The 72,089-nt window shown below is 48.9% G+C and overlaps 1 protein-coding gene across 1 annotated transcript; it reads right to left on the bottom strand.

The window, feature by feature from the left end:
* Positions 1–14,811: 14,811 nt before the first annotated feature.
* On the bottom strand, positions 14,812–44,659 carry LOC143793247 (uncharacterized). Its single transcript, XM_077280054.1, has 2 exons — positions 43,501–44,659; positions 14,812–15,127 (listed from the first exon to the last, which is right to left on the bottom strand). Exons 1-2 carry the CDS (start codon positions 44,577–44,579, stop codon positions 15,037–15,039), a joined length of 1,170 nt encoding a protein of 389 aa, XP_077136169.1. The 5' UTR covers positions 44,580–44,659; the 3' UTR covers positions 14,812–15,036.
* Positions 44,660–72,089: the final 27,430 nt, after the last annotated feature.

Raw genomic sequence — 72,089 nt, 5'->3', positions numbered from 1 at the left:
TATAAGAACACCCCACCCCCATACCTTAACCCACATGCCCCATCTTTTCTCCAAACACCACCTCAAAGTTTAGCCGGACCAGGAGGATGGGTATGTCCACACTGTGGACAACAAAATCCAGACTGGAGAAATGATTGCCTAGCCTGTGGTACACCTAGACATGGCGCTGTACTTGCCCCTGTTAGGGTAGTACCAAGACCCTTTAGGGAACCTGGTGCTGACGGAGTAATGGGAACTAGATATCACCAAACTCGACAATACTTCCCTTGGTCCCCCGCTGAAGGCATGTCTCTCTTGCACAACGCACCAGATCCCACCCAGTGTCCAGTTAGATTTGCACAATATATACAGCAAATTATGCAGACGCACGCTGGAGTTTGGGCAGATGGAGAAGAATTATGTAGAATGAAAATGACTCCTGGACTCTTCCAGGAGCTATTAGCAAATCTACAGGTACATAGGCCCCAGGCAGGAGATGGTGCCTTACAAACGATAGAATCAGGTACGCAATTTGTAGATCACTTAATGGTTTTCATGAGGGAAAAACAGAGGCAGAGAGGAACAACGGGAGTGATGGCTCAGAAATCTGGACAATCAGTAGACGAATATTATCTAAGTGTAGAAAATAATTTCAGAGATGAAGGCATGGATCTAACCGCTTCAGGAATGATGAGGTTAGTTACAAAAACCTTTATAGATGGATTGTCTCCAAAAGTGAAGGAAAAGCTTAAGGCCGCAACCCCTGATTGGAGAACCTTGGAAGACCCACACCTGGCTAGACAGAAAGCTGTAGGGATAGAAATGGACTTAAGAGAAAATTCTAAGCCAGTAAGAATTGCACAGGCTAATACTGGCTCTGCTAATCAAAAGTTTACTTGTCATTACTGTAAGAAGCCAGGACATTTCCAAAGGGAATGTAGGAAGAGAAAAGCAGATATAGATTCAGGAACCTTTGTACCCAAAAATAGGATAAATAACCCAGCGCCTGATCAAACAGACAGCTCAGAATGACTGAAGGTTATGCAGGTCTCTCTTCCTTCTAGAAGACCAATAATACAAGTTGAGGTTGAGGGTAAAAATGTACCTTTTCTGATAGATACGGGAGCAACATCCTCCATTTTAAATCAAGACTTTTTACCATATCCTGACAATATATCCTCAAAGGTAACATATGCAGAAGGGTATGATGGTAAAATTCAGGCGTTGCCCTTTACAAAACCTTTAAATGTGAGCTTTGGCCCTAAAACCTTTGTATCCAAATTTTTATTTGCTAAAGGTGCACCTACCTGCTTGCTGGGTACTGATGTCTTAAGTAAAATGCACGCAAACATCCATTTTAGAGAAAATGGCACAGTTATGCTGACCATCCCTGAAGATGCAGAAACTCTGGAACCATATGTTAGAATACAGGCAATGGAGGATTTTCCCGAAATTTACACTCAACAATCAAAAATTGACTTGTCTCGGGTTCCTGACAGCCTATGGGCAAAAGGAGACACTGATGTAGGATTCTTATCAGTAGCTCCTATACTGTTAGAAACTGCCCCGGGAACCATTTTACCTCAGCTTAGGCAATACCCCATCAGCGCCCAGCAAGAACTGGCGATTTCTCAACAAATTCAGGATTATGTGTTACAAGTAGTGTTGAGCATTCCGATGCTGCAAGTATCGGGTATCGGCCGATACTTGCTGTATCGGAATTCCGATACCGGGATTCCGATACTCTTGTGGTATCGGGTATCGGGTATCGGAACAACATTAATGTTAAAATGTGTAAAATAGAGAATTAAAATAAAAAATATCGCTATACTCACCTGTCCGACGCAGCCGGGACCTCAGCGCAGGAACCGGCAGCGTTGTTTGTTTAAAATTCCCGCTTTTACATGGTTACGCGAAGTCCCGGCTTGTGATTGGTCAGGGCGGCCATGTTGCCGGGCCGCGGACCAATCACAGCAAGCCGTGACGAAAATACGTCACGGCTTGCTGTGATTGGTCCGCGTCCCGGCAACATGGCCGCCATTAACCAATCACAAGCCGTGACGTCACGGGAGGCTGGAAACGCGCTCATTTTAAAAAGGGCGCGTGTCCAGCCTCCCGTGACGTCACGGCTTGTGATTGGTTGCGTCGCGGTCAACCAATCACAAGCCGGGAGGCTGGACACGCGCCCATTTCAAAATGAGCGCGTCCAGCCTCCCGGCTTGTGATTGGTTGATCGCGGCGCAACCAATCACAAGCCGTGACGTCACGGGAGGCTGGACACGCGCCCATTTCAAAATGAGCGCGTCCAGCCTCCCGGCTTGTGATTGGTTGATCGCGGCGCAACCAATCACAAGCCGTGACGTCACGGGAGGCTGGACACGCGCCCATTTTAAAATGAGCGCGTGTCCAGCCTCCCGTGACGTCCCGGCTTGTGATTGGTCAGGGCGGCCATATTGCCGGGACGCGGACCAATCACAGCAAGCCGTGACGTAATTTCGTCACGGCTTGCTGTGATTGGTCCGCGTCCCGGCAACATGGCCGACCTGACCAATCACAAGCCGGGAATTCACGTAACCAAGTAATAGCGCGATTTTTAAACAAACAACGCTGCCGGTTCCCTCGCTGAAGTCCCGGCTGCGTCGGACAGGTGAGTATAGCGATATTTTTTATTTTAATTCTTTCTTTTACACATTTATATGGTTCCCAGGGCCTGAAGGAGAGTTTCCTCTCCTTCAGACCCTGGGAACCATCAGGGATACCGTCCGATACATGAGTCCCATTGACTTGTATTGGTATCGGGTATCGGTATCGGATTGGATTCCGATACTGTGACGGTATCGGCCGATACTTTCCGATACCGATACTTTCAAGTATCGGACGGTATCGCTCAACACTAGTTACAAGGTGTTTTGGTAGAAATCAGGTCACCCGCCAATACACCCTTATATCCTGTTAAAAAGAAAGTTTCCTCCAAAGAAACTATGGTGAAATATCGCATGGTGCACGACCTACGGGAAATCAATAAGGTTTTGGCACCGGTCACCCCTGTGGTACCGAATCCTCATACCTTACTGTCTCAAATTCCCAGCACTGCTGCATATTTTACGGTAATTGACTTATCAAACGCATTTTTTTCTGTGCCACTACATAAGAACTGTTGGCATTTGTTTGCCTTTACATTCAAGGGTAAACAATTAGCATGGACAAGATTGCCACAAGGTATGGTACACTCACCAACTTTGTACTCTGAAGCAATGCAGACCGTGCTGAAAAATTTCACCCCAGAACCAGGAGTAGTCATTCTACAGTATGTAGATGACTTACTTATTTGTTGCCCTGATGAGCAGACGGCAGTTACCTCAACTGTTAATTTCTTAATTTTCCTAGCGCAAGAAGGCTGTAAAGTAAATAGACAGAAACTCCAGGCTTGTCAACAAACAGTCGTGTTCTTAGGTCACTGCATATCACAGGGCATCAGACACCTCACACCTCAACGTACGGAAGCCATACGTAACATGCTTGAACCCAGGAATCACAAACAGCTGCGTGCTTTCCTGGGTATTGTTTCACACTGTAGACAGTGGATCATACATGCAAGTCAACTCATGCAGCCTTTATATGACTGTATTGCCAACACGCCATATTCACTCAGTGAAGAGGCTAAACAGTCATTTTCCTCTTTAAAAACAGCACTGGTATCAGCTCCGGCTCTGGGACTCCCAGACTACACTAAACCTTTTCAATTGATGGCAGCTGAGATATCCTCACATGCTACAGGGGTGCTCACACAAAAACATGGAAACAAACAGAGACCGGTGGCATACATATCAGCTCATCTGGACCCTGTAGCTAGAGCCGCACCTTCTTGTGTAAGAGTAGTAGCTGCAATTTCACTGTTATTAGATAAAGCTTCTGACATTGTTCTTGATCACCCACTTCTAGTTCAGACCACTCATGATGTACATGGCATTCTTAACCAGGTCCAACCTAAACATATTTCAATGGCCAGACACCTCCGTCTCCAATGTTCCTACTACTGCCGCCCAACATTTCCTTTGCCAGGGTTCAGACTCTTAATCTCGCGTCTTTGCTCCCTTTAGAGTCTGAGGGGGGTACCATACCTGAGGAAACTGCACTCTCCAACTCCTTTGACCCATCAGAGTCAATGCATGATTGTGTACAATTAATGGAACAAGAGACTCAGGGCTTACGTAATGTACGTGACAAGCCACTCTGTAATGCTACATTTGAACTTTTCATAGATGGCAGTAGATATGCAGATATGAATGGACAATTTCATACAGGTTATGCGGTAGTAACTCAGCATGAAGTGCTGAAAGCAGAACCTCTCCCTGCTAATCAGTCTGCACAAGAAGCAGAACTTACGGCATTAGTTGAAGTTCTAAAAATAGCCAAAGATCAGACAGCAAACATATACACTGATTCTAGATATGCACATGGCATTATTTTCGATTTTGGCGTAATATGGAGAGCCAGAGGTTATATGACTGCTTCAGGCCAACCTGTTAAACATGCCTCCCTCATTAGACAGATTCTGGAGGCAGCACAAGAAACTAAAGAAATAGCGGTGATAAAGGTAGCTGCACATGTGAGACTCGACACCGAGGAAGCCAGGGGTAACGATAAAGCCGACAAAGCAGCAAAACAGGCAGCACGTAAACCCTTACATCATGCCCACACACTAGATAGCTCTGAAGATGATGAGGAGAGATTGAAGGAAGCTCAGAAACAGGTAGACGACGAAGAACGAGGGCAGTGGCAGAAAAAAGGGGCAGAAGATCAGCAAGGATTATGGAAAAAAGGAACTTTGTTGTGTTTACCCAGAGCCTGGTACCCCGCAGTGGCGAGTGACCTCCACCTACCTACGCATGTATCGGCAAACGGTATGACGCTCAAGGTAAAAGAAAGGTGGTTGGCTCCAGGCTTTGGTAATTTCGCTCGGAACATGTGTGCTGCATGCGCTATATGCCTGGCACACAATCCAGGTCAGACCATTAAAACCCCAACCAAGCATCATGTAAGACCACTGTATCCCTTTCAAAGACTCCAGATCGACTACATCCAGCTTCCTAGGTACAATGGATACGAATATGTGCTTGTGTGTGTGGACATGTTCTCAGGGTGGCCAGAGGCTTATCCAGTTCGTAAAGCCTCAGCAAAAACTACTGCCATTAAAATAGCACATGAACTGATACCCCGTTACGGCATGCCTGAGGTGATCGAGTCAGATAGGGGTACCCATTTTACTGGAGAAATATTCCAGAATGTTATGAAAATGTTGGGAGTAGAAAACCAGTTTCACACTCCGTATCACCCACAGAGTTCAGGTAAAGTGGAAAGATTAAATGGAACAATAAAATTAAAAATCCAGAAGGCCATGGCAGAAACAGGAAAGCCTTGGACCGAGTGTCTACCACTTGCCCTGTATTCCATCCGAAACGCCCCAAGGGGGAAGGCTAAGCTGTCACCACATGAGATTCTTTTTGGTAGAGCAGCAAATTTGGGTTGTTATTTTCCACAACAACTGATGTTGAATACTGAGACTTTAACTGCTTATGTACAAGAATTACAAAAACGTTTAACTAAAGTGCATTCGCAAGTTTTTGCTTCCCTTCCAGATCCAGAAAATCTCGAAGGAGGCCACAAGTTGGAACCTGGTGATCAAATCTACGTGAAAAGACACACCAGAAAGACTCTGGAACCGAGATTTGACAGACCTTTCCAAGTCCTGTTAACAACTCCAACAGCAGTCAAGCTTGAAGGAAAGGCATCCTGGATACATGCAAGCCATTGCAAAAAAGCAGTATAAGACTCATGATATTGATGTTAATAATGTTAACCTCAACGGAGGCATGGGAAAGATTGAATTCTCTAGCCCCTTTGAACAATAGATTCGTACAACATCATAGAAAATTAGTGCATGATTTGTTAAATAATACGCAACCCCTGGCAGATTGTTGGATCTGTACCCATTCACCAGTATCAGCCACAAGTATACCTTTTCTAGCAGTTCCCGTGTCAGCTGAAGAAATATTCGCTTGGCCTAATTGTTCAGACAACCTGGCCAACAACCAACCTGGCAATACTAGGCTGTGGAATACTACAATCGCCATACCAATTGTGGGATGGGTAGAATTTCCTTGGTGGCAGGGAAATCTTACAGGAAAAATAGGCAACTTACAATATTTAGCACTCAGAGGAGGAGCATGGGTACCTAGGAATAAGACTGGATTAACTGATTTAGGACAGGTCCCCACTGAAAATCTACAGCTCAGTTTCAGTACAACCACCCCTTCCTCTGATGCTTTCAAACCTACAGTATTGGAAAGGTACATACATAATAGAAAATGGGAACATTCCGAGTTGTTCCCCCAAGGTGATGCAAACAGTTGTACAAGTAAGCCGGGGAACCTGGTTTGTAATGAATCCGATGAGTATGTCAACGGAATGCATGTATGTGGGAATCCCGCAGCCGGGTACTGTAGCCCCTTGGGACAAAAACCCTCTTGGTGTATGCTTCAGAATGTATCTAGTTTTGTGGATTTGGCTCACAGATTGGTATTGCAGCACTCAGCTTTGTGGGATCTGCCTGAGGGTACATTTTGGATATGCGGAGAAGGAGCATATAAATGGCTTCCCGTAGGTATAAAGGGTACTTGTACATTAGGACGCCTAACCCCGGCTACTTTCATAATTTCAAATAAACAAGTGAATATGCAAGCCGTGCCCAAGCACACACTGTATAAAAGAGCTGCAGATAACTCACCACGTCCCTCGGGGAGGCCACATATAGTACAAATGGGAATTCCCAACAAAATTGCTAGTACCATTTTTATTTATCCTATGTTAACACAGATGTGGGATAAATTAGTTAGAGCCACGGATTATCTAGATGACCAGATTTGGGATATATTGGACATATTAAATACTAGTATAGCTGTACAGAATCAGCTTATAATAATCACTAACCAACATACCCTGGTATTGGATTACCTAACTGCCTCACAAGGGGGTATGTGTCAAATCATCGGACCCACCTGCTGTCATTATATAGACCCGAATAGTACTATGAGTATGAGATTTAAATTAGAAGACGTACAACGACTCAGGGATCAGTATGACAAAGACAATGACCAAAATAAGGATAGCTGGTGGTCAGATACCTTTTCTTTTCTTAACCCGGCCAATTGGTTCAGGGGGATCGGTGGGTGGGTTACCGGGATTATGCAAAGTCTAATACATACAGTTATAGTTATTGTAATTATATATGTATTATTCAAGGTTGTACTCAAGGGTATCTCGGTATGCACAAATAAATTTTGTGTAATGGATGCGAGAATATAAAGTTTTTTTTTTTGTAATATCACAAAAAGAATGACTAAAATAATCGTCTATATGACAAGGTTTTGAATGGAATATGTCAAAGGGGGGATTGTGAAGAGCGGAACAAAAATGGTTACCTCAATGAACCAAAAAGAATTTGTGATCAATATTGACCTGTCCATTCAAGGACATTTTAGCTATAGTGTGAAATCCTATTTTTTGTTTGTGAAACTGCCACTTAGGCGAAACTGTACTGTTTTGTTTGTTGTGAAACTATCACATAGCCGAAACTGTTTTTTTTGTCTTCTCTTTTCTCTTTGTTTAAACAAGCAAAACTTGTATAACCACTGAAACTACCTGTACAACTATATAAAGAGGGGATAGCACCTTGAAGGCAGGCGTGCTTCAAAGGCTTCCCAGTGATATACTATACGAGACGTGTCTTGTGTATTATTTCTGGTGATTCCCCACTTCCAAAGGCTGCTCCGACTGAGTGTGGTCCCGACAAAGGACCACTGTTGCTACACAAAGGGATTGCCATGCTTTGCTACTCTTTACTTTTGGTTTCACAGCTGTAAACAAAAACATTCCTGAGGGAGGGGAAAAAGAGTGGCTTAGAATTATACGGAGCTGACACAGGAAATATATATATCTTGGTACCGTGTTAGCCAGTGGATAGAAAAATATTTAGAATTGAGAGTCCTCAGTGGTTGATACCTTTTAATGGCTAACTGAAAAGATGGTAACAAATTGCAAGCTTTCGAGACTACGCAGGTCCCTTCATCTGGCTAGACTAATACAAATTCTGAAAAAACATATATACAGCCCAGAAAAAATGCCATAGATAAGACAGGTGACGTGAAGCAGAACCACCATTATGTGAGAGTGCTATAATGTTTATGTCCATAAATATTGGAACAGTTCATAGATAAGGGGTGTGAATGTTTTATTGTCCTCTGATTGGGGTCTGGCTCTATGTTGTGATGACCCCAAAGGTCCGAGGAGCAAATTCCTTAATTGATGTAAAAAGACATAAATCCATGAGACACATTCATTCTTGCACTTTGACACTCTCAGTGCAGGAATGAATGTGTCGCATGGATTTATGTCTTTTTACATCAATTAAGGAATTTGCTCTTCAGACTGTTGTGGTCATCACAACATAGAACAAGACCCCAATCAGAGGACAATAAAACATTCTCACCCCTTATCTATGAACTGTTCCAATATTTATGGACATAAACATTTTAGCACTCTTCCCGGGTACTAGTCAAGGAGGGCTGGCGGGTGTAGTGTCTGAACTGTGTGGCACAGAACCCGTCTCCTTCCTGAGCGGTATGAGAGCTGGATTTTCCCATCTTCTTTATACTTGCATAGAATTGTTTGTACAGATGAAGGAGGCACCTTCAGGTATCTTGAAATTGTACCTAAGGATAAGCCAGACTTGTGCAAGTCCACAATTCTCTTCCTGATATCTTGGCTGATTTCTTAAGAAGCAGTGTGTTTCAGGTGTGCATTAAAATACATCCTCAGGTGTGTCTCTAGTTAACACAGATGTTGCCAAAAAAAACTATCAGAAGCTTCCAAATACATGACATCATCATATGGGCTGTTCATAATTGTTTAAAGGCATAGTAATCTTAGTGTTTGTAAACGTTTGACTTTGCAGTAAGTAATAAAAATGCCTTACAACAATGCCTCTCTCATTAGTCTGGCATTTGGCAAATACTAATAATTATAGTAATCCTAATTGTCCTAAAACTAGAAAGGTTCTGATTTCAAGTCAGATATTGAGAAAAACCTGCAGATGTGTCTTTATATATAGTGAATTAAAACGTCTGGATTCAGCTGTATATACAATTTAGGTAGTCTAAAAACTCTGATACTGTAATGTTGTCATGAGTGTGTCACCTCCTCCTGAGAGATCTTGGGTTAGAAGATCACTATGTATTGTGAATCACAGATCTTCCATTTAGCCTGTGTGTTTGTGTTTCATATTAAATGGATTTTGTTTCCTTTGGTGCTGAAGAGGTTAACAAAACTTTCTATGATGGTTAAAGACTTGCAGCTCTATCTCACAGCTTGTCAGGACTCTGGATTCCCTGTTTTCATTTGTGGTACTTTTCGCCCTTTTCCAAGATGGCGTCTGCTGCCTCGCTTCTGCTCATATGATCCACCTTCCCTATCTTTATAACCCTGGTTCACATCCAACTCCTTGCTTGTGTATTCTGCTAGAATTCCTGGCTTGTGCTACAAGAGACTTTCCTCTTCAGATACTCCGGCTCCGCCTCAGCAAACCTGCTCAGCTCCCAGTGTTGTCTGTGCTGCAAGCTGTTTTTGCCTGTGTCTATCTGCAATCTTCTCCTGCCTGCTAGGACACGTAAGCTCTGCCTGCTGCAGTCAATCTAGTTTGGTATCCGCTGCCAGTTTGACTCTTTCTGGACTCGAAGCTCTGCACTGCTTCTGGACTCTTCTAGTGACTGCCAAACCTAGAATGAACTGTGTCTTATTATCTGCTTCACCACAGAGGGTGCTACACCCATAAGACTTTGCCCGCAGCAGAGCTGCAAATGAACTACTCCTAAGAAGGACCTTGTTTGCTATTTACTTGAACTGTTGTGCACATGCTGCATCCACGTTTGTGCATATAAACACTGACTCTGCCTGCAGCAGAGCTGCTAAGGCACTTCTCCTGATATCTTGTTTGCTATGTTTGAACTTGCTCACGCCTTGCACCTGTGTTCATTTGAATAATACAGACTTTACACTGCACTTTGGTTCAGTTGCCTTATTTGTCTCAAGCCAAGAGATTCCTGAGTGTACCACTATAATTGTTACACACCTGTTCTGACCTAGTCATTTCCTCTCACTATAAAATCTGGCCAGACCTTCTCTTGCCAGTGAAAGTTTTACTTCCTAGCTCCTTGGAGTCGCTGTGCTGAGTTGGAGATTGTTGTTGCTACTGGAGATTATTGCGTGCTGTTTTTGGGTGTATGCTTCCCTCATTGTCCTATTCCCTTTTAGTTGGTATGTTCCTACCCTTCCCCTATATACCTCTCTACATTTGGGTGTTTTGTATGTTAGTTGCTTTCTGTTACCCCTGTTTGTCTTGCATGTTTATACACTAGCATTTCTGTCCCATGCCTCCATAGTTTTGTCTTCGACTGAAAGAAACTATGATGAAAGCAATAGGGAACTTTTGGACATTAAGTTGGCATTTGAGGAGTAGCGTCATTTTTTTGAGCGGGCAGTTCACCGGGTCATGGTCCTCACTGATCACAAAATTATGGAAGCACATCATAACACAGCTAAGGCTGATCACCCAAGTAGTATGCCGACCTTGGATCTCCTCATTGTTTTGGGTGGCCAATGTTGCATAAAGGCCTCGTCTCACATAGTGAGATCGCTAGCGAGATCGCTGCTGAGTCACAAGTTTTGTGACGCAACAGCGACCTCAGTAGCGATCTCACTATGTGTGACACGTACCAGCGACCAGGCCCCTGCTGCGAGATCGCTGGTCGTGTCGGAATGGCCTGGGCCGTTTTTTGGTCGTTGAAGTCCCGCTGACATCGCTGAATCGGTGTGTGTGACACCGATCCAGCGATGTCTTCACTGGTAACCAGGGTAAACATCGGGTTACTAAGCGCAGGGCCGCGCTTAGTAACCCGATGTTTACCCTGGTTACCAGCGTAAATGTAAAAAAAACAAACACTACATACTCACCATCTGTTGCCCGTCAGGTCCCTTGGCGTCTGCTTCCTGCTCTGACTTACTGCCGTAAAGTGAGAGCACAGCAGTGACGTCACCGCTGCGCTCTGCTCTCACTGTACGGCGGCTCAGTCAGAGCAGGAAGCAGACGGCAAGGGACCTGACGGGCAACAGATGGTGAGTATGTAGTGTTTGTTTTTTTTACATTTATGCTGGTAACCAGGGTAAACATCGGGTTACTAAGCGCGGCCCTGCGCTTAGTAACCCGATGTTTACCCTGGTTACCCGGGTGCTGCAGGGGGACTTCGGCATCGTTGAAGACAGTTTCAACGATGCCGAAGTCGTTCCCCTGATCGTTGGTCGCTGGAGAGAGCTGTCTGTGTGACAGCTCCCCAGCGACCACACAGCGACCACACAGCGACGCTGCAGCGATCAGCATCGTTGTCTGTATCGCTGCAGCGTCGCTGTGTGAGACCGGGCCTTAAGGATGTAGTTGACTTTGTGTCCTCATGTAGTGTCTGCGCATTCCAAGACCCCACTTACCCCTCCGTCTGTGGCTCTTTTACTTTTAACCATTTCTGATTGTCCATGGACTCATTTATCCATGGATTTCATTACGGATCTTCCTTCCTCCTCTGGTAAAACGGTTATCTTAGTTGTGATGGATAGGCTTACTACAATGGCGCACTTCATTGCTTTACCTGCTCTCCCTAATGCCAAGAGTCTGGCTTAGGTGTTTGTCACTGAGATCATGAAGCTTCATGGGGTTCCAGACCCAGTTTGTATCTAAATTTTGGAGGGCATTTTGTTCCCGTTTAGGGATGCATATTTCCTTTTCCTCAGTGTTCTATCTGCAAACTAACGGCCAGACTGAACACCTAAACCAAAGCTTGGAAGCTTACCTCAGATGTTTTGTGTCAGATAACCAGGAGGATTGGTCTTTTCTATCACTGGCTGAGTTTGCTTTAAACAATTGTCGTAATGAGATCACTGGTAAGTCGCCATTTTTTTGATGAATATAGATTCCATCCTCAGTTCTGTACCTTCAGTAAAGATGAGTCTTCGGGGGTTCCTGAGGAGGAACTGTTTTCGTCTTCGCTCTCATCTGTGTGGGAAGGATTCCAGAATAATTTAAGGATCATGGGGAACAAATACAAATGTGTGGCTCATAGGAAACGATTGTTAGGTCCGGACCTGGGGGTGAATGTCTGCATTCCTTTATTGGGGAAGAACAGAGGAAGTTTACAGAACTTCTCAAAGGTTATAATGTAATGGTTGATAATCACTTACATTTTGCATATGAGACACCTTCGTTTGATAATCATTTCCGTGTCCATTAAGTTTTTTGAAAGTATGGCTGTCCACCAAAAATATTAAACTGAAAGTTACTTCTTGGAAGCTAGGTCCTAGGTTTATTGGTCCTTACAAGGTGGTCGCTGTAATCAACCCTGTGGCCTTTCGTCTCAAGCTTCTGCTGCCTCTCAAGATCCATAATGTTTTCCACAGGTTCTTGCTCAAATTTGTTGCACCTGTGGAACCATCACCTTTCCCACCACCACCGGTTATGGCAATTTAGAATTTCTGGTACCGAAAATCATTGATTCCCACATGGTTCATCGCTCTGTACAGTACCTGGTACATTGGAAGAGGTATGATCCAGAGCAGAGGATATGGGTGCAGGCATCTGAGGTTAATGCTGGTAGGTTGATATGCTTCTTTCATTTTTCACATCTGGATAAACTCTGCCCTTAGGGTCCTCTGGCCCCTTGAGGAAGGGGGGTATTGTCACGAGTGGGTCACGTCCTCCTGGGAGATCTGGGCTTAGAAGATCACTACGTATTGTGAATTAACAAATCTTCCAATTAGCCTGTGTGTTTATGTTTCATATTAAATGGACTTTGTTTCTTTTCGTGTTGAAGATGCTAAAAACCCTTTCTATTTTTGTTAGAAACTTGCAGCTTCATCTCACAACTGTTTCTGACCTGGCCATTTCTTCTCGCTATAAAAACTGGCTAGACCTTTTCTTACTTGCTCCTTGGAGATGCTGTGCTGAGTTGAAAATCTTTGTTGCTGCTGGAGATTGTTCCATGCTGTTTTTGGGTGTATGCTTTCCTCATTGTCCTATTCCTGTTTGGTCTGTACCCTACTACTATCTTTCTCTATATACCTCTCTACCTTTGAGTGAGTGTTATGTATGTAAGTTGCTTTTTGTTATTCCTGTTTGTCTTACGTGTTTAAACACTAGTATTTCTGTCCCAGGCCTTCTGCGGGAGGGGACAGCTTAGGGTATAACTGGAGAACAGTACAGTTGGTGGCCCAGACCTCGTCATCTTTAGAGGTACCTTTGGGAGCAGGGATAGTTAGGCTGCCAGCCCTAAGAACAGTGCAGGGCCCCTTTCCCTATTTGTGTATAGTCACAGTGTGACAAGTGTGCTGTTAGATATGTTGATGAATACCATCTTTTTTCCTCTGTTCCAGCATTGCTGTTGATAGGTTGAGGTCTTTTGGCTGTGTTTGCATTTAGGAGCTCAAAACGTGTTCAATTGTCTTCAAGGTGAACTTATACACATAGATTTTTCATGCAATTTTAGAGGCTTTTTAATTATGCAATTCATGTAAATCTATTTGCCACAAGTCAAATTGTTTTGAAATTGTGCTTAAATACTCGAGAAAGCCGGCAAATTGGAGTTTCAAAAGATCTGCTAATGTATAGAGCAGTGTTCCTCAATTCCGGTCCTCAAGAGCCACCAACAGGTCGTGTTTTCAGGATTTCCTTAGTATTGCCCAGGTGATCACTACATTACCTGGAAAAGCATTACCTGTGCAATACTAAGGAAATCCCGAATACATGACCTGTTAGTGGCTCTTGAGGACCGAAGTTGGGGAGCACTGGTCTAGAGGATGGATAAAAAAATACTATCTTTATTACTTCATGATAGGGCCACCCTAGCCAGACCTCCAGTCCTTAGTGGCAAATATAGCCCTGACTGTTCTGCTTACCTGTAGGCAGTGTGTGAGGGCCCAGGTGGGCTGGGGATGGAAAGCCTCATTAGCTAAGAAGAGGACTACAGACTAAAACTAGGAGATAATAGGGAAACTTTATACTTGGTAAAACATGGTGCCGTGTCAGCAGATGGATGGCACCACTTATGGAGGCTCCAGGAACACAATACCAATATATTGTAAGGGTTTTCTTGGGCAGTGATGGCAGCTTTGAGGCATGGTTAAATCACTAAGCACATTGGGCTTTTCCATGTTGTGTTCTTGGCTCAGACTCTGGTCCTGGAGAAGCAGACATTGTGATGTTCATATATCGCCATGGGTGCATCTAAGATGCTGAAAGATTACAAAAGTGTAGACGATTGGATGTGGTCAGGATGTGGCACACGGAGAAACAGGAGATGCAGGGCTCGGTATATCTAAGCAGTTAAGACCCGGATCAGGAGGACGGATGATGGAGGAAGAAAATGAATATCAAAAGTAGTGGACATATTAGAACTCGTACTCCTCAGCTCCTAGGTGAGCACAGGTCATGGGCCATAAATTGGCTGCATCATCACCAGCCGGAGAGATACGGTGCTTGTCTCCTATCAGCGGTGTATAGAGACGGGCTGAACGTCCGCGGGCTCCAAAGCATCATGAGCTACTGGAGACGGGTGGTGGTGCCCTACAGGGCAGAGATTTTATCACATATTGAATTTATAAGAAAATAAAAAAGTCCTGTAAAAATGAAAGAGGATTGTACTGAACAATGAAGACAGCAAAAACAGAATATTCCATTAACAAAGCCCAAGATTTATTATATGGTGATTATATGCAATAAGTGACAGACAGGAGTTTCTACATGAGACAAGAGCGGAGCATGAACACGAGCAGTTAAATGCGATACAAGAATAAGAAAATCTAAAAACTTCCAAATAAAATCTCATCCTGTAGAAATCCTGTAATGAGGCCACAACTTGTGTGATGTCAGATAATGCCGCCAGATGGGGAAGAGCAGAGGCCCTACATCCCTGGTCCTGAGGCTTCCTGCTGTTGCTTTGTTTCCGAAGAATCTTTTTTCAGTTTTGCAGAATGAGGAGGAGGAGGAGGCTTCCTGTCAAAAGGAAAAAAAAAAGCAGTTTTATTTGTAGTATAAGCATTTAAAGTATCAACAGGTAATTATCATAGCAACATAGTTAGCAAGGCCAAAAAAAGACATTTGTCCATCCAGTTCAGCCTATATTCCATCAGAATAAATCCCCAGATCTACATCCTTCTACAGAACCTAATAACTGTATGATACAATATTGTTCTGCTCCAGGAAGACACCCAGGCCTCTCTTGAACCCCTCGACTGCCCTAACAGTAAAGAATACTCTTCTATGTTGGTGGTGAAACCTTCTCTCCTCCAGACGCAGAGAATGCCCCCGTGACGGGTGCCTTCTTTGGTATACACAGATCCTCGGAGAGATATTTGTATTGTTCCCTTATATACTTATACATGGTTATTAGATCGCCTCTCAGTCATCTTTTTTCTAGACTAAATATTCCTAATTTTGCTAATCTTTCTGGGTATTGTAGTTCCCTCATCAGGGATTTGTGCAGAGGCAGTATAATGCTCTCATCATGTGTATCCAGACCTCTGTTAATGCCCCCCATGATCCTGTTTGCCTTGGCAGCTGCTGCCTGGCACTGGCTGCTCCAGGTAAGTTTATCATTAACTAGGATCCCCAAGTCCTTCTCCCCGTCAGATTTACCCAGTGGTTTCCCGTTCAGTGTGTAATGGTGATATTGATTCCTTCTTCCCATGTGTATAACCTTACATTTATCATTGTTAAACCACATCTGCCACCTCTCGGCCCAAGTTTCCCAATTATCCAGATCCATCTGTAGCAGAATACTATCTTCTCTTATATTGAGTTCTTTACATAGTTTTGTATCATCTGCAAATATCAATATTTTACTGTCTAAACCTTCTACCAAATTGTTAATAAATATGTTGAAGAGAACAGGTCCTAACACCGACCCCTGCGGTACCCCACTGGTCACAGCGACCCAGTTACAGAATATACCCTGATACCATCACAAGCCATCCAATTAAAGGGAAAAGAGGAAGATCCATGGACTGTAGCTGTGGAGACAGCCCCGGTGTTCAAACCCCAACAACAGAGAAAGGGGCGTCACATCTTAGAACAAACTAGGGCTGAGTTGACAGAGTTCACACCGCAGCAGGTGGAGGCCTTACTAGGACGTTACCAGGACGTGTTCACTCAACATGAGGATGATTTCGGCTGTACAACTGCCATTACACATGAGATCCCAATGGGTAATGCTGCGCCTGTGAGAGAGTGTTATTGACAGATTCCTCCACAAATGTACCAGGAGGTAAAAAGGATGCTCACACAAATGCTACAGACCAGTGTCATTCAACAGAGCCAAAGCCCGTGGGCTGCACCTATCGTTCTAGTGCAGAAAAAAGACTGTACTCTACGGTTCTGTGTAGACTATCGCTAACTAAATGCCTGCACGGTGCAGGATTCATATCCACTACCCCGTATCGAAGAATCTTTGTCCGCTATGGGGAACGCAAGATACTTCTCCATGCTAGACCTGGCTAGTGGGTACTGGCAAGTGCCGATGTCAGAACACGACCGAGTGAAGACGGCCTTCATACTACCTATGGGCCTGTATGAGTTCAACAGAATGCCGTTCGGATTGGCTAATGCTCCCGGTACTTTTCGAGGTGTTTAGGAGATCTAAACTTTGAAGCCATTCTCATCTACCTGGATGACATAATTGTGTTTGCCACCACGTTTGAGGATCATTTACAGCGTCTTGAGCAAGCACTTAGCCGGTTCCAGAAGCATGGGCTGCGAGTTAAATCGTCTAAATGTCACGTGTTCCGCACTCACATTGAGTACTTAGGGCATGTGGTCTCTGCAGGAGGCCTAATTATTATTATTTATTTATTTATATAGCACCATTAATTCCATGGTGCTGTACATGAGAAAGGGGTTACGTACAGAGTTATAGATATCGTTTACAGTAAACAAATTTACAATGACAGACTGGTACAGAGGGGAGAGGACCCTGTCCTTGCGGACTTATATTCTACGGGGTAATGGGGAAGAGACAGAAGGCCGGGGATGCGGCAGCTCTGGTGGTGGTGAGGCAGCCGCTCGGGTGGTGGTGAGGCGGCAACTCGGGTGGTGGTGAGGCGGCAGAATGGTTATTGCAGGCTGTAGGCTTTCCTGAAGAGATGGCTTTTCAGGTTCCATCTGAAGGATCCAAGGGTGGTGGATAATCGGACTTGTTGAGGCATGGAATTCCAGAGGACGGGGGATATTCGGGAGAAATCTTGGAGGCGGTTGTGTGAAGAGCTAATAAGTGTGGAGGAGAGTAGGAGGTCTTGGGAGGATCGAAGATTAAGTGAGGGAAGATATTGGGAGATTAGTTCAGAGATATAGAGAGGGGACAGGTTGTGGATATCTTTGTAGATCAGTGTTAGTAGTTTGAACTGGATTCATTGGGGAATTAGGAGCCAGTGGAGGAATTTGCAGAGGGGAGAAGCAGGGGAGTAGCGAGGAAAGAGGTGGATTAGCCGAGCAGCAGAGTTGAGGACAGACTGGAATGTTGCAAGAGAGTTAGCGGGGAGGCCACAGAGGAGGGTGTTGCAGTAATCAAGGCTGGAGATGACGAGGGCATGCACAAGAGTTTTGGTAGATTGTGGGCTGAGGAAGGGACGGATCCTGGAGCTATTTTTGAGTTGGAGGCAACAGGAGGTGGCAAGAGTTTGGACATGTGGTTTGAAGGACAGGGCAGAGTCGAGGGTTACCCTGAGGCAGCAGATTTCAGGTGCAGGAGAGAGCGTGATGCCGTTTACCATAATAGACAGATCAGGTAGGGTATTATGTGAGATGGGGGAAAGATGATGAGTTCGGTTTTGTCTACATTGAGTTTTAGGAAGTGAGAGGTGAAGACGGAGGATATGGCTGATAGACACTCCGGGATTCTGGACAGCAGAGAGGTGACATCTGGGCCAGAGAGGTAGATCAGAGTGTCATCCGCATACAGGTGGTACTAGAAGCCATGGGACTTTGAGTTGTCCTATGCCAAGGGTATAGATGGAAAAAAAGTAGGGGCCCTAGGACAGAGCCTTGAGGGACTCCAACAGAGAGAGGGCGGGATGAGGAGGTAGTGTGGGAGTGGGAAACGCTAAATGTGTGGTTTGAAAGGTGTGAGGAGTTTCAGGACAGATCAAGGTCTTTGATGCCAAGGGAAGAAATAATCTGTAGCAGTAGGCAGTGGTCGACTGTGTCGAAGGCAGAGCACAGGTCAAGAAGGAGTAAGACCGTCTCGTGAGAAGATTGCGGCAGTACAGGACTGGCCTACCCAGAGAACCGTAAAGGATGTTCGAGCCTTCTTAGGGCTGACCGGGTACTATCGGGGGTTCGTGAAAGACTTCACTCACATTGCAAATCCATTGCTGGAACTGTTGAAAGGAATGCCATCAGGAGAAAAAAAAAAATCGGGAAATTTAGTGGGGAGAGTGTCAGGAAAGAGCGTTCCAAGCCTTGAAAATGGCTCTGACAGAAGCCCTGGTCCTGGCCTACTCTGACTTTTCTCAACCTTTCATTCTCCATACGGATGGGAGTTACATGGGCTCGGAGCCATATTGTCGCAGGTCCAAGATGGGAAAGAGAGGGTTATTGCCTATGCGAGTCATTCCCTCCATGACTCTGAACGAAATCCAGACAACTACAGCTCGTTCAAACTAGAATTGTTGGCACTAGTATGGGCCATGACAGAGAAGTTTGTGGAATATCTATCCGGGTCTGAGGTTCTGGTGCGCACTGACAACAACCCACTTGCTCACCTGGGGAACACGAAGTTAGAGGCCCTGGAACAGCGCTGGGTGGCTAGAATGGCCAAATACCGGTACAAAATAGTCTTCAAAAGGGGGGCTGAAAATACCCATGTTGATGCGTTATCCAGAGTTCCACATAAGCCGCCTGGCCCTAACCAAGATGAAGAGCTGGAGGCTGACGAAGTTCCTAAGTTCCGAGGATCTGTCAGGACATTGGCAGCTGCGCAAGAACAGGCTCGGACAGAACCCCAGGAAGGTGTGCTGGGACAGCCCGTGATGAGTGGGTATGGATTCAGCAGGAAGATGGAGATGGATCGCCCCCACGTTAGGGTAATGGGGTACTCGGTACCGGGTCCTTCGATTCGGGGAATGTCACGGTGGCCTGACCCGGTCCGTGGCCATTTGAGGGGTGTCCAATTAAAGGTGTAGTTTGTATAATGTTCGTGACGCCACCTGTGGTACTCGGTCAGGGTGACCGACGCTGCTTAGGGGTCCACTGGGGTGATGTTATGGCAGCAAGATGGTATACCTTCCCACAGGTGAAGTGTATCCCCAGGGCTTCCCAGAAGTGTAGATGGTGACGGTGGATGATGTAAAGCGCAGTGAATAATGAGGACACAAGGTTGCAGTCTCTTTACCTTTTACTGGAAGCTTCAGCATCCACAGTCCAGGGTACAAACCACAGGGTAAGTAGAGTCCGGCCGGTCCGAAGGCAAATCCAGAGTCCCCTTATCCAGGTGGAAATCAGTAGCCTTCCTACTAGCGCCTGTGTGTTGTAGTCCCTCCCTGCTGAGCAACTCTGTAAGGTCCTCACAACTTTCGTAGATGTTCTGGATGTTATTTCTTCCTCTCTGTCCCCCAGATGGTGTGGATAGGACAAACCTGTATGACTGATGGCCTGAGGCTTGTTTATAGGGACGCTAGAGACGCCACGACCCCCACAATTTGCCACTGTGTCTTCTTAGGTATTAAGGTGGGGCAGCCAACTTGGAATTGACTGTCCTGATGGTCTCTGAAGTAACGCGTAGAGTCCATTATTCCCTCGGTGTTCCGGCCACCGACTATGCGCCTCAGAAGGAGGCAGCCTTTACAGGGCAGAACTCCTCCCGGTGTTTTCTCCTTGTGCTGTGACTTCGTTTCTCACTCTCTACAATACACTTCTCTTCGTGTCCTTTCTTAGGATGCTGCCGCACGTGGGGCAGGCGCAGCTCCGTAACTTTCTGTCCCGCTAGGCCTCTGTCAGGATGCCACCCCTGACAGGGACCCTCTGTCTGCAGCTCAGATGTTCCTCCTTTTTCCCCTGTCTGCCTGACAGGTACTCACTGGGTCAAACCCAGACAGTGTCTGACTAACTTCCTATCCAAACCACCAGTTTTACCCTTCTGTGAGGAGTGCCCTAATAGATAGGAGCATAGCTCCCCCTGGTGGATTGGAGTGTGAAGTGTGGTGCTTGGTTTGTGATACCTGGAAAGATGAACTCCTTTATTACCTTCAGACGTAATATCACTCCCCCTGGTGGAAGAATGACATTACTGCAAAGACCAGGACTCTGGGGCACTGTAGAGAGCTCACCCGAATTCGGCAGTGAGTGGCCCTTAAACAACTGCCCAGCCGGGAGGTGAGAAAGACCCTGTCCCCCGGAACGAAACAAATTCTACGTCAATGGCAGAGTCTCCACCTGAGAGATGGATTGCTGTATAGAAAGGTCCAGCTGCAACGGGCCCTGTCTGTTACTTGGCAAGTAGTGATTCCTGAGATGCTGTTACTTCACGTGGCCACAGAGGCACATGAAAAAGGGGCCCACTTCGGTCAGGAAAAGACCTTTCAGTACTTGCAGAGACTTGTGTGCCATCCATTGCTAAAAACGGTGGTGGAAGAAGTGTGTCAGCTCTGTAGGAACTGCGAGCTGTCCAAACCTCCAGAACAGAGGGCCCCCACACAAACTATGGTGACCTCTGCCCCACTAGAAGAATTGATGATTGACTATCTGACAGTAGGCCCAGCCTATCAAGGGTTCGAATATTGTTTAGTCATGGTGGATCACTTCACTAAATTCGCTGTCGTGACCCTAACTCGGGACCAAACTGCTGAATCTGCAGCTCATGCTATCTGTAAAAATGTCATCCAGGTGTATGATTGCCCGAAGAGAATTCACTCAGACCAAGGTACCTGCTTCTTGGGGTGAGTCATGGAAGAGCAACACCGTTTGTATGGAATTGAGAAATCTCATATGACGCCTTACCACCCTCAGGGTAATGGAGCGTGTGAACGGTTCAATCAAACCCTTATCCAAATGTTGAGGACATTCGAAGAGGACCATAAGGCCCGTTGGCCGGAATTTGTAAAAGAGCTGGTGTGGGTGTACAACAATCCGGTACATCGCACAACAGGATACACACCCTATACTCTACTTTTCGGCAGGCCAGGAAAAGAGATTATTGAGTTGGAGCTGGACTCAGAGGAGGACTACCCACAGACAGGGGTGTCCACCTGGGTCCGAGAGCAAGGTCATAGGTTGCAGACACTACATCATCTGGTGCAGACCCAGTTATGAGAGTTGGAACATCCAGAGACCTCTCCTCTATGGGGGACAGCTGTACAGGCCGGAGACCGGGTATTGGTCAGAGAGAAACGTCCTCAAGACAAGTTAGATCATCGATGGGAAAAAACACCGTATCGTGTGTGGCGACAAGTCAATTCTGAAGGCCCGTCTATGAAGTTCAGCCCGAAGGGGTCGAAGATGCTCCTATTCGTGTTGTGCACCGAAACATGTTACGCCCATGTGTGTCTAGAGACCCTGCTCGAACTGAGAAAGAAGAACACAATGCTCCTGAGAATCTTCCATCAGTCACTAGTGATAGTGAGGCGAAGGAATGTCCTGAACCACCATGGCAGGACCAAAAGGAGAACAGAAACCCGAGGCCCCTGGGACTCCTGCAACTCCTGAAATGGCAGTTTTTCTAGAGTTGAGCACGTCTCTGCCTTTGTTGATGCAGCCTGATTCAACTACTCAAGTAGAACTGATATTCCCAGTTTACGACATTCTGAACATTCGACAGCAGGAAAACCCCCCAACCAATTTGATCAGGATCGTTTTGTTTGACAGCAAGTTGTTCAAAACTTAGAAGAATGTCAATGCATACTACAAGAACTCTCGCTCGTGGAATGGCGAGCACAAAGATAGGGGGAATGTAAGGAGAAGAACCCAGCTAGGCGTGCTTCCTCTGTGAAGGGTCCGGAACCATTGCGGCTGTCACCTATGTTGCAGGGGGGAAAGCTTAAGGCCCTGGACCGTTCCCGGCTGTTGAGAAAAGGGGGCGTGGTTAAGTTGAGGGAATTGCAGCGTATGAGTAATCTGACAGTTACGGCAGGTACGTGCAGTGCACAAGAGGTCAATGTAGGTGCTCCTAACGCAGAGTATCGTGAGAGAGCAGGCCTAAGACTTGAAGACCAGAGGGAGATAAACGGAGACTGTCATCAGAGCCTTGTACCGGTATTGCTGTTATCGCTGACACCGCTGACTGTGAGACAAAGGGTCCGTGTACGTGACATAGCCTTGCACCCACGCAGACCGGAGAGTTGTACCACCCACTGTGAACTTTATCCTGTTAAGCTTCTAAACAGACCCCACATAGGGGAAACCGCCGTGCAGGACAGAGACACTGCCTTGTGTATTCCTTCTCCTTCCAGACCAAAAGGCTGCATTAGGAGCACAAGGAAACATCGCCCACGACAGGACACAAGACGTCATCTTCTCCAAGAACCAGGACGCCATCCTCTCCAGGACAATGCAGAATTTCCACCGCGCCATTGCCTTGGCGCCACCGTTTGCACACAGGGAATACAATGAGGACTGTGTCAGATTGATAAGTCTATTTCCTCTGAACGTATTGTCTCAGTTACTTGTTTTACTACCGTGTTCCAAGTTACAGTACTTTGTATTCAGAAAATTTCTCTCTACTTCTCCCTGCATGGAGCATCCACTGTATAATTAAATCCCCTGTTAACCCTTGCTCTGACTACGTTCCGTTACTGCATCCTACGTGCCTGCTGTCTCCTTACATATATGTGTGTGTGAGGTTACAGTATGTGCATGTGAGCGCTGTGTATGTGTGTGTGTGAGGTTACACTATGTGCACTGTGTATATGTGTGTGTGAGGTTACAGTATGTACACTGGAGCATGATATATGGGACCCATCATATACTGGAGCACTATATGGGACCATCATATACTGGATCATCATATCGGGCCATCATACACTGGAGCATGATATATAGGACCCATCATATACTGGAGCATCATATGGGGCCATCATACACTGGAGCACTATATGGGGCCATTATATACTGGAGCATGATATATGGGACCCTTCATACAATGGAGCACTATATGGGGCCATCATACTCTGGAGCATGATATATGGGACCCATCATACACTGGAGCATGATATGTGGCCATCATATACTGGAGCATTATATGTATCCATTATACGCTGGAGCATCACATATGGGACCCATCATGCACTCACTGGAGCATCATATATGGGGCCCATCATACACGGGAGCATCGTATATGGGGCCATCATATACTGGAGCATCATATGGGGTGTGTCACAATATGGTATGAAATATCATAAGTTTAGTTTCTCTTGTCAGCCCAGGATGTGCGCTAAGAAACCCCCCCCTTCTCTTTTACTTCAGAGTTGAGCTTGCCTTGCCAATGTACATGGGGGGAGAGCGTTTTATTGCCTAAAGGAATGTTTATGACCAGGTAGAAGCTTCCTCCAGCAAGAACTGGATTCTAAGTCTCTAGAACCATGCGGTCCTTTGTTCCATTTTTGTAAGATATTAGGCAGACGATGTACGATAGGAGAATGATAAATACATATCCTTGATCTCCATCGAAGCATCTACCCATCACTCTAAACACAGACGTCCCACGTTAATCCGAGATGAATGCTGGGTATGGTACGTGTATGACATGTTCTGGAGCGAAGTTACGGGCATCAGATATATTTAATGCACAGTGAGCAACCCTGATGAGAGAGGAGGGGTTGGAAAAACCAGCCCTTTCTGTGAGGTCACAGGCTGTAGGTTATAAAGTTGCTGGCAGGCTTCCAGGGGGGAGTTGTGAGTTTTTACCTGAAGCGACCAGACTGCGAGTGCAAATGCACTGGGATAGATGGAAAGTTCTCCTAGCCTGTTGCCTGCAATGCAATGATCTGAGAATATGTGAGTGTTACCTTTTCTTCATTTAATCCTTTTATTTTTATAATTACCTTGTACATATTTGCAATTGTCTCATTTGTAACATCTTTGTATAATTTTGATAAACACTGCATAAACTTTATGGGTATATTATTTCATGCCAGTTATTTCTCCATGCTCTAAAAACGTACCCTGTCTCTTGAAGGGAAATTACGCTACTGTTTGGGGTTAGCTCCGGACCCGTTTGATCGGAGCTGGTGGCAGCTTACCGTGTGCAGACTTTTGGGGTGTTGTTTCAGCGACTGCAGCTTGATAATTATTGTTCCTGCCTGCGTGGGAGTAGTTATCGCGTCGCTGCAGCGCGCCCAATAGCCAGTACATAGTAGGCAGCGTTTCTGGCGACTAATTACCCTAGGTGCAGTACCTAATCTGACCTGGAGAGTAAGGGGGGCGCCAGAGAGCTGCAAGTGTTAAGTGGAACTGTAAGCGGGATACACAAATCCCTGCAGTTCATGGTATATTGAAGAGCAGTGGGATACCTAAAATAAGCCCCTGCTGTAAACTAAGAGGTCAATAGCATTGTGTTTGTTTTTTTTATCACATTGTGGCAGTAGAGGGATAAGGAGGATAAGCCCCCCTGCACATGTGATAGCCGTCTGCTGGTCTAAAGTCACCCCAATCCGTGACCTAATGGTGGCAGTGGTCGGGAATCCCTGTGGATTTTCGTGACAAACTGCGGGCCACGGCTAAGGGATCGTGGCAATTGGTGACAGTCACGGTGTGAATCGTGACAGGGTGCATTATATATGGATCATTATATGGGGCCCATCATACACTGGAGCATCATATATGGGGTCCATTAAATATGTAGCATTATATGGGGCCATTATATAAGGAGCATCATATGGGGCCCATCATACACTGGAGCATTATATGGGGCCCATCATACACTAGAGCGTCATGTAGGGCACATTATATATGGAGCATTATATGGGGTGTTATGACCTGGTGGTTAAGGAGCAACATGGGACGAGCTCCAAGGAGGTGGTATCTGTACTGACCGCAGTTCCTAATCCTAACACCAACACTAGCAGTAGCCGTGGGATGTTCCTGTCACTCCCTAGACACCTCGTCACAGCCTGAGAACTAACTACCCCTAAAGATGGAAACAGAAAGCTATCTTGCCTCAGAGAAAAACCCCAAAAGGAAAGATAGCCCCCCACAAAAATTGACTGTGAGTGGAGAGGGAAATGACATACACAGAAATGAAAACAGATTTTAGCACTAATCTAGATAGACAGAATAGAAAAGGATACTGTGCGGTCAGTATTAAAAACTAAAAGTCCACGCAGAGTTTACAAAAATAATCTCCACACCGACTCACGGTGTGGAGGGCAAATCTGCTTCCCCAGAGCTTCCAGCTAGATTGAATAAATCATACTGACAAGCTGGACAAAAAGAGACATAACATGAGCAGAGCGATTAAGTCCACAGCAAATGGACAACAAAAGAACTAGCAAGAACTTATCTTTTGCTGAAATGGACAGGCCATAAGAGAAATTCAAGGAGAGATCTGAATCCAACCCAGAAACATTGACAGCTGGCACGGACTGAAGACCAGAGCCAGGTTAAATAGCAAAGCCAGGAGAGAAGATAAGTGGAAACAGCTGCTAATGTTAAACCCAAGGAGCAGCAGTTCCACTTGAAACCACCAGAGGGAGCCCAAGGGCAGAATTCACAAAAGTGCATTTACAACCACCAGAGGGAGCCCAAGAACGAAATTCACAACAGTACCCCCCCCCCCCTTGAGGAGGGGTCACCGAACCCTCACCAGAGCCCCCAGGCTGATCAGGATGAGCCAAGTGAAAAGCACAAACCAAATCGGCAGCATGGACATCGGAGGCAACAACCCAAGAATTATCCTCCTGGCCATAACCCTTCCACTTGACCAGATACTGAAGCTTCCGCCTCGAAAAACGAGAATCCAAAATCTTCTCCACCACATATTCCAACTCCCCCTCAACCAACACTGGAGCAGGAGGATCAACAGAGGGAACCACGGGCACCACATATCTCCGCAACAAAGATCTGTGGAAAACATTATGGATGGAAAAAGAAGCTGGAAGGGCCAAACGAAAAGACACCGGATTGATAATTTCAGAAATCTTATAAGGACCAATAAAGCGAGGCTTGAACTTAGGGGAAGAAACCTTCATAGGAACATGACGAGAAGATAACCAGACTAAATCCCCAACACGAAGACGGGGACCAACACACCGACGACGGTTAGCAAAACGTTGAGCCTTTTCCTGAGACAACGTCAAATTGTCCACCACATGAGTCCAAATCTGCTGTAACCTGTCCACCACAGAATCAACACCAGGACAGTCAGAAGGCTCAACCTGCCCTGAAGAAAAACGAGGATGAAAACCAAAATTACAAAAAAAAGGCGAAACCAAGGTAGCCGAACTAGCCCGATTATTAAGGGCAAACTCGGCCAACGGCAAGAAGGTCACCCAATCATCCTGATCAGCAGACACAAAGCATCTCAAATAGGTTTCCAAGGTCTGATTAGTTCGCTCCGTTTGGCCATTTGTCTGAGGATGAAATGCTGAAGAAAAAGACAAATCAATGCCCATTCTAGCACAAAAGGACCGCCAAAACCTAGAAACAAACTGGGAACCTCTGTCCGACACAATATTCTCCGGAATGCCATGCAAACGAACCACATGCTGAAAAAATAATGGAACCAAATCAGAGGAGGAAGGCAACTTAGGCAAAGGTACCAAATGGACCATCTTAGAAAATCGGTCACAAACCACCCAGATGACAGACATCTTCTGGGAAACAGGAAGATCCGAAATAAAATCCATGGAAATATGCGTCCAGGGCCTCTCAGGGACCGGCAAAGGCAAAAGCAACCCACTAGCACGGGAACAGCAAGGCTTGGCCCGGGCACAAGTCCCACAGGACTGCACAAAAGAACGCACATCCCGCGACAAGGAATGCCACCAAAAGGACCTAGCAACCAAATCTCTGGTACCAAAAATCCCAGGATGACCAGCCAACACTGAACAATGAACCTCAGAAATTACCTTACTAGTCCATCTATCAGGAACAAACAGTCTCCCCACTGGACAGCGGTCAGGCTTATCAGCCTGAAACTCCCGAAGCACCCGCCGTAAATCAGGGGAGATGGCAGAAAGAATCACCCCCTCCTTGAGAATACCAACCGGCTCAAGGACTCCCGGAGAATCAGGCAAAAAACTCCTAGAAAGGGCATCAGCCTTCACATTCTTAGATCCTGGAAGATACGAGACCACAAAATCAAAACGGGAGAAAAACAGGGACCATCGAGCCTGTCTAGGATTCAACCGCTTGGCAGACTCAAGGTAAATCAGATTCTTATGATCGGTCAAGACCACAACGCGATGCTTGGCTCCCTCAAGCCAATGTCGCCACTCCTCGAAAGCCCACTTCATAGCCAACAACTCCCGATTACCGACATCATAATTACGCTCAGCAGGCGAAAACTTTCTGGAGAAGAAGGCACACGATTTCATCAAAGAGCCATCAGAACTTCTCTGAGACAAAACGGCCCCTGCCCCAATCTCAGAAGCGTCAACCTCAACCTGAAAAGGGAGAGAAACATCCGGCTGACGCAACACAGGGGCAGAAGTAAAACGACGTTTAAGCTCCTGAAAGGCCTCAACAGCCGCAGAGGACCAATTCATCACATCAGCGCCCTTCTTTGTCAAATCGGTCAGGGGCTTAACCACACTGGAAATGTTAGCAATGAAACGGCGATAAAAATTAGCAAAGCCCAAAAATTTCTGAAGGCTCTTTACAGATGTGGGTTGAATCCAATCATGAATGGCCTGGACCTTAACAGGATCCATTTCAATAGCCGAGGGAGAAAAAATGAAACCCAAAAAAGAAACCTTCTGAACTCCAAAAAGGCACTTAGACCCCTTCACAAATAACGCATTAGCACGAAGGATCTGAAATACCATCCTGACCTGTTTCACATGAGACTCCCAATCATCAGAAAAAACCAAAATATCATCCAAATATACAATCATGAATTTATCAAGATAATTCCGGAAGATATCATGCATAAAGGACTGAAACACAGATGGAGCATTAGAGAGCCCGAATGGCATCACAAGGTATTCAAAATGGCCTTCGGGCGTATTAAATGCTGTTTTCCATTCGTCACCCTGTTTAATACGAACAAGATTATACGCCCCTCGAAGGTCAATCTTAGTAAACCAACTAGCCCCCTTAATCCGAGCAAACAAATCAGAAAGCAAAGGTAAAGGGTATTGGAATTTGACAGTGATTTTATTGAGAAGGCGATAATCTATACAGGGTCTCAAGGAGCCATCCTTCTTGGCAACAAAAAAGAATCCCGCTCCCAACGGTGACGAAGACGGGCGAATATGCCCCTTCTCCAAAGACTCCTTAACATAAGTCCGCATGGCGGCATGCTCTGGCACAGACAGATTGAAAAGTCGGCCCTTAGGGAACTTACAGCCAGGAATCAAGTTAATAGCACAATCGCAGTCCCTATGAGGAGGAAGGGAACTAGACTTGGGCTCCTCAAATATATCCTGGAAATCCGACAAAAACTCAGGAACCTCAGAAGAGGGGGAAGAGGAAATTGACATCAAAGGAACATCACTATGTATCCCTTGACAACCCCAACTAGTCACAGACATAGATTTCCAATCCAGCACTGGATTATGTACTTGTAACCATGGAAAACCCAGCACAACAACATCATGCAAATTATGCAACACCAAAAAACGACAATCTTCCTGATGTGCTGGAGCCATGTACATGGTCAACTGTGTCCAGTACTGAGGTTTATTCTCGGCCAATGGGGTAGCATCAATCCCCCTTAAGGGAATAGGGCTCTGCAAAGGCTGCAAGGAAAAACCACAGCGTCTGGCGAACTCTAAGTCCATTAAGTTCAGGGCAGCGCCTGAATCCACAAATGCCATAACAGAAAAGGACAACAATGAGCAAATCAGGGTAACAGACAAGAGAAATTTAGGCTGTACAGTACTAATGGTAACAGACCTAGCGACCCTCTTAGTACGCTTAGGGCAATCAGAAATAGCATGAGCAGAATCACCACAGTAAAAACACAGCCTATTCTGACGTCTGAATTCCTGCCGTTCTGCTCTAGTCAAAATCCTATCACATTGCATAGGCTCAGGACTCTGCTCAGAGGACAACGCCATATGGTGCACCACCTTGCGCTCGCACAGTCGCTGATCAATCTGAATGGCCAAATACATTGATTCGTTCAAACCAGCAGGCGTGGGGAACCCCACCATAACATCTTTAAGGGCTTCAGAAAGATCCTTTCTGAAAATTGCTGCAAGGGCATACTCATTCCATTTTGTGAGCACAGACCACTTTCTTAATTTCTGGCAGTATACTTCTGCCGCTTCCTGACCCTGACACAGAGCCAGCAAGGTTTTTTCTGCCTGATCTACAGAATTAGGTTCGTCATACAGCAATCCAAGCGCTTGAAAAAATGCGTCTACATTGAGCAATGCAGGATTCCCTGACTGAAGGGAGAATGCCCAATCCTGCGGGTCTCCACGCAGCAGAGAAATAACAATCTTCACCTGCTGAATGGGGTCACCAGAGGAACGGGGTCTCAAAGCAAAAAACAATCTGCAGTTATTTTTAAAATTCAAAAATTTGGATCTATCCCCAAAAAATAAATCAGGAGTAGGAATTCTAGGTTCTAAAACCGGAGTCTGAACAACATAATCTTGGATACTCCGTACCCTTGTGTGAAGGAAGCCCCGTTCCTCCCACGTCACCAATCCGTGACGTCACTACACAGGCACAGCTCTCCGGCGCCCCCTTTGTCTCTCAGGTCAGTAAGGGAACTGCACCTAGAGCAAACGGCCGCCGGGAAGACTGTCCTGTTACCCACACTGGGTATTCTAAGATTCGCAATCAGAGCAAAAGGATCAGCCCAAAATTAATTTATGATTTAATTGCCTTAAGGGCGCACTAGGTAATTACAAGAAATATACAATCACAATATATCAAGAGTTACAGTCAGAGTACAATATAACCACAATGATACAAGGCTTAAGGTATAAAGCTGGAGGTCAATTTACCAGGTTAGAGGTCGCTTGTGGAAGCCGGGGGGCGCAGTGTTCCGCAGGTCCAAAACTTTAGTTGCCGGGCAGCCCCCAGAAAGCGTGTGCTTGCCCCCCTCTGGCTGGCATATGCCCTGTTCCTTAGGTGGTCATATTCTGTGTGTCCCTGCCTCTCCAAGTCCTCAGACCTTAAACCTTTGGGTCCCTCCACCTGTAGCTGGGTGGGCTTAGCAATCTCCACCCCCTCTGCCTCCCTGCAAGATTTATTCCAATATCTAATAAATGGGATAACTGCTCTCAGGATGATCGGGTCAGCACACGGGCAGTACCAGTGCCTGTGGTTCGTTCTGCCGGTCGTACTGGGATCAAACCTGGACCCATTCGGTCCCTGTGGGAGGCTGATCTCTATATCTTGGGTTTCAGACCTCCCACGGACACAGGAGTCGCACTATTAGATGCACCATTTCTTTAGGGCGAGGGGAATATTTTTTATGAGCCGGTACCTCGGACGATGCGTCCATAATTCACGATTCCATGTTGGAGACGGTTCGACTGGACGGCCATAATAGATGTGTATCCAGTGGCCACTTGACATGCGTGGTTTAATTAAGCCCCCAAGCATTTCCAAGCCCCTTGCTGGTGTGGCTTCCTCCCTGAGCTTTGAAGTACCTTCTGCAATCTACACTGAGCTCAGCCGATTACCATACTATTAGGCACTATGTTCATTAGAAAAGGTGGGGGCCAGGAGCACTCCTCTCTGCAGACCTGTGACCAGGAGACAAAATGGAGTCACGCCAATCTGTGTTAGTAGGCCCGTCCAAGATGGCGGCTGTTTCCTCATCACACCTCCCTGCTTTAGAGGGCGCTAGGGGGCATCACATTCTGTGTTCCCCCATGCGCCCTTCCGCACCTTCTCCTTGCTGGGACAACCCATCAGCGTTACCATGGTCTCTGCCGCTTCTGTGGCGAATGCTGAAGTGATACTGCTGGAGAGCCAGGCTCCAGCGTAGCAACCTCCCATTCGTCCCAGAGACCGAGTGTAACGAGCTGAGGGGGTTGTGGTCTGTTTCCACGGTGATGTGGCGTCCGTACAAGTACGGCTGCAGACGCTGCAGGGCCCATACAATTGCCAGACATTCCTTCTACATCGTGGAATAGGCCACTTCCCTCGGCAGGAGCTTCCGGCTCAGGTACAAAACGGGGTGTTCATGTCCCGTAGTGTCGACCTGGCTGAGCACAGCACCGAGGCCAAAGTCACTGGCATCGGTCTGTACTACGAACGGCCGCGTGAAGTCGGCTACCTGTAGTACAGGAGAGCTAGAAAAGGCGGTTTTGAGCGCCTGGAAAGCTGTCTCACAGGCGACTGTCCAGTCGACTGCAACGGGCAGCTTCTTCTTGGTGAGGTCCGTCAGGGGCTTGGCCAGGGTGCTATAGTGTGGAACAAACCTCCTATAGTACCCGGCAGTCCCCAAGAAGGACATCACCTGCTTCTTGGTCCTGGGGGAGGGCCAGGAGGTGATGGCATCCACCTTCCCGGGCTCTGGCTTCAGAGCTCCCCCACCTACCCGGTGTCCCAGGTACTGGACCTCACTCATACCCACCTGGCACTTTTCCGGCTTAATGGTCAACCCTGCCCTCTGGATCCTCCCCAACACCTGCGCCAGGTGCTGTAGGTGATCCTCCCAGGTGGGACTGAAGATGGCAATGTCATCCAGGTACGCGGTTGCATACCCTTCCAGTCCCTTGAGCAGCGTGTTGACCATCCGCTGAAAAGTGGCAGGGGCATTCTTCATGCCGAAGGGCATCACCGTGGAATCGTATAGTCCAAATGGGGTGATAAAGGCAGAGCGTTCCTGTGCCTTAGGGGTCAGGGGAATCTGCCAATATCCCCTGCTCAGATCCATGATGGTCAGGTACTTGGCCCCGGCCAGCTGATCGAGCAGGTCATCGATGCGCGGCATTGGGTACGCTGTTATGATCCGGTGGTAGGATCTCAAAACTGACCTGACACATATGACCAGAATATAGGACAAGTTCTGGGGAGGTGGAAGCTATACTGACCGCAATCCTGATCCTATCCACACACACTAAAGGCAGCCGTGGAGCGTTCCTAAAATCCTAGACGCCACGTTCACAGCCTGAGAAACTGACTACCCCTAGAGAGAAAGCAAAGACCTCACTTGCCTCAGAGAAATAACCCCAAAGTTTTAGTCAGCCCCCCACAAATAATAATGGTGAGTTAAGGGGAAAAGACAAACGTAGAAATGAAACAGGTTTAGCAAATGAGGCCCGCTAACACTAGATAGATTGAAAATAGATAGGAGTCTGTGCGGTCAGTACAAAAACTATCAAAAATAAACCACGCAGAGAATACAAGAATCCCCACACCGACTCACGATGTGAAGGGTGCACTCTGCACCCCAGAACTAACCAGCAAGCGAAAAATCACATATAAGCAAGCTGGACTGAACTCATCATATACAGAGAAACGTTTTCAAGGAAATAATAAAGGAGTAAAATGAACAAACAAACTTAACTTCTCCAGCAGGAGACTGGTCACAAGGAATATTCAGTAGAGCTCAATAACAGGACTGAATACACCGACAGCAGGTAACAAATGAAGGTCCAGGTGAGTTAAATAGGCCCAGCATAGCAGGAAATGAAGCAGCTGAGCCCAGCCATATCACTAAAGGCCACCAGAGGGAGCCCCAGAACAAACTCACACAGTACCGCTCATGACCACAGGAGGGAGCCCGAGAACGGAATTCACAACAGTATGCATCGGTGACTGTCACAGCGTTGAGCCCCCGGTAGTCCACGCAGAACCGCGTAGTTCGGTCCTTTATAAAGACGAGAACTACCGGCGAAGCCCACGCGCTGTTAGATGCTTGGATCACCCCCAGCTTCAGCATCTCGTCTATCTGTTGGTGCATGTGCTGTTGCACCTCGAGAGAGACCCGATATACTGAACGCCGGATTGGGGGGTGATTGCCGGTGTCCACATCATGGACGGCTGCCTCAGTCCTTCCGGGCAGGCTGCTGAACAGCTCCCGAAAGGGGTGTAGGGTGACCCCCAGCTGGGAACGTTGGTCCTCCGAGAGCTGGTGGCCAACCCCCACATCCTCGATGGATCCACCCGCCTTGGCTTGGGTGAGCAGATCCAGGAGGGTTTCTACCTCCCCTTCCTCCGGGAGGTTGCACACTGGGTGGGCACAAGCCTCCCGCTCATGATGTGCCTTCATCATGTTCACGTGGAAGGCCTTCCTCCTTCCACGGGCGTGGTCCAGGGTGACCAGATAGGTGACGGCGTTGAGCTGCTGGTGCACGAGGTATGGACCCTCCCAGGCTGCCTGAAGCTTGTTTTGTGGGACGGGGACCAGTACCCACACCTTTTGACCCACCTGGTAGGTCCTCTCACAAGCATTCTGGTCGTACCACCGCTTCTGGTCAGCTTGGGCCTGGGCCATATTGTCATGCACCAGCCGTGTCAAGGCCGTCATTCTGTCCCGGAAGCGCACAACATACTCAATGGCCGACACTCCAGGGGTGGCCAAATCTCCTTCCCATGCTTCCTTCACCAGAGCAAGGGGCCCCCGTAAACGTCGCCCATACAGGAGCTCAAAGGGGGAGAACCCCGTTGAGGCCTGTGGAACCTCCCGGTAGGCAAATAGGAGGTGTGGGAGGTACCGCTCCCAATCTCTCCTGTGGGAGTCGACCAACATCTTAAGCATCTGCTTTAAGGTGCCGTTGAACCGCTCACACAGGCCATTGGTCTGTGGGTGATACGGGCTGGCTACCAGATGTTGCACCTGGATCTGCTTACAGACAGACTCCATCAGCTGTGACATGAACTGGGTCCCTCGGTCGGTGAGCATTTCCTGGGGAAACCCCACTCGGGAGAAGATCTCCAGTAAGGCAGTGGCCACTTTGTCAGCCCGAATGGATGACAAAGCTACCGCCTCCGGGTACCGAGTGGCATAGTCCACTACCGTTAATATGAAGCATTTCCCGGAGCGACTGGGAGTGGACAGAGGTCCAATGAGATCCACAGCCACCCTCGAGAAAGGCTCTTCAATGATGGGCAGAGTTACCAGTGGGGCTTTGGGGCGCCGCCCAGCCTTCCCCACACTCTGACAGGTGTCACACGAACGGCAGTAGGCAATTACCTCGGTCCTCATTCCAGGCCAGTAGAAATGCTGCGCTAGCCTGGCCCTGGTTTTAGCGATCCCTAGGTGTCCGGCCATGGGAATCTCGTGTGCTATCCGCAACAATTCCGCCCTGAACGGATAGGGTACCACTAACTGTCGGTCCCTGGGCCACGCCTCCGGTGAACCCTGCTGGACCGATACCCGGTACAGCCGTCCCTGGTCCCAGACCAACCGTTCGCGGTCTGACTCCCCAGGAGGCTGTGCCGCCTGCTCCTTTAGAGCTTTCAGGCTAGCGTCAGCTTCCAACGCTGCCTGAAATCCCTGACTCGATGTGGCGAGAATGGACGACACTGCCACATCCGCTGTCAGCTCCCCGGGATCTGTCGCCTGGCCACTGTTGACTCGGCAGCCACTTGGTCAGAGAGGGGGAAGCCGTCGGACCTCTGCAAGGCTCCTTGGGCTCCGGCGCTCCCACTCCTGGTGACAGCGGCCACGACCGCTGTGCCCATGGGTAGCGCCTGCTTCCCCCCGGCTCCTGACCAAGTCGCCGGGTCAGGCAGACTTCCCTGCCCTCCTGACATCCCGGGTGTGGGGAACTCCTGCCCTGGGGTCTTACCTGGTGGCTCCTCTCCTGGGACGCCTCCTCCCCCCATGGCCTGTTCCTCTTCCTGCAGGGGCCCTAGGCTCAGCAGGCTGGATTCACTTAGGGGCCCTACACTGCCCATAGCAGCCCCTCCCTCCACCTCTGAGCTCTCCCCTACAGTCTCCTCACCTGTCCTCCCTGTGAGCCCTGTGTGTGTGGTGTCAGTGCAGGTATTACCCTCAGGTTTCACTCCCTCCCCCACTGTTGGAGGCAAATTTAACACATCAACATTCACAGTAGAGTCATGACATTCTTGGGGAGCCGAACTTGGGGGTTCAGTGGCCACATACTGAGACACTATCCGCCCCAAATCGGTCCCAAGTAATACATTGGCAGGAATATTTGACGTTACTCCCACCTCCCGCACTCCCCTCCCGGCGCCCCAGTCCAAAAACACCTTGGTGACAGGCAGCGCCGGTTCCACGCCTCCAATTCCGGAGACGGAAAGGGTTTTTCCCGGTACCAAGTCTTGAGGGGACACCACCTCAGGACGTACCAGGGTTCGTTCAGCGCCTGTGTCCCGCAGTCCCATGACCGCTGTACGGCTGATAGTGACGGGTTGGTAATTGTCCAGGGACCTCCCACCACCCCCTCCCACACATAAAACAGTGGACGGTTTCGGGGACAGGGATGGGGTCTTAAGACGCTGGGGACATGCAGACTTGATGTGTCCCAGCTGGTTGCAGTGATGACAACGTCTGGGTTCTGCACCTGGCCTGGAGAGGGCAGCAGGGGGGTACACCCCTTGCCCTCTGGGGGCTGGGGAAACAGGGGCAGGATTGGGCTTACCCCCTCTCCAGGAGCTGCTGGCAGGCTTCTTCGGCTCAGGCGCCCGGTTATTGGCATACTCGTCTGCCAGGGCGGCTGTAGCAGAAGCCCCCTTCAGTTTCCTGTCACGAAGGAACTGCTGGAGGTCCTCTGAGCAGTTCCACAAGAACTGCTCCTTGACGAACAGTTCCTGGACCTCCTGGCGGGTGGTGAGTGCTAGACCCGAGGTCCAGTGCTCTGCAGCTCGCAGCAACGCCCGCATGTGGTCGGTCCAGGTGTCCTTTGGGCCCCGCTGCAGGCTCCGGAACTTCTTGCGGTAGGACTCCGAGGTGAGGTTGTAGTGCTGGATCAGGGCCCGCTTGATGCTGCTGTAGTCCTGCTCCGCCCCGGCAGGTAAGTCCCCCAAAACTTCCAGGGACTTACCCCTCAAACGGGGGGTCAGGTATCTTGCCCACTGATCCGGGGCCAGATGGTGTTGAAGGCAGGTCCTTTCAAAGGCCAGCAAGAAGGAATCCAGGTCTCCATCCTTCTCAAGCAGAGGGAAGTCCTCGGCCCAGACTTTGGAAGCCCTGGACTCTGGTGGTGCTGGGGCGTCCAGCGGGAGCCCGTGTTGAGCCATCTCCAGTCGGTGCTGGCGCTCCGCTGCTCTCTCTGCCGCTGCTTGCTCCGCTGCCTCACGGCGTTCTGTACGCTCGGCCTCCGCTGCTTTCTCTGCCCGCTCCGCTGCCTCACGGCGTTCTGCACGCTCTTGCTCCGCCGCTTCACGGCGTTCTGCATGGTCGGCCTCCGCTGCCTTCTCTGCAGCTGCCATGAGTCTCATATAGGCGTCTTCATTACCCGCCTTGAGACGTGCCACTGCCGCTGCAACAAGGGCCTCTGATGTGGACAGGCTGGGGCGGGTAGGTGGTGGGTAGTCCCTTGCCGGACTAAGCACGGGTGGCTGGCTCCTTGGGGAGTCTGGGCTGAGCTCCCCCTCGCCTTGAACAGTAAAGTCCACCACCACCTCCTCATCGACCATAGCACTGGCCTGCGCCCTCACTGCACTCCTGGTGCCCTCTGCCATCTTTGGAACCTCTGGTTACTGACACAGCTGTAACCCTGACCTTGCACACAACTTATTATATTTACACTCTGACCGTCTAGTGCTGGGCTGACCTTAAGACCCCAGCAGCGAAAGTTACCACTGGTAGTCTTTAGTGTCTGGGAGTAGGGGTCCCACGCACACTATTACTCTGATCCCACCGCTGCCACCACTGTGAAGGAAGCCCCGTTCCTCCCACGTCACCAATCCGTGACGTCACTACACAGGCACAGCTCTCCGGCGCCCCCTTTGTCTCTCAGGTCAGTAAGGGAACTGCACCTAGAGCAAACGGCCGCCGGGAAGACTGCCCTCTTACCCACACTGGGTATTCTAAGATTCGCAATCAGAGTAAAAGGATCAGCCCAAAATTAATTTATGACTTAATTGCCTTAAGGGCGCACTAGGTAATTACAAGAAATATGCAATCACAATATATCAAGAGTTACAGTCAGAGTACAATATAACAACAATGATACAAGGCTTAAGGTATAAAGCTGGAGGTCAATTTACCAGGTTAGAGGTCGCTTGTGGAAGCCGGGGGGCGCAGCGTTCCGCAGGTCCAAAACTTTAGTTGCCGGGCAGCCCCCAGAAAGCGTGTGCTTGCCCCCCTCTGGCTGGCATATGCCCTGTTCCTTAGGTGGTCATATTCTGTGTGTCCTCGCCTCTCCAAGTCCTCAGACCTTAAACCTTTGGGTCCCTCCGCCTGTAGCTGGGTGGGCTTAGCAATCTCCACCCCCTCTGCCTCCCTGCAAGATTTATTCCAATATCTAATAAATGGGATAACTGCTCTCAGGATGATCGGATCAGTACCCGGGCAGTACCAGCGCCTGTGGTTCGTTCTGCCGGTCGTACTGGGATCAAACCTGGACCCATTCGGTCCCTGTGGGAGGCTGATCTCTATATCTTGGGTTTCAGACCTCCCATGGAGGAGTCGCACTATTAGATGCACCATTTCTTTAGGGCGAGGGGAATATTTTTTATGAGCCGGTACCTCGGACGATGCGTCCATAATTCACGATTCCATGTTGGAGACGGTTCGACTGGACGGCCATAATAGATGTGTATCCAGTGGCCACTTGACATGCGTGGTTTAATTAAGCCCCCAAGCATTTCCAAGCCCCCTGCTGGTGTGGCTTCCTCCCTGAGCTTTGAAGTACCTTCTGCAATCTACACGGAGCTCAGCCGATTACCATACTATTAGGCACTATGTTCATTAGAAAAGGTGGGGGCCAGGAGCACTCCTCTCTGCAGACCTGTGACCAGGAGACAAAATGGAGTCACGCCAATCTGTGTTAGTAGGCCCGTCCAAGATGGTGGCTGTTTCCTCATCACACCTTGCAGCGAGTTGATCCACGCGAGAGAACAAACCCTGAACATCCATGTCAGCACCAGAATCCTGAACCACCCAGAGATTAAGGGGGAAAAAAAAAGACCAAACAAACTGCAAAGAAAAAAAAACATGACTCAGAACTTTTTTTTTCCCTCTTTTGAGATGCATTCAACACATTGCGGGCCAGCTGTACTGTTATGACCTGGTGGTTAAGGAGCAACATGGGACGAGCTCTGAGGAGGTGGTAACTGTACTGACCGCAGTTCCTAATCCTAACACCAACACTAGCAGTAGCCGTGGGATGTTCCTGTCACTCCCTAGACACCTCGTCACAGCCTGAGAACTAACTACCCCTAAAGATGGAAACAGAAAGCTATATTGCCTCAGAGAAATACCCCAAAAGCAAAGATAACCCCCCACAAATATTGACTGTGAGTGGAGAGGGAAATGACATACACAGAAATGAAAACAGATTTTAGCAAAGGAGGCCACTACTAATCTAGATAGACAGAATAGAAAAGGATACTGTGCGGTCAGCATTAAAAACTAAAAATCCACGCAGAGTTTACAAAAATAATCGCCACAACGACTCACGGTGTGGAGGGCAAATCTGCTTCCCCAGAGCTTCCAGCTAGACTGAATAAATCATACTGACAAGCTGGACAAAAAGAGACATAACATGAGCAGAGCGATTAAGTCCACAGCAAAAGGACAACAAAAGAACTAGCAAGAACTTATCTTTTGCTGAAATGGACAGGCCATAAAGGCCCCGTCACACACAGCGACGCTGCAGCGATACAGACAACTATGCTGATCGCTGCAGCGTCGCTGTTTAGTCGCTGTGTGGTCGCTGGGGAGCTGTCACACAGACCGCTCTCCAGCGACCAACGATGCCGAGGTCCCCGGGTAACCAGGGTAAACATCGGGTTGCTAAGTGCAGGGCCGCGCTTAGTAACCCGATGTTTACCCTGGTTACCAGTGTAAAATGTAAAAAAACAAACAGTACATACTCACCTTCGCGTCCCCCGGCGTCCGCTTCCTGCACTGACTGAGCGCCGGCCCTAACAGCAGAGCGGTGACGTCACCGCTGTGCTGTGCTTTCACGTGCTTTTTACGGCCGGCAGTCAGTCAATGCGGGAAGCAGACGGCAAGGGACCTGACGGACACCGGAATGTGAGTATGTACGGTTTGTTTTTTTTTACATTTACGATGGTAACCAGGGTAAACATCGGGTTACTAAGCGCGTAAACTTGTGACTCAGCAGCGATCTCGCTAGCGATCTCGCTATGTGAGACGGGGCCTTAAGAGAAATCCAAGGAGAGATCTGAATCCAACCCAGAAACATTGACAGCTGGCATGGACTGAAGACCAGAGCCAGGTTAAATAGCAAAGCCAGGAGAGAAGATAAGTGGAAACAGCTGCTAATGATAAACCCAAGGAGCAGCAGTTCCACTTGAAACCACCAGAGGGAGCCCAAGGGCAGAATTCACAAAAGTGCATTTACAACCACCAGAGGGAGCCCAAGAACGGAATTCACAACAATGGGGCCAATCATACACTGAAGAATCATATATAGGGCCCATTAAATATGGAGCATTATATGGGGCCTATCGTATACTGGAGCATTATATGGGGCTCAGTATTCTGCATAGAGCGCTATGTGGTGCCCATAATACTGTATGGAGCAATATATGGGCTTATTATACTGTATGGCGGATTATGTGGTTCCCCTAATACTGTATGGAGCACTATTTGGCACCCATAATACTGTATGGAGGGCTATATTGGGCCCATAATACTGTATGGGGCAATATATGGGGCTCATTATTCTGTATGGAGGACAATATGGAGCCCATAATACTGTATGGAGCAATATATGGGGCTCATTATACTGTATGTAGGACTATGTGGTGCCCATAATACTGTATGGAGCACTATCTGGGGCTCTTTATTCTGTATGCGGGACTATATGGGGCCCATAATACTGTATAGAGGACTATATGGTGCCCATAATACTGTATGGAGGACTATGTGGTACCCATAATACTGTATGGAGGACTGTTTTGAATTCTGCTCTTGGGTTCCCTCCGGTGGTTGTTGGTGGTAATGCAGTTGTCCCTGGGTTGTAATTCTGCTCAGGTGTTCCTGCTTATTGCTTTCTCACTAGGTATTTAGGGGTGCAGGATCCTTTAGTCCTTGCCAGTTGTCCATTGTTCTTGGAGGATTCACATCTCTGTCTGGTTCCTTCTGCCCTGCTGCCCAAATCAGCAAAGATAAGTTCTGGTTTTTGTTTCTGCAGCCCACATGCAGTGGGCTTTACAGTTCAGTGCTTTTCAATGTTTTTTCTTGTCCAGCTTAGTCTGTGTAAGGATGTATTCAGTCAAGTTGGATTCTCTGGAGATGCAGATATACATCCCATGTCTTTAGTTAGATGTGGAGTTTTTGTATTTTCTGCTGTGGATATTTTCTAGTGTTTTAATACTGACCGCATAGTATTCTGTCCTATCCTTTTCTATTTAGCTAGAGTGGCCTCCTTTGCTAAATCCTGTTTTCAGTCTGCCTGTGTTTTTTCCTTTCCTCTCACAGTCAATATTTGTGGGGGGCTGCCTATCCTTTGGGGTTTTTCTCTGAGGCAAGATAGTATTCCCATTTCTATCTATAGGGGTATTTAGTCCTCCGGCTGTGTCGAGGTGTCTAGGATTGTTAGGTACATCCCACGGCTACTTCTAGTTGCGGTGTTAAGTTCAGGGTTTGCGGTCAGTACAGGTTCCACCTCCTCCAGAGAAGGTTTCATGCTGCTCCAAGGTCACCGGATCATAACAGAGGACAGGTTCCCAAGACCACTTTTCCAACCTCCATGCAAGACTATCGTCCAGTGGCCTTAACATCACATGCTATGAAGTCCTTGGAGAGAATAATACTCGCCTACTTGTGTCCGAGGGTGAGGGCCTACACTGACCCCCTGCAGTTTGCGTACCAGCATAGATTGGGGTGGATGATGTGGTAGTGTCTCTGCTACATACAGCACATTCATTCTTGGACAATGCTGGATCTGTAGTTTGCGCCATGTTCTTTGACTTCTCAAGTGCTTTCAAAACCTTACAGCCGCCCTTACGACGTAATAAGTTGACTGATATAGCGGTAGATGAAGGGATGGTGAACTGGATAAGCAACTACCTGACGGACAGGCTGCAGTTTGTAAGGATGGGGGAGGTGGTATCTGGCAGTGTACGGAGCCGTGTTGGAGCCCCTCAGGGTACAGTGCTGTCGCCCGTCCTCTTCACATTGTATACAGCTGACTTTCAGTATAAATCTGATTTTTGTCACCTCCAAAAATTCTCAGATGACTCAGTGATTGTAGGGGGCATTGTGGGGGGCCGGGGGGAGGAGGAATATAGAAGGGCGGTTTCAGACTTTGTGGATTGGTGCCGGACTACCTGTCTAGAAATAAATGTAAAGAAAACCAAGGAGTTGGTGGTGAATTATAGAAGGAGGATTACTTACCGATCAATATTGCTGGCCAGGAGGTGGAGATGGTGGAGAGCTACAAATATTTGGGGGATCACCTTGACAATAAACTTGATTGGAGGTGTCATACAGAAAAGGTTTACAAGAAGGGAATGAGCAGACTGCACTTTCTTCGGAAGCTCAGGTCGTTCAATGTGTGCAGTAAAATGCAGGAAATGTTCTACCAGTCCGTTGTGGCAAGCGCCATTTTTTTGCTGTCATATGCTGGGGCAGTAGTGTAAGAGTATCTGATGCTAATAAGCTCCACAAACTTATCAAGAAGGCAAGTACGGCTGTTGGCCTCCATCTGGACTCTTCTGAGGAGGTATTGGAGGATAGAATTCAGAAGAAGTGTAGGGCTATAATGATCAATAATACACACCCACTATACGAGCAGAAGAGCACATTCAGCAGCCACGTAATCCTACTAAGGTTCAAGAAGGAGAAATTCAGGAAATCGTTTGTAGCTACTGCTATGGGGATGTATAATAATTTACTAAGGGTGGTAGACAACAATGTCTGATTGCTGGTGTACTAATGTCAATTAACAGTGATTTATATACCTGAACCACCCACATTTATTTGTTATGTAATGTCGGTATACTTGTGCAATATTTGTGTCCTAATATTTTACGTACTGCTGTTTGTATTGCTACTGTAATACTGTAATTTCCCCGCGGAATCAATAAAGTGTATCATATTGTATCATATCTTATCGTATATGGGGCCCATAATACTGTATGAAGCAATATATGGGGCTCATTATTCTGTACGGAGGACAATATGGAGCCCATAATACTGTATGGAGGACTATATGGGTCCCATAATACTGTATGGAGCATTATATGGGGCTCATTATTCTGTATGTAGGACTATGTGGTGCCCATAATATGGTATGGAGCAATATATGGGGCTCATTATTCTGTATGGAGCAATATATGGGGCTATAATAATGTATGGAGCATTATATGGAACTCATTCTGCATGGAGGACTATATGGAGCCCATAATACTGCATAGAGCACTATATGGGGCCCATAATACAGTGTGGAGCAATATATGGGGCTAATTTTTCTGTATGAAGCAAAATATGGGGCCATTATACTGTATGGAGCATTATATAGGGCTCATTATACTGTATGGAGGACTATGTGTGGCCAATTATTCTATATGGAGGACTATGTGGGGCTCATAATACTGTATGGAGCAATATATGGGGCTCTTTATTCTGTATGGATCAATACATAGGGCCCATTATACTGTATGAAGGACTATGTGGGGCTCATAATACTGTATGGAGGACTATACTCTCCGGTTTCTGAGCTATTGATATCACTCATGTAGTGTAAGAAGTAAGTGAAATCTTTGGCATTGTACTACACCTACTGTATATTTCTTATCTGTGCATCATGAATTGTGGTATGTGTTAAAGGGGACATTGAGACTCTTCACCCAGGGCCCACGAAAACTTGGAACCAGGTCTGATGCCCAGTGTAACTATTCATGTACATGTCTGTGTGTGTATAGAAAAATATTTAGAATTGAGAGTCCTCAGTGGTTGATACCTTTTTAAAAGGTATCAACCACTGAGGACTCTCAATTCTAAATATTTTTCTATCTACTGGCTAACACGGTACCAAGATATATATCTTTCCTGTGTGTGTATATGCATGCAGGCCTGATGGATGATGGGGAAAAGACACAAGTATTGCACAGTCAGTGTCCACCCTGGTCTTCATGTAATACATCTGCCCCAATGTGTCTCTCACTATTAACTGCTCACACATATTACACACGGATCTTACCTTGAATCCTGAGACGACTCCAGAAAATCCTTCTTAAATCTCCAGATTATTTCTTGTGCTTGGATTTTCAGGATAGGATCCAGTTTTATGAAGGGTTGCAATGCATGGCAAGGCGTCAGATTCCTGAGCAGGTACCTGATGGGGAACTGGAGTTTAGCATCATTAGGAAGATGGAAAGCAAACACCAGATGGTTCCACACACAGCTGGGCTCTCGAGGACGCATTTTACGATGAGGCATGCGTTGTTTCCGTGGGCTATACATTCTGCTTTGGCAGGAATTATCAGATATGCTTAAATGCAAGGAGCTGGAGGTAGATTGTGGTCTCCAATGCAAGGTCTCATCCATCCAAGTGACAATTTTTGGATTCTGGGATGTGGTTGGCATGGTGGCCACCATCCGGAGGTCTTCAAAGTCCTTGTTATCAGGATTGTGCACTATGATGTAATGAGCAATCTCCTGCTTGTAGATGTCAGTGCCCAGTATCCGGAGCTGGGGTTCTTTACCCTTACAGTGCTGGGTCTTATATCTACATAGCAGAAGAGACAGCGGAAGGGAGAAATTAAAGTTCCCATAAGAAGAAGCCGATTTATTGAAAGCCGGAGAGTTGGCGAATTGTTCCCTCATCATCTCCACATGGAAAGTATCCAGTTCTTCTGCTTTCACCTTCATCCTCATTGTCTCATACATCTGGAGATGACCCTTTTCAATGTCATCTGTGGAGATATCTGCACTCCAGAAGGAAAGGTGATTAAATTCAGATCTTTCATGTATTCTGCCCTTGAAGGATTTGGATTCCAGAATTTTCTTTGCAAGATCTTGAGAGGTGACATGCTGCAGAGCCAGGACGGGGAATTCAAGAGGAACGTGAAGAAAATCATCATTGATAACACTTTCAATGTTGTCCTTCATGATCTTCCCTGCATGTTTCAGATTCTTATATATTGATAAGCACTTGTAGATCTCTTCAATACTTAGGAACTCTCCTCTTGCATAGTAGCCTCTGGTCTTAGCAGTTTTACCAGAAGTACTTATTTCCTTCAGGTTGATGTGCAGAAAACTTGGATGCATCTTAGACATTGCCACCGTCTTCTCTCAGAACAGAAGAATTCAGTTTGTACAAAAACAGGAAATGTGTGACAATAGTCACAACCCATGGCCAGGCCATGAATCAGCCCAGTAAGACGCTCCAGGGTCAATACCAAAAGATCATGTAGTAAACCAAGGGAAAATACGAAGTTGTAAGTCAGGTCACATGCCAGGTTCAGAATACCAGAGAAATTGCGGATAAGCAAAGGGGCAATAACAAACGGGTAGTCTGAACACAGTCCAAAGGTCAGCAGCAGAATATCAGATGCAAAGGGGCAATAACAAACGAGTAGTCTGAACACGGTCCAAAGGTCAGCAGCAGAAGAAGATCAGAGCTTACAGCACAGGGAACAGGTGAACACACCAGAGAGCACGACAAGCTTTTGACTGGCAGTGATCTGGGCCAGACAGCTCACCTAAATAACAGGGCAATTACCAAGAACAGGAAGCACCTGTGGAAATCTCTGACCCTTCCAGTCTCAGATAGGTCAACCAAGCTGTCAAACAAAGCACTGACAGCTCAGCACACCCCAGATAGAATGACAAAGCTGTCCATCACTGACTCCCTGACACTCTTCAAGGCAGCACGGTGGCTCAGTGGTTAGCACAGCAGCCTTGCAGCACTGGAGTCCCTGGGTTCAAATCCCCCCAAAGACAACATCTGCAAAGAGTTCTCTCAGTGTTTGCGTGGGTTTCCTCTGGGTACTCTGGTTTCCTCCCACATTCCAAAGACATACTGATAGGGATTCTAGATTGTGAGCCCCATCAGACACAGTGATGATAATGTGTGCAACCTGTAAAGCGCTGCGGAATATGTTAGCACTATATAAAAATAAAGATTATTATTTATTATTAGATTCAAGGGGGGCTACCGGACCCACAGGCTTCCCAGGAAACCTATGGTGAAAAGCTCTGACAAAATGATTAGCATTCACCAAATATGGCGGATCCTGTTATGATCCTAGTGGCTTAGGATCACAAATCTAACCAGCTAAGTAGAAAATAATAGGACGAGCTCTGGGGATGTGGTAACTGGACTAACCACAAACCTGATCCTAACCGCACACACTATAGGCAGCCGTGGAACGTTTCCTGAAATCCTAGACGTCTCTTCACAGCCTGAGAAACTGACTACCCCTAAAGAGAAAGTAAAGACCTCACTTGCCTCAGAGAAATCCCCTAGAGATATAGATGCCCCCCACAAATAATAACGGTGAGTTAAGAGGAAAAGACAAACGCAGAGATGAAACAGGTTAAGCAAATGAGGCCCGCTAACGCTAGATAGCAGAAAATAGCAAGGGATCTGTGCGGTCAGTAAAAAACCCTATGCAAAAATATCCACGCAGAGAATGCGAGAACCCCCACACCAACTAACGATGTGGGGGGAGCAACTCAGCACCCCAGAGCACCAGCAAGCAGGGAAATCACATATTAGCAAGCTGGACAAAAACTCATCATATACTAGGAAACATCTTGAACACAGATGAGCAAAAATAAGCAAACAGAACTTAGCTTCTCTTGGAGAGACTGATAACAGATGTAGACAGGAGCAATCAGAATAGCACTGAATACAACGGAAACAGGCAAGGAATGAAGGACCAGGTGGATTAAATAGGAAACCTAACTAGCAGATGACGAGACAGCTGATCCCAGCCAGAAACCTGCAAAATAACAAAAAGAGCCACCAGGGGGAGCCCAAAGAGAGAACTCACACAGTACCACTCACGACCACAGGAGGGAGCCCGGAAACAGAGTTCACAACAGTACCCCCCCCCCTTGAGGAGGGGTCACCGAACCCTCAACAGAACCCCCAGGGCGATCAGGGTGAGCCACATGGAAGGCACGAACCAAATCGGCCGCATGAACATCAGAGGCGACAACCCAGGACTTATCCTCCTGACCATAGCCCTTCCACTTAACCAAATACTGAAGCCTCCGTCTTGAAATACGAGAATCCAAGATCTTCTCCACCACGTATTCCAATTCTCCCTCAACCAGCACCGGAGCAGGAGGCTCAACAGAAGGAACCACAGGCACCACATACCTCCGCAACAAAGACCTATGGAACACATTATGGATGGTAAACGATGCCGGGAGGTCCAAGCGAAATGACACAGGGTTGAGGATTTCCAAAATTTTATAAGGACCGATAAAACGAGGTTTAAACTTAGGAGAAGAAACCTTCATAGGAACATAACGAGAAGACAACCACACCAAATCCCCCACACGAAGTCGGGGACCCACACAGCGACGACGGTTAGCAAAGCGCTGAGCCTTCTCTTGTGACAACATCAAATTGTCCACCACATGGTTCCAAATCTGCTGCAACCTATCCACCACAGAATCCACCCCAGGACAGTCAGAAGACTCAACCTGACCCGAGGAAAAACGAGGATGAAAACCAGAATTACAAAAAAAAGGCGAAACCAAAGTAGCCGAACTAGCCCGATTATTAAGGGCAAACTCGGCCAATGGCAAAAAAGTCACCCAATCATCCTGGTCAGCAGAAACAAAACATCTCAAATAAGTTTCCAAGGTCTGGTTAGTTCGCTTGGTTTGGCCATTCGTCTGAGGATGGAAGGCCGACGAAAAAGACAAATCAATGCCCATCTTAGCACAAAAGGACCGCCAAAATCTGGACACAAACTGGGATCCTCTGTCAGACACAATGTTTTCAGGGATGCCGTGCAGACGAACCACATTCTGAAAAAATAACGGAACCAAATCGGAGGAAGAAGGCAACTTAGGCAAGGGCACCAAATGGACCATTTTAGAAAAACGATCACAAACCACCCAGATGACAGACATTCTCTGAGAGACCGGAAGATCCAAAATAAAATCCATGGAAATATGCATCCAAGGCCTCTTAGGAACCGGCAAAGGCAAAAGCAAACCACTGGCACGAGAACAGCAAGGCTTAGCCCGAGCACAAATCCCACAGGACTGCACAAAGGAATGCACATCCTGCGACAAGGAAGGCCACCAGAAGGATCTAGCCACCAAATCTCTGGTACCAAAAATCCCAGGATGACCCGCCAACACTGAAGAATGGACCTCGGAAATAACTCTGCTGGTCCATCTATCTGGGACAAACAGTCTCTCTGATGGACAACGGTCAGGTCTATCCGCCTGAAATTCCTGTAACACCCATCGCAAATCTGGGGAAATGGCAGACAAAATTACCCCCTCTTTGAGGATACCAACCGGCTCAGAAACTCCAGGGGAGTCAGGCACAAAACTCCTAGAAAGAGCATCAGCCTTCACGTTCTTCGAACCAGGAAGGTACGAGACCACGAAATCGAAACGTGAGAAAAACAATGACCAACGAGCCTGTCTAGGATTCAACCGCTTGGCCGACTCAAGATAAATCAAATTTTTATGATCAGTCAAGACCACCACACGATGCTTAGCTCCCTCTAGCCAGTGTCGCAACTCCTCAAATGCCCACTTCATTGCCAACAACTCCCGATTACCAACATCATAATTTCGTTCAGCCGGCGAAAATTTTCTTGAAAAGAAGGCACATGGCTTCATCACAGAGCAATCAGAGCTTCTCTGTGACAAAACAGCCCCTGCTCCAATTTCAGAAGCATCAACCTCGACCTGGAAGGGAAGAGAGAGATCTGGCTGACATAAAACTGGAGCCGAAGAAAACCGGCACTTCAGCTCCTGAAAGGCCTCAACGGCCGCAGGAGACCAGTTAGTCATATCAGAACCCTTCTTGGTCAAATCCGTCAAAGGTTTAACCACACCAGAAAAATTAGCAATGAAGCGACGGTAAAAATTAGCAAAACCCAAGAACTTCTGAAGACTCTTAACCGATGTAGGTTGAGTCCAATCATGAATAGCCTGGACCTTGACTGGGTCCATCTCAATAGAAGAAGGAGAAAAAATAAAGCCCAAAAAGGAAACCTTCTGGACTCCGAATAGACATTTGGAACCCTTCACAAACAAGGCATTGGCACGCAGGACCTGAAATACCATCCTGACCTGCTTCACATGGGTATCCCAATCATCTGAAAATACCAAAATATCATCCAGATACACAATCATAAATTTATCCAGATATTCTTGGAAGATATCGTGCATGAAGGACTGAAACACAGAAGGGGCATTAGAAAGTCCAAAAGGCATCACCAAGTACTCAAAATGGCCTTTGGGCGTATTAAATGCTGTTTTCCATTCATCGCCCTGTTTTATACGCACAAGATTATACGCACCGCGAAGATCTATCTTGGTGAACCAACTAGACCCCCTAATCCGAGCAAACAGATCAGACAACAATGGCAAGGGATACTGGAATTTGACCGTGATTTTATTTAGAAGGCGATAATCTATACAGGGTCTCAACGAACCATCCTTCTTGGCCACAAAAAAGAATCCCGCACCAAGAGGGGACGAGGAGGGGCGAATATGTCCCTTCTCCAAAGACTCCTTTACATAGCTCCGCATAGCGGCATGCTCTGGTACAGACAAATTAAACAGTCGTCCCTTAGGGAACTTACTACCAGAAATCAAATTTATAGCACAATCACAATCCCTATGAGGAGGTAGGGCACTGGATTTGGGCTCATCAAATACATCCTGGTAGTCCGACAAAAACTCAGGGACTTCAGAAGGAGTAGAGGAAGCAATTGATACCAAGGGAGCATCGCCATGAATTCCCTGGCAACCCCAACTCAACACAGACATAGCTTTCCAATCCAGGACTGGATTATGAGCCTGCAACCATGGCAGACCCAACACGACAACGTCATGCAAATTATATAACACAAGAAAGCGAATCACCTCCTGATGTGCAGGAGTCATACACATGGTCACTTGAGTCCAGTATTGAGGTTTATTCTTGGACAATGGTGTAGCATCAATTCCCTTCAATGGAATAGGGAACTGTAATGGCTCAAGGATAAAACCACAGCGCTTGGCAAATGACAAATCCATCAGATTCAGGGCGGCACCTGAATCTACAAAAGCCATAACTGAGTAGGATGACAGAGAGCAAATCAAAGTAACAGACAAAATGAATTTAGGCTGTACAGTACCAATGGTGACAGATCTAGCAAAGTTTTTTGTGCGTTTAGAGCATGCTGAGATAACATGAGCTGAATCACCACAGTAAAAGCACAACCCATTCTGACGTCTATGATTTTGCCGTTCAATTCTGGTCAGAATCCTATCACATTGCATAGACTCAGGTTTCTGTTCAGAAAACACCGCCAGATGGTGCGCAGGTTTGCGCTCCCGCAAACGCCGATCAATCTGAATGGCCAAAGCCATTGACTCATTCAGACTCGCAGGCGTGGGGAACCCCACCATAACATTCTTAATGGCTTTAGAAAGACCTTCTCTGAAATTTGCAGCCAGGGCACACTCATTCCATTGAGTAAGCACCGACCATTTCCGAAATTTTTGACAATACACCTCAGCTTCATCCTGACCCTGAGAGAGAGCCAGCAAGGCCTTTTCTGCCTGGTTCTCCAGATTAGGTTCCTCATAAAGCAATCCAAGCGCCAGAAAAAACGCATCCACATTCAGCAATGCAGGATCTCCTGGCGCCAGGGAGAAGGCCCAATCTTGAGGGTCGCCGCGTAACAGAGAGATAACAATTCTAACTTGCTGAGCGGAATCACCAGAGGAACGAGGTCTCAAAGAAAGAAATAATTTACAATTATTCTTAAAATTCAGAAACCTAGATCTATCTCCAGAAAAAAACTCAGGAATAGGTACTTTTGGCTCAGACATAGGACTGTGAACAACAAAATCCTGAATGCTTTGCACCCTTGCAGCAAGATGATCCACACTAGAAGTCAGACTCTGAATATCCATGTCTGCAGCAGAACTCAAAGCCACCCAGAGAATAAGGGGAGGAGAGAAACAGGACAGACTGCAGAGCAGGAAAAAAAAAATTGAACTCAGGATTTCTCTTATCCCACTTTTGCGATGCATTTAACACTTTTGGCCTGTTGCACTGTTATGATCCTAGTGGCTTAGGATCACAAATCTAACCAGCTAAGTAGAAAATAATAGGACGAGCTCTGGGGATGTGGTAACTGGACTGACCGCAAACCTGATCCTAACCGCACACACTATAGGCAGCCGTGGAATGTTTCCTGAAATCCTAGACGTCTCTTCACGGCCTGAGAAACTGACTACCCCTAAAGAGAAAGTAAAGACCTCACTTGCCTCAGAGAAATCCCCCAGAGATATAGAAGCCCCCCACAAATAATAACGGTGAGTTAAGAGGAAAAGACAAACGCAGAGATGAAACAGGTTAAGCAAATGAGGCCCGCTAACGCTAGATAGCAGAAAATAGCAAGGGATCTGTGCGGTCAGTAAAAAACCCTATGCAAAAATATCCACGCAGAGAATGCGAGAACCCCCACACCAACTAACGATGTGGGGGGAGCAACTCAGCACCCCAGAGCACCAGCAAGCAGGGAAATCACATATTAGCAAGCTGGACAAAAACTCATCATATACTAGGAAACATCTTGAACACAGATGAGCAAAAATAAGCAAACAAAACTTAGCTTCTCTTGGAGAGACTGATAACGGATGTATACAGGAGCAATCAGAATAGCACTGAATATAACGGCAACAGGCAAGGAATGAAGGACCAGGTGGATTAAATAGGAAACCTAACTGGCAGATGACGAGACAGCTGATCCTGCCAGAAACCTGCAAAATAACAAAAAGAGCCACCAGGAGGAGCCCAAAGAGAGAACTCACACAGTACCACTCATGACCACAGGAGGGAGCCCGGAAACAGAGTTCACAACAGGATCCCAGGATCTCTCATCAGGTCCTTATCCCCTCTAGTGAACAAGATATTGGAGGGAATTTCGGACCTTCCAAGAATCCACAATTCTCTGCACCTCATACTCCAAACCTCCATCAACAGAGACTGGAGGAGGAGGGGAAGAGACAGACAGCACAGCAGGAACAAACTTCTTTAACAGGAACTTGTGAAAAACATTGGGGACATGTAGGGACTGTGGAAGCTTTAATCTAAAGGCAACTGGATTTACTACCTCCAAAATCTCATATGGGCCAACGAATTTCGGGCCCAACTTTGCTGAAGGTACATTTAACCTTATATTCTTGGACAATAACCAAACTTTATCCCCAACTTTGAAAGTGAAACCCGCCAAACGTTTCCTATTGGCCTTACGTTTTTGCCAAAAGTGAGCCACCCCAATATTCCTCTGAACCACCCTCCAAACATCCCCAAAAGTTGCCCCGGTTCCATTTTTGTCTCACAGACTTGTATTAGCGCCAGATTGCGACGGATCGCCTCACGTTTCATCCGTTTTTCGCCGGATCCATTGAAAATTTGAGAAAATGGACATAGTAATGTTTTTTGTGTCCGTCGAAAAAACGGACAGTGATGGATCCAGCGGCGTCCGGCGTTTGCTATAATGGAAGCCTATGGTGCCGGATCCATCAAATGACTGACTGACTCTCTCTCTTCCCCAGATCAGCTACTCAGATCCAGCAAAAAAATGGAACCATCGCATCAGTTTTTCACAATTTGCGACAATTTGTCCCCTTACTGAACTGCTACAAAACATCTTAAAATTTGTTCTAACGATTGATTTTTCCTCTCTGTCTGACCCCTAGTTTCAGGGTGATAAGCAGAGGAAAAAGACAAATCAATCCCCAACTTCCTACAAAATGCCCTCCAGAATTTAGAGACAAACTGCACCCCCCTGTCAGATGCAATGTTTAAAGGAATATCATGTAATCTCGCCACATAATTGAGAAACAACCAGGAAAGCATTTCAGCATTAGGTAACCCTGATAACGGAACAAAGTGAGCTTGTTTACTGAATCGGTCAACCACCACCCAAATAACCACCAGATAAAGGCAAATCCGTAATGAAGTCCATGGACAAATGAGTCCACGGTCTTTCTGGAATAGGCAATGGAGCCAATTCCCTGGCCGGCCGGTTATGACAGACCTTAGTGTGTGCACAAACCTCACAAACGGATACAAATTCATTAATATCGTTAAACACGGATGGCCATAAAAAGAGTCTAGCAACAGCTTTCTGTGTAGCAGTGACTCTCGGGTGACCACTTAAAGGGAACCTGTCACCCCCCCCAGGCGTTTTTAAAGCCACCTTGTGCAGCAGTAATGCTGCATTCTGACAAGGTGGCTCTTTTAGTTCTGGGTGCTGTAACTGCAGAAATAATCAGTTGTATAATTTGTCCTAAATACCTTTTCTTCAGTCCTGGAGGCCGGCCTTTCCCCCCTGCTGCAGACGCCACACAGCCGTCACGCAAATCTTCTTGGCGCCGGGCACCGCCTCCTCACTGCTGTTTTGAAATGATCCGGCGCCTGCGCTCTTTTCTACTGCCTGGTGCAGGCGCAGTGAGCGCTGCCCGTCTGTCCTCATATGCAGCCCAGCTGACTGCGCCTGTGCAACCGCCCTGCCTGTGAATCCCAGCCCTGCAGTGTGAATAAATCAGAGGACACTGCGGGGCGCGATCCCGGGCAGGGCGGTTGCACAGGCGCAGTCAGCTGGGCTGCATATGAGGACAGACGGGCAGCGCTCACTGCGCCTGCACCAGGCAGGGGATAAGAGCACAGGCGCCGGCTGATTTCAAAACAGCGCTGAGGAGGAGGCGCCAAGAAGATTTGAGTGACGGCTGTGTGGCGTCTGAAGCAGGGGGGAAAGGCCGGCCTCCAGGACTGAAGAAAGGTATTTGGGACAAATTACAAAACTGATTATTTCTCTAATTACAGCAACCAGAACTAAAAGAGCCTCCTTGTCAGAATGCAGCATTACAGCTGCACAAGGTGGCTCTTTTAGTTAAAAACGCCTGGGGGGGGTGACAGGTTCCCTTTAAGGTGGAGTCATGAAATTCTTGCAATAGACTTAATCTAAGTTACACAGGCACAAATAATTAAAGTTCAGGAGTAGTGGATGGAGGCAGCGAGTGGACCTCACGAATTTCAGCTTCCAATTACGAGGATACAATAGAAATCACAATTCCTAGAAGAAGAATGGAGATTCAGGAGGAGAAACAGAATCAATGCTGCATGACAAAACGTCAGCTCTAACATTCTTAGACCCCGGTCTGAACGTGAAGGAAAAATTGAGTCTAGAGAAAAATAAGGACCATCTGGCCTGTCTGGTGACACTGCGTTATGGCAGTCCGTTAACGCTGCCATTAACCCCTATTATTGGGCGCATCGCCAACGCATGCCATAATCGGCATGCACTAGCGATGTGCCGTCATTCAGTGACGGAGCCTCTGACGCGGGCTACAGCGTCTGAGGCTCCGTCACCCCTAGCACAGATGAATCATCTGCGCTAGCGGTATAGTATAACGTGATGGCGTGTATGCTATAGCCAGGGGTGGATTATAATAGGGTCAATCTGGGCGGTAGCCCAGGGCCCAGTGGTGTGGGGGGGCCCTGGGCCACCACTCAGATTGCCCGCCGCCATCAGGGCATTACTGCCCTGACTGGCGTATTGGCCCGGTGGGCAGAAGTGGCCCGCATTGGGCCCCGTCTCATCTGCTCACCGGGCCCCTACCAGCGCTGCGGCAGTTTCACATATTGACGTGCGGTGAATTGGAGGCTGGCAGCTGAAGTCGGCCGCAGGCGCAGCGCACACGTCGCCTGACGTCATTGTCAGTCACTGGCGAGTCCGCGCTTCTGGAGGGAGCTCGCCGCTGGAGCACTGGTCAGGTGAGGAGAACTCGTTTTTTTTTCTTTTTTTTGCGAACGGCAATCCGGGGGGCCCGGGGCAATATGCTGGACACACTGGGGCAGATTGCTGGACAGACTGGGGCAGATTGCTGGAAACACTGGCGCAGATTGCTGGACACACTGGGGGCAATATGCTGGAGACACTGGGGCTGATTGCTGGACACACTGGGGGCAATATGCTGGAGACACTGGGGGCAATATGCTGGAGACACTGGGGGCAGATTGCTGGACACACTGGGACAGATTGCTGGACACACTGGGGCAATATTGGAGACACTTGGGCAGATTGCTGGACACACTGTGGGCAATTCTGGAGACACTGGGGGCAATTCTGGAGACACTGGGGCAGATTGCTGGACACACTGGGGGCAATATGCTGGAGACACTGGGGGCAACATGCTGGACATTTTGGGGGCAAAATGCTGGACACATTGGGGGCAGGATGCTGGACACATTGGGGGCAGGATGCTGGACACATTGGGGCAGGATGCTGGACACACTGGGGGGCAGGATGCTGGACACATTGGGGGCAGGATGCAAGACACATTGGGGGCAGGATGCTGGACACATTGGGGGCAGAGATGCTGGACACTAGGGGCAGAGATACTGGACACTGGGGGCAGAGATGCTGGACACTGGGGGCAGAGATGCTGGACACATTGGGGGCAGGATGCTGGACACACTGGGGGGCAGGATGCTGGACACATTGGGGGCAGGATGCTGGACACACTGGGGGCAATATGCTGGACACACTGGGGGCAGAGATGCTGGACACACTGGGGGCAGGATGCTGAAAACACTGGGGGCAGAACGCTGGACACACTGGGGGCAGAATGCTGGACACACTGGGGGCAATATTGGAGACACTGGGGGCAATATGCTGGAGACACTGGGGGCAGAATGCTGGACACACTGGGGGCAGGATGCTGGACACTGGGGGCAGAGATGCTAGACACACTGGGGGCAGAGATGCTGGACACATTGGGGGGCAGAGATGCTGGACACATTGGGGGCAGAAATGCTGGACACATTGGGGGCAGAATGCTGGACACGCTAGGGGCAGGATACTGGACACATTGGGGCAGAATGCTGGACACACTGGGGGCAATATGCTGGACACATTGGGGGCAGAATGCTGGACACACTGGGGGCAGAGATGTTGGACACACTGGGGGCAGAGATGCTGGACACACTGGGGGCAGAGATGTTGGACACACTGGGGGCAGAGATGCTGGACACACTGGGGGCAGGATACTGGACACATTGGGGCACAGATGCTGGACACGCTGGGGGCAGAGATGCTGGACACACTGGGGGCAGATTGCTGGACACACTGGGGGCAATATTGGAGACATTGGGGGCAATATGCTGGACACACTGGGGGCAGAGATGCTGGACACACTGGGGGCAGATTGCTGGACACACTGGGGGCAATATTGGAGACACTGGGGGCAATATGCTGGAGACACTGGGGGCAGAATGCTGGACACACTGGGGGCAGAGATGCTGGACACACTGGGGGCAGGATACTGGACACATTGGGGGCAGAGATGCTGGACACACTGGGGCAGAGATGCTGGACACACTGGGGGCAGATTGCTGGACACACTGGGGGCAATATTGGAGACACTGGGGGCAATATGCTGGACACACTGGGGGCAGAGATGCTGGACACACTGGGGGCAGATTGCTGGACACACTGGGGGCAATATTGGAGACACTGGGGGCAATATGCTGGACACACTGGGGGCAGAGATGCTGGACACACTGGGGGCAGATTGCTGGACACACTGGGGGCAATATTGGAGACATTGGGGGCAATATGCTGGACACACTGGGGGCAGAGATGCTGGACACACTGGGGGCAGATTGCTGGACACACTGGGGGCAATATTGGAGACACTGGGGGCAATATGCTGGAGACACTGGGGGCAGAATGCTGGACACACTGGGGGCAGAGATGCTGGACACACTGGGGGCAGGATACTGGACACATTGGGGGCAGAGATGCTGGACACGCTGGGGGCAGAGATGCTGGACACACTGGGGGCAGATTGCTGGACACACTGGGGGCAATATTGGAGACACTGGGGGCAATATGCTGGACACACTGGGGGCAGAGATGCTGGACACACTGGGGGCAGATTGCTGGACACACTTGGGGCAATATTGGAGACACTGGGGGCAATATGCTGGAGACACTGGGGGCAGAGATGCTGGACACACTGGGGGCAGGATACTGGACACATTGGGGGCAGAGATGCTGGACACGCTGGGGGCAGAGATGCTGGACACGCTGGGGGCAGGATGCTGGACACATTGGGGGCAGAGATGCTGGACACACTGGGGGCAGAGATGCTGGACACGCTGGGGGCAGGATGCTGGACACATTGGGGGCAGGATGCTGGACACGCTGGGGGCAGAGATGCTGGACACTTTGGGGGCAGAGATGCTGGACACTGGGGGCAGATATGCTGGACATTGGGGCAGATATGGTGGACACTGGGGGCAGAGATGCTGGACACTGGGGGCAGATATGCTGGACACATTGGGGGCAGGATGCTGGACACATTGGGGGCAGGACTGGGGGCATGGGCAGAATGTAGATACGGGGCATGATTGGAGACACGGGGCAGAATGAAAGACATGGGGCAGGACTGGAGACAGATTGTGCAGGATCATGGGGCAGGATGGATACGATGGAGACTGATGGGGCAGGATGGGGAGATCATATGGGGCAGGATGGATACTCATGAGGGCAGGATGCGAGAACATATGGCTGGAGCCAGGAATGAGACACACGGGGCCAGGGTGGGGAATAGTATTACCATAGATTACTGCAGTGATGTATTTATTTTATTTTTTGAGGACACTGTTTTAAATGGGGGGGGTGGTCCTGTTACTGTGTAGAGTGATACTATGTCGCCTTCTTCATGTGGTATAATGTAGAAGTTGTGAAAAATTAAGTAATGTGTTCTGCAAGCGGAGCTCGAGATAACTGTGTTATTTCCTGCAGAGACGAGTCCTGGCTGGAAGAAGTGATGGTGGTCTGTGCTGGATGAAAGATGAAGGACTTCACCTAGAGACGTCACTGGTGAGTCAGTGTTACCTATACACTGACACTATACACTGTATACTATATACTGAACTGAAGAGTAAATTGACTAGATCAATGGATGTTTGACAGGTTATAGTTTCACACAGCAACTATTTTTCTTTAATAATCTGGTTCAGGTATATGATGACCCCGTCGCATGACCCCGTCACGACCCCGTCAGATGACCGGGGGTCCCACAGTGTCTGAACAGCCCGGGGCCCTGGCTACCCTTAATCCACCTCTGGCTATAGCGTTAACGCAGTATGAACCTGGCCTAATGGTTAAACATTTAGCAGATTTATGGGTTAAGTTTTTATGATCAGTCAAGACAGTAACAGGATGACCGTTAGCAGCTCATGATTCCCCATATCATAATTTCTTTCTGCAGATGAAAATTTCCTGGAGAAAATGCACACGGACGCAAGTTGGTCAGAGTTTTGGAACCTTGAGACAAAACAGCCCCTACCCCAACCTGTGGGGCATCCACCTCTGCGATGAATGGTTTCTGGAGATCAGGTTGAATAAAAACTGGAGCGGACATGAAGCACTCCTTTAATTTATCAAATGCGCCAACAGCATCCAATGACCAAATCTTAAGATTCGCCCCCTTTTGTGTGACATCAGTAAGGGGTTTCACTGTCTGAGAAAAACCCTTAATAAACTTTCTGTAGTAATTAGCGAACCCTAAGAATCGTTGCAATGCTTTCAGATCACGAGGTTGAACCCAATCAATTATAGCCTGCACCTTCTCAGGATCCATTTTAAACCCTTCAGCTGACACAATGAACCCCAGGAACGATATTTCCTGAACAGAAAACATACATTTCTCCAGTTTAGCAAACAAAGAATTTTCCCTGAGTTTTTGTAAAAGAAATCGAACGTGCTCATAGTGCGAATCCAGATTAGGTGAAAAAATGAGAATGTCAACCAGGTTTACCACAATAAGCCTTCCAATAATATCAGAAAAAACTTAATTCATAAACTTCTGAAACACAGCAACCCAGTCAACCGAAAAGGTGTGACAAGATTTTCAAATAAACCCTCCGATGTTAAAAACACTGTTTTCCACTCATCCCCCTCCCAGACACGTGTAGAAGGTGCAAACTATATACAAGGAGTTTGTATCATGCATTGTTCATGATTCAGCAGTTTTTTTGAGAACTTGTGCAAAAAGTAGAAAAACAACCAAAAAGCAATAGGGATCCCGGGTCAACAAAGGGATCCCTTTAAGAGTTAACCCTGGACGGGTTTTAGCAGCAAAATCAGGAAAGTTAAACAGTTAACTATTTACAATCAATGAAGCGTTCTTGCTTACTCAGTCTCGTACTGTAGGGGATGGTCGCCTATCCCCGGCCGAGGCAGCACCTGTGCTGGTAGTTGGTCTCTCAGGTGCCATCAGATCAGCCGGTGTCTGGATTTGAAGGCTAATCCTGCTTGCAAGCTCAGTAGCCGCTACAAGGCGTACGGTGGTGATAGTGACAAGATCTGGCAAATCTGGATCAGTCATGATCGGGGCAACAGGTGGCGCTCTCTCAGGCTCACACCGTCGAACGTTCCGGGCGCACCATCCTTGTGCATTCCGATGACGGGTGTAAGTCACCTGATCCCCTTTTTGCAATGGATCCCCATCTCGGCTGCAGCAGGGAGTTTTCACGTTGTAACTGGTAACAAAGACGTCAGTTGGTAGTCCCGGTTCCTATATGGAGCCCCAACCCCTCTTCGGGTGATAGGTCAGCACAGTTCCCCGCTTTACCACGTCTTTCCCGCCGTGCGCAGACTTTCTACGTTGTGTATCATGTTGTTCAGTCTCGTCTCAATCTTTCCAGTGTTGGATTAGACATTGCTTATACTGTTCCCAAGTGAGCACAGCAAGGGTGAGGCTCTCCCCCGGAGCTCCATACGGCTCGTTCCAGGGGGTGTCCCACCGGAGGATCACCCCGTCCGGGCCTACATCTATGGGTTCCCCCATCTTGTTCGGTAGTGGAGGTACCAGCTTCCCCATCGCATCGGGGGTAAGGACTACCCGCTCCACTGAGAGGAAACGGTTATTGTTGCTGGGGTGAGGAGCGGTGACAGGAGCGGGATCGGTCAGGGGAGCCGGATCGGTCGGGAGAGCAGAATCAGCCGGGGGAGTAGGGGTGCCGTCCATACCTGCGCCTGATGTGATTCCACCGATGTCGATCTGTTCCGTTGACGAGGACGCTGGAATCGGCTGCAGCCCGGACCGCGGCTCTTCCGGAGTCGCCTCTTGATGTGGCTCCGCCCTCCATGGCTCCGTGGCTGGGATAGGTAGGCTCGGCTCCTCCACTGGCGGCTCCAAGGAGTTCAGGTCCCTCACCGGCGGTGGACGCGAGTCCGCCTCTGATGGGTGAGGGCAAGCCGGGGTCACCTCGCCGTTGCTCGGGCACTTGCTGCTCATCGTCGCTGCCTGGCATTCGGCGGCAACGCATGCACCTGGCGCCGCCATTTCTCCGAGGTCGGGCTCCTTCTTCACCTCGTTCCCGCCGTTGCAAATCAGGGGGCGGTTCTCCTCTGCTGCTGGGCAAGTCATCATCTCGCAGCAGAAGTCGGATAGGGCGGTCGCTACTTCTGGCGCCGCTTTGGTGGTCTCCTCCCATGGCACGCCCTCCTTCTCTCTCTGCGCTCCCTGTGGCGCTGCAATGGCGGTGGGTTTTGGCGGGAACTTTTGGCGGCAAGTAGCAATACACAGTCTTTGCAATAAATCACAGTCCAAGTATAATAAATCACAGTTCTAAGGCACACATGACCCGATTCTTCAGGCTTAAGTAGATCCTGTTCGTGACGCCAAGTTGTAGCGCCCCCACTGCCGCAGGGCCGAGGGGTACCCGGTACCGGGCCTCTGAGTCTCTGCTCTGGGGTTGTCACGGTGGCTAGACCCGGTCCGTGACCCTGCTGAGGGGCGTACAGTGATAGATGTGGATGGTGGTAGTGGTGGTGGTGGTGCGGTGCAGTAAATAACGAGGACACCAGGTTGCAGTCTCTTTACCTCTTTACTGAAGATCTCTGGGTCCTCAGTCCGGAATATGGTTAACCAGGCTGCGCAAGTCCGGCCGGTCCAATGGCACCTCCAGAGTTCTCTTTGCAGGTGGAAATCTGTGCATTCCCGCTAGCGCTATGTGTTGTGGTCCTCCCCTGCTGTGCTTACGGAAAGTCCCCACAACTGTTGTGTCTGTTTCTCGTGTTCCCTCACAACTCGTTCGGATGATGTTCTTCTCCTCCGTCCCTCCCGGTGTTATGGTAGGGACGGCACCCGTATGACGAGTAGGCTCGGAGCTCTTCCGGGACTCTAGAGTCGCCCCTCTCCTAGTGTGCCCCCCATGTCTTCATAGGTGATATATGTGAGACAGCCCGCCTATGACTTACTGTCCTGCCATTGGTTTGAAGTATTGCTTGGAGCTAGATATAGAAATACTTCCTCGGCGTTCCGGCCGCCGGCTGTGCGCCTCAGTAGGATGTTGCCTCGGTCTTACAGCACGACTCCTACTGGTATTCTCCTTCTTGCTTTGATCTCGTTTCTCACTCAGCACAATATATCTCGCTTCTGATCCTTTCTTAGGGCACCGCCGCTATGCTGAGCAGGCACGGTCCCGTGACGTTCTCCCCGTTTGCCAGGCCTCTGTCAGGGTCCCAAACCTGACAGGGACCCTACCGAATCTTCCCCCACAACACCCTCTGCCACAAGGTGTTGCCTGGTTCCAACCCAGTCAGCTTTCTGACTAACTTCCTGCCTGACCCCCAGTTTACCCACACGGTGAGGAGTGGCCTAATAAATAGCACCCTTAGCTCCCCCTGGAGGCCCGACTGTGAAATGTATTGGTGTATGTGATACCTGGTCAGATGAACTCCTTCAGTGCCATCAGACGTACCATAGCCCCCCTTAGTGGCGGAGCCACAGTACTGCAACGACCAGGACTCTGGGGCGCTGCACAAGTGTATGGAGAAAAAATGCATCCTGCAAGTGCAGCGCCCCAGAGTCCTGGTCGTTGCAGTAATGTCGCTCTGCCGCTAAGGGGGGTGATGTTACGTCTGACTGCACTAAAGGAGTTCACCTGACCAGGTAACACTCACACTACACTTCACACTCCGGCCACCAGGGGGAGTGGTTCTATCTAGTAGGCCACTCCTCACACTCTGGTAAAACTGGGGGTTGGACAGGAAGACAGGGAGAAGTAACTGGGAAGAGCTAGAGAGAGGACCTGTCAGGGATGGGATCCTGACAGATTCCCAAGAAAGGACAAAAAGTAAGAAAAACAGGAATACAGCAAAGAGGCGATAGGACCAGAAGGAGTCGTGCTGTAAGATCGAGGCAACATCCTTCTGAGGCGCAAACAGTCGGTGGCCGGAACACCGAGAAAGTAAGAGACTTTAAGTATTACTTCAAACCACGGCAGGGCAGCCAATTATAGGTTGGCTGTCTCACTTTAACACCTAAGCAGACAACGGAGGCAGCTGTGGGAGAGGGGCGACTCTAAAGTCCCGGAAGAACTCCAGGCCTACCCCGTCATACGGGTGCGTCCTAGCCATATCATCTGGGGGACGGAGAGAACGAACATCAGAGACAGACAGAATAAGTTGTGAGGACTATCCTGGGGTGCTCAGCAGGGAAGGACTACAACACACAGGCGCTAGAAGGTAGACACTGATTCCCACCTGAAAAGGGAGCTCCGGATGTGCCATTGGACCGGCCGGTCTCAGGCAGCCCTGTTAACAGTGCTCTGGATTGGGTACCTCCAAACCTTCAGTAAAGAAAGGTAAAGAGACTGCAACCTGGTGTCCTCGTTATTTACTGTGACCGGCACTGCACCGCACTACCACCACCATCCACACCTATTATTGGGCGCCCCTCAGCAGGGTCACGGGCCGGGTCTAGCCACCGGGACAATCCCAGAGCAGAGACTCAGAGGCCCGGTACCGGGTACCCCTCGGCCCTGCGGCAGTGGGGGCGCTACAACTTGGCGTCACGAACAGGATGTACTTAAGCCTGAAGAATCAGGTCATGTGTGCCTTGGAACTGTGATTTATTATACTTGGACTGTGACTTATTGCAAAGACTATGTATTGCCAATTGCTGCCAAGAGTTCCCGCCACAATTCACCATTGCCGCGCATGGAGGGAGGAGCCTTAGCTTCGTGGGCGGAATCGGTCAAAAGAAGCGCGGAACGAGAAAGCGCGGTAAAGTGTCAACCCCGGAAGAGAAACTCCAACCTCCAGCAGGTTAGTGGGAGGAAGGGACAGCCATGTCCGAGCCAGGGGAAGCGGAGGCGGCGGTCGCAGCCGTGAACGCAGAGGCAGCTCCGGTCCCCTTAGCGGATGTAGCCGCGGCCCTAATACCACCCCCCGGTGGCCGCAGAGCCCGCTGCCCCCATCAACCAGTCGGACACTGCCGCTACCACAAAGGCCATAATGCCCTTCTCTATGCCATACCTGCCCGGAGCGGCCTGGCTCCCGTGATACTCCAGGGAGTCACACACATTAACTGATTTTAAATTAGGGATCTGCAGCCTGCTTGAGTTCTATCCCCTGACGGAGCCACAGAAGGTTCATATGATAATCGGCCAACTCTTCGGGGCGGCTTTGAGGGAAGTGAAGTCCTGGCCCGCCGCGGATAAGGGAACTGCGCAGCAGGTTTTTGGAAAGCTTAAAGCCACCTTTGATACCCGCAATGCTACAGAAATTAAACTGACTTTCTATGGATGCAAACAGAGACCGCAGGATAGCTTACGGGACTATGCCCTTAATCTCCAGGAGGCGCTGCGGGCCATTAAGCAGAGTGACCCCGGCAGCATGCAAGATGAGGATAAACTCCTGAAAGAGCGGTTCATTGAGGGGCTCCTGTGCAGTCACCAAAGGGGCCAATTACACTTCCTGGCCATGCAGAATCCAGACTTGACTTTTGCGCAATTCAAGGATAAAGCTATCCAGGCGCTGCGGGAGCGACAACCCAGCCGCACAATACCACCCAGGCGTCCCGCTCTCACATACCATCAGGAGGTGGCATTGGATGCCCCAGTTGCCACCGAGGCCGACGCCCAGAGCCTAGAGGACGACTCCCCTGCAGGACTCCGCCTCCAGATGCAGGAGCTGACCAAGAGCGTTGCTGCCCTGGCCCGGACGGTGCAGTCCCTACAGGAGGCCCCCAAGGAGAAGATCCAGCTGGCCTCCAGACCAGAAGATGTCCCCTGGATGCGACAGAGGAGGACTCCACCGACCAGAGGCCGGGACAGCGATCGCTTCCATCAGGACGGACGACCCATCTGCCGCCGCTGTCACCAGGTGGGCCATCTTGCAAGGTACTGTCCTTTAAACGAGCAACCCCTGGGGCAAAGGGCAAACCCCCAGGAGTAGGAAGATCAGGCCCGCAGCATTGGAGAGCCAAATACGTTGGAGGGCGACCAGTTCTTCCTGTTGTGATCGACGGTATCCCCATGAACCCTTTGCTGGACACCGGTTCTCAGGTGACGACTATGCCTTACGTACTCTATAAACGGTATTGGGAGGACACCGATATTACTCGTGGCCCCGATGACGATTTCACCTTCATAGCCAGTAATGGTCAGCCGTTGCCACAAGTGGGATATAAAGAGGTCACCATCAAGGTGGGGCGGGTGGAATTGAAGGCCCAAGGGATTGTAATTGTTGATATTGTCCGCCGTGAATGTAATCCCATGATGACCATCGGTACTAATGTTATAGAAAATTGTCTTGCAGAAGTTATTGTTTTGTTGCAACAGGTAGCAGAAACCGCTGGCCATAGTGAACAACGCGCCCTGCAAAAAGAAATCAGAGCTCTGATGCAGAGACAGCAGGTAGAGCTGACTGGTGGTGAGATTGGTCGTGTCACTGTGAGTGATTCAAACCCCATCACGATACCCCCCAGGAGTGAGATGTTAATATGGTGTCGGGCAGCCATAGGCCTCAGGGGTAAGGACTACCAGGCCTTGGTAGAACCAGTGTACTCAGACAATAGGCCTACTATCCTGACAGCCCGGGGGGTGGTCGACGTCCGCCAAGGGAGGGTGCCCGTACGTGTCCTCAATTGTGGGGAGGAAGAGGTTCACCTCACCAAGTATGCCACGCTCGCCAAACTGTTCGTTATCAATAATAGTGTGATACAGACACCTGAACCCTTGGTCCCGTCAAACGTGGCGGAGGACAACGGTTCTGCAGGGCACTCGAAAGATTGGTGTCAGGAATTGCATGTTGGCACTGACTCCACCCCAGCCCATCAGAAACAGGGGGCCTACAGGGTGGTTCACGAGTACGAGCAGGTATTCAGCAAACACCCCTTAGATTTTGGACAGGTGAAAGGGATCCAACATCATATCCCCACGGGAGATCACCGACCCATAAAAGAGAGATATCGCCCTGTACCCCCAGCTCATTACCAGTGTGCCAAGGACATGTTGCGAGAAATGAAGGAGGCTGGGGTGGTGAGAGACAGTTGTAGCCCCTGGGCAGCTCCATTAGTCCTTGTTAAAAAGAAGGATGGTACAATGAGGATGTGTGTTGATTACAGGCAGTTGAATCGCATTACACATAAGGACGCATACCCACTGCCCAGGATAGAGGAGTCTCTGGCTGCCTTAAAATCTGCTAACTACTTCTCTACCTTAGATCTCACCAGTGGGTACTGGCAGGTTCCCGTGGCAGAGGCGGACAAAGAGAAGACGGCCTTCACGACACCGATGGGTCTCTGCGAATTTAACTACATGCCCTTCGGATTGTCCCGGGGACGTTCCAGAGGATGATGGAGTGCTGCCGGGGGCACAAGAACTTTGAAACCATACTGCTGTATTTGGATGATGTCATTGTCTTCTCTAAGACCTACGAAGACCATCTGAAGCACCTGGCTGAGGTGTTTGAAGCCCTGTCCAACTTTGGCTTAAAGGTGAAACCGTCCAAATGTCATCTGCTGAAACCAAAAGTGCAGTACCTGGGCCATGTGGTGAGCGCCGAAGGAGTGGCCCCAGACCCCGACAAGGTCACAGTGATCCAGGACTGGCCAAAGCCCAGCAACCTCCACGAAGTCCGGCAGTTCCTCGGGCTGGTAGGCTATTACCGGAGGTTCATTAAGGACTTCACCAAGAAGGCCGCGCACTTGCAAAACCTGTTGGTGGGCCAATCAAAGAAGACCAAGGGGAGGAACATCCCATTTGATTGGAGCGAGGGGCTGGAGGGATCCTTCACTTGCTTAAAGTCGGCACTGACGGGAGAAGAGGTACTGGCCTACCCCGAATACGATCAACCATTTGTGCTGTACACAGATGCCAGCAATGTAGGATTGGGAGCCGTGCTGTCCCAGGTCCAGAAAGGCAAGGAGAGGGTAATCGCTTACGCCAGCAGGAAAGTTCGTCCCACAGAAAGGAACCCTGACAACTACAGTTCCTTTAAGCTGGAATTCCTTGCCATCGTCTGGGCAGTGACAGAGAGGTTCAAACACTACCTGGCCTCAGCGAAATTCACCGTCTTCACGGATAACAACCCGCTAACGCATCTGGATACCGCCAAACTCGGGGCCTTGGAACAGCGGTGGATGGCCCGGGGCCCGGCTGTCCAACTACGACTTCACCTTCAAGTACCGGGCAGGACGCAAGAATGCAAATGCCGATGCCTTGTCTCGAATGCCCAATTTGCCAGAAACGGGGGAAGACCCGGAGGCACTTGAAGAGGTGGAGCTGCCTGCATTCCATCGCCCCAAAGCCACTCAGAACTCCCATCATGTGAAGAACAGGCACAAGAACCAACCGGATGCCACGCTGAATCCCCTGCCCCATCACGGATGGGCAGAAACCCAGGATGGTGACCCCGCGGTCCGTCGGGTGAAAGAGCTCTTGACGCAGGCAGGGTTGCACCCCGGCCCAGATGATCCACAGGAGACCCAACAGCTGTGGAAGGGGAGAAGCAAACTGTTTATCCATGATGGCAAGCTGTGCCAAAGAAGCATCGACCCACGTACTCACGAATTAGTATGGCAGATAGTAGTGCCAAGGCGAGATGCGCCCATGGTTCTGGGAGCCTACCACGATGGAGCCGGACACTTCGGATGGAAGAAGCTGGAGAGGCTACTCCGAGGGAGGTTCTATTGGATTGGCATGAAGAGAGCCATTGAGAAGTGATGTCGAGAGTGCGGTCCATGTAGCCTACGCAGGAGGGACCGTGGCAGCCAACGGGCTCCCCTGCGGCCTATCATCACCAAACGGCCGCTCGAACTGGTCGCGCTGGATCATGTGAAGCTGACACCTAGCCGGTCAGGCTATACCTACGCTCTTACCATCGTAGATCACTACTCCAGATTTTTGGTGGTTGTACCTGTCAAGGATCTAACGGCCAAAACTGCCGCCAAGGCCTTCCAGCAGTACTTTTGTAGGCCCCATGGCTACCCGGAGAAGGTACTGACCGATCAGGGACCAGCATTTGAGGCAGAAGTGTTCCAAGAGTTCTGCCAACTGTACGGGTGTAAGAAGATCAGAACTACACCGTACCATCCTCAAACCAATGGGATGTGCGAAAAGATGAACCAAGTAGTGATCGACTTGTTGAAGACCTTGCCCGTAGAGGAACGGAACCTGTGGCCGACAAAGTTGCCTCACTTGGTGGATATATACAATCACATCCCAGTAAACTGCACCAACTGCACTCCAGCGTACCTGATGCGAGGGAGGTCTAGCCAGTTACCCGTTGATCTGGACATGGGGGTCCTAGTCCCCGAAGATACCTCGCCGGATGCAGATTGGGATGCAGAAAGGCAGCGAAGGTACCGCAAAGTACAGGAGTGCGTGGAAAGAAGTCTCACCCAGGCTATGCAAAAACAAGAAAGGGACTACAACCGTCACGCTCCTGCGATTCCCCTGTCACCTGGTGAGCAAGTACTCAAACGAAAGAGGAGACTACACAAGCTCGATGACCAATGGGAAGCGGAACTGTATACGGTCCTGCCATCCGATTTCGACAACACGAAGGTCTGTCTCATCAGCAAGGACGGAGGGGAGACCTCGACAGCGATATCCAGGGACCACCTTAAGGTCTGCCCTGAAAAGTTGAGAGAGAGAGAAACGGCTCCAGGAATCTCCCCACCTGTAGAAAAAGAGAAGATGATCCACACTGTCCTTGGTGACTTTCCCCAGTCCTGGACACAGATAAATCAGGCCATCGTGGTACCTGTTCTAACGTTCCACCAGCCGAACCCACCAGAACCAATGGTGGTACCAGATCATCCGGCCCCGCAACCTCAACAAGCACTACCTGAAGATGCTGTGCCGACCGTTGAACTGGAAAACCCTCCCTCTGCTATCGGCGAGCCTGCCGTACCCATTGTTGCTAGCAGCAGCAACCCTGAGAGCTCCAGCCTGCCAGTGCTACCCAGACTCACTAGAAGTGTAGCCAGAAGACAGTGCACTACACCAGCGGTAGCAAGCATAGCGGGCCCTGTTAGGTCAATAGCGACCACTGTGCTGCGAAGATCCACACGCAGCACTCAGAATCAAACTCCCCTCCGCTACAAAACTTGGAGGTATTAATGAGAGCTGCTATTTAGTTGAAAATGTTTGTGTGCATATCTTCTGTTACAGGTTTTAAAAATGGACAACGGAGTAATGGACAGTGAATTGCTCCAAAAACTTCTAAAAGGGGCCCCCTTTGTTTACCCAGGGTCCCCGCTGTTTCAACCACTGAACTGAGAGTCATAAACTGTGCATGACCTAACTTTCACAACGTCCAAGAAGTCCTCACCTCCCATAAAGGGAAGCACTGTTATGTTTAATTGTTTATGCTATTTCAAATTGTTGCGTGTTTCCTGTTAACATGTATTGTTGTTCTTGTTTTCCCAGTCCGGGAGTACTGGATTTAACCGGGGGGGAGTGCAGCGCCCCAGAGTCCTGGTCGTTGCAGTAATGTCGCTCTGCCGCTAAGGGGGGTGATGTTACGTCTGACTGCACTAAAGGAGTTCACCTGATCAGGTAACACTCACATTACACTTCACACTCCGGCCACCAGGGGGAGTGGTTCTATCTAGTAGGCCACTCCTCACACTCTGGTAAAACTGGGGGTTGGACAGGAAGACAGGGAGAAGTAACTGGGAAGAGCTAGAGAGAGGACCTGTCAGGGATGGGATCCTGACAGATTCCCAAGAAAGGACAAAAAGTGAGAAAAACAGGAATACAGCAAAGAGGCGATAGGACCAGAAGGAGTCGTGCTGTAAGATCGAGGCAACATCCTTCTGAGGCGCAAACAGTCGGTGGCCGGAACGCCGAGAAAGTAAGAGACTTTAAGCATTACTTCAAACCACGGCAGGGCAGCCAATTATAGGTTGGCTGTCTCACTTTAACACCTACGACTAAATATAATACACCGCACACTCTAAGTATGTTACTTGTGAAAAATTTGAAATTTATTGAGGTGCTATAGACATATCATTCAACAATGCGAAGTGCGACCAGAAGTCAAACTGACAACGTTTCGACTCGTCCCGAGTCTTTATCAAAAAGGTCGCTGGAAAGAACAGAACCAGTGTAAGTAACCATACATCAAATATATACATATTTTACATACATAATAATAGCACATAACAACCCAGAAGAGAAAAAAGGGAGAACAATATATACAAATATACATATAAGACATAGCATAACACAGGTATTTAATCCTGTCTCCGGTAAGAAAGATCCCCATCCTAGAGGTGAGGGTGTCAATCTGCGTGGTTTGGAAGTGATTTCATATAGTTCAGAGGACGGAGAGTTCGAGAAGAGACCGAAGTGACGTTTACCTTAGCAAGGTGAATAGTAGTATAGCAAAAATAGTATCCTCTTGGTATAAAGAATATCTATAAAGGATAAAAGGTGTTAGTAAGGACCGTACATGTGTAGGGGACAGGGACCTGGTGAGCTGTGCAGGCTGGTGGAACCATTGTTGCCGGGAGTTGGGGTTCCGGGGGACGGATTTGAGGGGCGCATGGGAAGCAAGGCTCATGTGACAGGAGGGAGAGTGACGCAGGGAGAAGAGAGGATAAAGAGAAAAACGCGCGAAAGCAGGGGCAGAGAAGCGCGGGAAATCTCTGAGGAGAGAAAACTGCAGCGCAGTGGGTGTGAGTGTGCAGGCCGCAGTGAGACTTGCTGGAAGCAGGGGGAAAACGTGCAACAGACACTGCGGGCAACTACCAGAGCCCCCAAAAAGAGGCGCATTCGTCGTCAGCGACCCCCCAGGCAGAGGGGTAGTGCTGACCAGCTCAGGGACAGTATTACCGCGCTCCCTGAGAGCACCTTGCCAGAGAGTGCTACAGACTCGCATGGTTTCGTCTCAGCTGTGACTGATACTGATTATTCTCCTAATCCTCCTCAAAAAGACTCTTCTCTGGACTGGGAGGCTGTTACCTCGAATCAACGTCCGCCTGCAGGAGGGAACGCAGCACCGCAAAAGACATTCTGGACTCGACTCTACGCCTGGGCCCGTCGCCAGAAGACACCTCCTTCCTCCGCCATCAGGACTACGGCGTTGTCGGAGCCTCACCGTCAGGACTACATCGCTGAACCAGCACTGATAAGTGACCGTTGTTGACTTTATCTTAGTAGGGAGTCACTAGTGAGGCGCTGCCGCATTCTACGGGTATAGTTCAGGGCGGCCATATAGTAATTAGGATTTACTGCGAGATTGTGTTCTTGTATATAAGTTCCCTGCGTGGAAAACGTTTGTCATCTTTTTGGTTGGAAGTTAAAAAGAAAGTTAAAAACGCTATTTGCTTTCTGGCTCCTATTTGTCCCTGCATCCTTCTTTACCTGCGGTCCCTACATTTGGCGTAGTCGGCAGGATGCAGGATCCAAAGAAGGAGCCAGAAGATACGGAGGATGGGGCTGGGCCTAGAGCTTCTCTCTCATTGGGGGCCATGTTAAACAATTTGCCCAAGTTTAATGGGAGCAACATGTTGTTGTGGAGCTGGACTGAAAGGATGAGGGGGCTGTTGAGAATGCATCCTATGACCCCGGCCCTGGAAGCTGAGGTAGCCATTATGGCATTAGACGGAGAGGCCCGAGATTCAGTGATGTTGAGACCCCCCACAGAGCGGAATACTTTTACCGGGGTGTTACATGTGTTAGAGGGGACGCACGGGGATCCCACCGACGTGGGAGAGCTGCGGGCCCGGTTGTTTGGACGGCGACAAAAAGAGGGCGAGACTGTCACTCAGTACATGAATGCTCTGCAAGAGCTAAACATTGCAATCGTGCGGAAAGATGGTATGGGGATGGGACATGTTGACGTGACCCTGCGCGACCAACTGGTGACGGGACTGCGGGATGAGTTGACCAAACAGGCTCTACGTGAACGAGTGCGGGTCGACCCGCGCCTGACTTTCTCCGACATAGGCAATGAGGCCCGCACCCGGGAGCAAGAGAGGGTGGTGACGGTCCTGACAGGAGAGGATCGGGTTATCCAGACCGCTGCACCAGGAGGGGGTGAGCCGTCGTGGGTTCAGGAGATGCGGCAGGAGCTCAAACAAATCCGAGACGAACTGGCCGAAGTTAAAAAAAATGCGCGAAGCCCAAGGGAGCTACCCCGGGGGCAAGGGTCTGGGAGTCCAGCTCGTGGCGCTCGTTCAGGATATTATCCGGTCCCCGGTGCTTGCTATGGTTGCGGGGAGGCAGGACATTTCGCACGGGAGTGCCCCCGGAGAGGGAGGGCCTCGTCACGGCGGGCGTTAAACTAGAGGACTCCGAGCTAAGGGGACGACGCTCGGAGTCAGAATCCCCGCGGATGGGTGGTGAAAGTCCCGAAAATTTGGTTGCCAGCTGCCCCCTGGTTTGGGCAGAGTTTGAAGGGCGGGCTGTACGTTGTCTGGTGGACACCGGATCTCAAGTCACGACTATGCCCGAGTCCTATTTTAGAAAACACTTCCCTGTGTCAGTCAGACCCCAATGGGGCCCCGTAATCCGGTTGCAGGCCGCCAATCAGCTGCCCATCCCAGTGGAAGGGGTCACCTGGATGCAAATATCTTTATGTGGGAAAGACCTGGGCCGCCGGGGGGTTGTGTTGACGCGGGGGGATCCCAGCCCACAACATATCGTGACTTTGGGGATGAATGTATTGAAGGACTTTGGCAGTTTGCTGTTAGGGGAGACCACACAAGAGACACTCAATCAGTGGGGGACCAGTACACCTCAGGGCTCCGTGTTCAGACAGTTAGTGAGGGAAGTCCGTGTGCAAGAGACCTTTCAGGAGGGAGACATACTAGGGAAAGTAATCACCTCCCCGACAGCAGAAGTGACGTTTCCCCCAGGACAGACTGTTATATCCCTGCCCATCCGAGCTCGCATCCCTCTGGAAGGAGTGCAAGTGCAGGTTGAGCCCACCTTTACGTCCCCTTTGCCCACAGGACTGCTGGTGGCCCGATCTCTGGCTACTGTTAAAAATGGGGCCGTACCAGTGCGATGTGTGAATGTGGACGAACACGATGTCGTGCTACGGGTCCGAAGTGAGATGGCCAAAGTGTTACGACCGTTAGAAGTGATGCCTCCTCCAGATACTTTACAGTTAAAGGTGGATTCCCCTGATCCCTGGATGGTCAGTGTCCGGTCTACACAGGATCCTGAGCTGATAGCGTTCCGAAAAGGTCAAACTATTCTGGAACATATGCGAGCAGAATTACCGGGTCTGGATCCATCACAAGTCTCGCGAG

The sequence above is a fragment of the Ranitomeya variabilis genome, chromosome 1, assembly GCF_051348905.1.
Source record: "Ranitomeya variabilis isolate aRanVar5 chromosome 1, aRanVar5.hap1, whole genome shotgun sequence".
Taxonomy (NCBI): domain Eukaryota; kingdom Metazoa; phylum Chordata; class Amphibia; order Anura; family Dendrobatidae; genus Ranitomeya; species Ranitomeya variabilis.
The sequence above is the reverse complement of the archived record's forward strand: the minus strand, read 5'-3'. Positions and strand labels throughout refer to the sequence as shown.

Excerpts from the sequence above, each read along its gene's own strand:
- LOC143793247 (XM_077280054.1), bottom strand. The coding sequence starts at position 44,579 with ATGTCTAAGATGCATCCAAGTTTTCTGCACATCAACCTGAAGGAAATA. Across the intron at positions 15,128-43,500 it reads GAGTCGTCTCAGGATTCAAG|GAAGCCTCCTCCTCCTCCTC; the intron begins GTAAGATCCGTG and ends TCCTTTTGACAG.